The 51,930-nt window shown below is 39.4% G+C and overlaps 2 protein-coding genes and 1 pseudogene across 2 annotated transcripts; all 3 read left to right on the forward strand.

The window, feature by feature from the left end:
• Positions 1 to 3,511: 3,511 nt before the first annotated feature.
• On the forward strand, positions 3,512 to 14,133 carry LOC113156564 (myosin heavy chain, fast skeletal muscle-like). The gene is made up of 39 exons (XM_026351789.1): positions 3,512 to 3,715; positions 3,846 to 3,989; positions 4,085 to 4,241; positions 4,374 to 4,401; positions 4,484 to 4,598; positions 4,694 to 4,786; positions 4,871 to 4,934; positions 5,528 to 5,626; positions 5,713 to 5,816; positions 5,894 to 6,032; positions 6,137 to 6,255; positions 6,364 to 6,513; positions 6,596 to 6,766; positions 6,856 to 7,162; positions 7,314 to 7,390; positions 7,473 to 7,560; positions 7,643 to 7,760; positions 7,888 to 8,011; positions 8,106 to 8,242; positions 8,380 to 8,635; positions 8,900 to 9,142; positions 9,236 to 9,412; positions 9,537 to 9,682; positions 9,785 to 9,875; positions 9,971 to 10,360; positions 10,507 to 10,633; positions 10,711 to 10,829; positions 10,916 to 11,112; positions 11,224 to 11,407; positions 11,480 to 11,645; positions 11,748 to 11,872; positions 12,182 to 12,490; positions 12,568 to 12,771; positions 12,860 to 12,985; positions 13,076 to 13,246; positions 13,374 to 13,478; positions 13,574 to 13,669; positions 13,791 to 13,922; positions 14,116 to 14,133. Exons 1-39 carry the CDS (start codon positions 3,512 to 3,514, stop codon positions 14,131 to 14,133), a joined length of 5,820 nt encoding a protein of 1,939 aa, XP_026207574.1.
• Positions 14,134 to 23,519: 9,386 nt separating this feature from the next.
• On the forward strand, positions 23,520 to 34,490 carry LOC113157438 (myosin heavy chain, fast skeletal muscle). Its single transcript, XM_026352913.1, has 39 exons — positions 23,520 to 23,723; positions 23,911 to 24,054; positions 24,150 to 24,306; positions 24,439 to 24,466; positions 24,548 to 24,662; positions 24,752 to 24,844; positions 24,931 to 24,994; positions 25,571 to 25,669; positions 25,752 to 25,855; positions 25,951 to 26,089; positions 26,195 to 26,313; positions 26,412 to 26,561; positions 26,644 to 26,814; positions 26,903 to 27,209; positions 27,374 to 27,450; positions 27,533 to 27,620; positions 27,718 to 27,835; positions 27,964 to 28,087; positions 28,182 to 28,318; positions 28,452 to 28,707; positions 29,086 to 29,328; positions 29,449 to 29,625; positions 29,712 to 29,857; positions 29,951 to 30,041; positions 30,136 to 30,525; positions 30,652 to 30,778; positions 30,884 to 31,002; positions 31,295 to 31,491; positions 31,605 to 31,788; positions 31,882 to 32,047; positions 32,217 to 32,341; positions 32,471 to 32,779; positions 32,857 to 33,060; positions 33,148 to 33,273; positions 33,378 to 33,548; positions 33,703 to 33,807; positions 33,895 to 33,990; positions 34,072 to 34,203; positions 34,473 to 34,490. The coding sequence occupies exons 1-39, from the start codon at positions 23,520 to 23,522 to the stop codon at positions 34,488 to 34,490; spliced, it is 5,820 nt and encodes a 1,939-aa protein (XP_026208698.1).
• A 4,419-nt stretch (positions 34,491 to 38,909) lies between these two features.
• On the forward strand, positions 38,910 to 49,252 carry LOC113156588 (annotated as a pseudogene).
• The last annotated feature ends 2,678 nt before the right edge of the window (positions 49,253 to 51,930 follow it).

Below are 51,930 nucleotides of genomic sequence, written 5' to 3' on the forward strand. Positions count from 1 at the left end.
AGTCACCGAGGTAGTCAGTAAGCTCCTCGGTGGCAAGGCACCAGGGGTGGATGAAATTCGCCCCGAGTACCTTAAGTCTCTGGATGTTGTAGGGCTGTCTTGGTTGACACGCCTTTGCAGCATCGCGTGGAGATCGGGGACAGTACCTCTGGACTGGCAGACCGGGGTGGTGGTTCCTCTTTTTAAAAAGGGGGACCGGAGGGTGTGTTCCAACTATAGGGGGATCACACTCCTCAGCCTCCCTGGGAAAGTCTATTCCAGAGTGCTGGAGAGGAGAGTTAGGCCGCTAGTCGAACCTCGGATCCAGGAGGAACAATGCGGTTTTCGTCCTGGCCGTGGAACACTGGACCAGCTCCATACTCTTGCTAGGGTGCTCGAGGGTTCATGGGAGTTCGCCCATCCAGTCTACATGTGTTTTGTAGACTTGGAGAAGGCGTTTGACCGTGTCCCTCGTGGCATCCTGTGGGGGGTACTCCGGGAATACGGGATTCGGGACCCTTTGTTAAGGGCCATTCGGTCCTTGTATGACCGGAGTAGGAGCTTGGTTCGCATTGCCGGTAGTAAGTCAGACTTGTTCCCGGTGCATGTTGGACTCCGACAGGGCTGCCCTTTGTCACCGATCCTGTTCATTACTTTTATGGACAGGATTTCTAGGCGCAGCCAGGGGTCGGAGGGAATCCGGTTTGGGAATCACAGGATTTCATCTCTGCTTTTTGCAGATGATGTTGTCCTGTTGGCTTCATCAGACCGGGACCTCCAGCAGGCACTGGGGCGGTTTGCAGCCGAGTGTGAAGGGGCTGGGATGAGAATCAGCACCTCCAAGTCCGAGGCCATGGTTCTCAACCGGAAAAAGGTGGCTTGCACCCTCCAGGTTGGGGGGGAGATCCTCCCTCAAGTGGAGGAGTTTAAGTATCTTGGGGTCTTGTTCATGAGTGAGGGAAATAGGGAGCGTGAGATTGACAGACGGATTGGTGCATCGGCAGCAGTAATGCGGTCGGTGTACCGGTCCGTCGTGGTGAAAAAGGAGCTGAGCCGAAAGGCAAAGCTCTCGATTTACCGGTCAGTCTACGTCCCTACCCTCACCTATGGTCATGAGCTTTGGGTCATGACCGAAAGGACAAGGTCGCGGATACAAGCGGCCGAAATGAGTTTCCTCCGCAGAGTGGCTGGGCGCACCCTTAGAGATAGGGTGAGGAGCTCAGTCACCCGGGAGGAGCTCGGAGTAGAGCCACTGCTCCTCTGCATCGAGAGGGGCCAGTTGAGGTGGCTTGGGCATCTGTTTCGGATGCCCCCGGGACGCCTCGTAGGGGAGGTTTTTCGGTCCTGTCCCACCGGGAGGAGGCCCCGGGGAAGACCCAGGACACGTTGGAGGGACTATGTCTCTCGGCTGGCCTGGGAACGCCTCGGTGTCCCCCCGGAAGAGCTGGAGGAGGTGTCTAGGGAGAGGGAAGTCTGGGCATCTCTGCTTAAGCTGCTCCCCCCGCGACCCGGCCCCGGATAAGCGGAAGAAAATGGATGGATGGATGGATGGATGTTCACAGATCTGTAAATGTCAATGTGCTACTCCATAAGTAGGGCAAAAAACCTTTCTCTGTGCTTCTAGGAACTTTAGTATCTTTATTAAAGAGGCTTTAACTGCACCAACACTTGATGTTTCAAATCTGAAGCAATAAATTAGGCATTAGGCTGTATTAAGATATTCTACTATAATAAGATAGCTATAAACAGGAAGTGCAAGTCAGTCATTTTCCTTCCTTGGCAGTGGCTCCATCTCAATGGTCTGTGCCAGGTCAGCACTTTTCTGGCAACTCTATCTGACCCTGGGGCAAGTACAATGAATGCCCAGAAAACATTATACATAATAAATCCTTGGCAATGAATTTACCTACATAGAAATACATCTGCTTTACATTCTTAAATGCATTTGAGAAATAAATATATTAATTAAGAACATTAATCTATTTGAACTTGATATGATGTTAACAACATATCTAAATGTATCCATGTGTTTAAATGCCAAATAAGAATCAGTCCCCTCTCCTTTAGATGGATTTATTTTTGGCCATAGTAATACCTTGTGATCTGTTGGAAAGATGGCAAATAATAAGCCATGTCCATGCAAAACATGGAAATGAAAAGTGATCCTGGAGGCTATCCCACACTTTCCTTTTATAAAATAATTTCTCAGCCAAAAAGTCAGTATGAAACTGTTCTACTCTAAAACTAAACCATTTTCTTTCCTCATAGAAAAATATTAATGGTATTTGTGAGGAACATAATTCTGGTGTTAAATTATCTGAGTTGGCAGTCCTTCTAAAACCTGTTTCCAAAAGATATATAACACCAACAGTGTTAATGGAAAGACCACCAGCCAGAATTTTATTGGCAATATGTTCCATTTGTATGTCTTCTCCAAATTTAAAACTCATTACTGGCTGCAATAGACACAGTAGACACAGATGTCTACTATAAACTATGTGAACTTAAAATTAGTTCACTGTCTTATTGGTTCAAGTAATCCACAAACGATGCAGTGCACTTGTGCAATTTATCATTGGGTATTCAGTGGACATTATTGGTGTTCTCAGTATTTATCATCATCTCAGCACAATCAAATTCCAAATTATGTCAAGCTCAAAATATTGCCTTTAGTTACGGACAGTGGTTTTTCAATTAGGTGTAAAATTATCTAAATGTGAAGATTAGTTAGAGGCATTTATGTTGTGTCACAATACAAGAAATTGAGTTACACATAAACAGTGTCTATATAAATTATAAATATTGACACTGTGCTTTCAACAGTGTAATTTCCTTCACATCATGAGAATCCCCAATTAAACAAAGTATCTCAAATATTCCCAAATTTTTGCATACTACTATCTGTTAGTTATAATAAATAATGCAAATGTCATGTAAATCTAATGATGAGAACAAAACGATTTCTGCATTATTATTAAATATATGTAAAATGTTAATTACATATGTAGAAAAGGAAACCGGCTTATTAATTTATACACACTAAGCATATCACTATCAAGCCCCAAGGTGTCAAGCATTCGTGACCAAATTCAGAAGTGCACTTATGCTGAGGAGGCAGGGTTGTTGTATATAAAAACAGCAGCTCTGGATATCTGCTCTTAACTGACGGGCATCTAAGGCAGGTGAGTGTAGTCTGCTAGTCTTATAGCAGGTCTCTATTACATTTTTATACTGTATCACATACTAAATTAAATACATTTATATACATATTTCAAGGTTTTATTTTTTAATGACAATACTTAACTCCTATTTTATGTGACTTTGTACATTAAATTTATTTTTGTAAAGTATATTAGGCTACCTATATTTTTGTTTTATAGGACCTTGACATACACAGGATAAAAAGGAATTTCAGTTTGCATCGGCTAAGGTAAATTATTTCTTGAAAAAAAAAATAGTGGAAACAAGTGTTGGTTCTGTAAAAAGCAAATTTATGTTTGAAATTTTATACTTTAGGTATTAAAGTGCCACCATGAGTACCGATGCGGAGATGGAGCAGTATGGCCCTGCGGCCATTTACCTCCGAAAATCGGAGAAGGAGAGAATTGAGGCCCAGACTGCTCCATTTGATGCCAAAACAGCCTTCTTTGTGGTTGATGCTGATGAGATGTATGTCAAGGGCAAGCTTGTCAAAAAGGAGGGTGGCAAAGCCACAGTTGAGACAGATGGGGGAAAGGTGAGTGAACAATTAAACAATTTCAAAAATTATATAAAGAATTTTTCACGTCCATTCTTTGATTCACAGACCGTGTACATTTTGCATACATTATATCACTAATGTGAAACAATCATTATTTTCTATTTAGACTGTCACTGTAAAAGAGGATGACATCCATCCCAGGAACCCTCCAAAATTCGATAAGATGGAGGACATGGCCATGATGACCCACCTCAATGAGCCATCTGTGCTGTATAACCTCAAAGAGCGTTATGCATCATGGATGATCTACGTAAGTCTAAGTTTTTTAAATTGCATATGTGTTTGAAATATAAACATGTTCTGTAATGCAAGTATTAAAAGAGTGTTTATTATCTACTAAAACAGACCTACTCAGGATTGTTCTGCGTTGTCGTGAACCCCTACAAGTGGCTTCCTGTGTATGACGCAACATGTGTAGCAGCATACAGAGGCAAGAAGAGGATTGAGGCTCCACCCCACATTTTCTCCATCTCTGACAATGCCTATCAGTTCATGCACACTGGTAAGAATAAAGTTTCTATCAATGTTTGTGATTTTTTTTGTTTGTTTGTTTTTACAAACATAAAGTGGAAGATAACACATTAAGCTTAATTTTTTTGCTGCATAGTGATGTGAGTGTTTATTTGTATTTCAGATCGTGAAAACCAGTCTGTCCTTATTACGTGAGTATTGCACAAATTATCATGCTGAATAAACTTCATAATGAAGAAACTATATCTTCAAAATGTGTCTCTTACACCCCAGTGGAGAATCTGGTGCAGGAAAGACTGTCAACACCAAGCGTGTCATCCAGTACTTTGCAACAATTGCAGCTCTTGGTGGTAGTAAGAAGGCTGAGCCAACACCTGGCAAGATGCAGGTAAAACTGATCTTATAATACAGCTTTTAATAATATAACCTGATAAAAAAATGTTTTAGATGTTAAATTTGTGTAACCACATTATTCTCTTTCAGGGCTCCCTTGAGGACCAAATTGTTGCAGCCAACCCTCTGCTGGAGGCCTATGGTAATGCCAAAACTGTGAGGAATGACAACTCCTCTCGTTTTGTAAGTGATATTAGCAATGAAAGAATTATATTTTGTCTAATTGCCCTCAAAATTTGAGTTGCTAATTAAACTTTGATTGTCTAGGGTAAATTCATCAGAATCCACTTCGGCTCTACTGGCAAGCTGGCTTCAGCTGATATTGAAACATGTAAGTTCACATGAAAAATGTTGCAAACTGAAACGTTTGAGTTGTATTTTAGATTAAAGAGAATGTTTAAATGTAATGCAATTTACATTCCTGAAAGAATAACCTTTAGTTTATTAATTTAGAAATGGCTGTGTTTAGATATTAGGATGGGCATCATACAGCAAATAAATAAGGTCTTATATGTTTGCATTTACATTCCAAAGAAACGGAAGCTTAGTTTTGTGTTAAGGAAAACTAATTCATACATTATAATAGAGTTTGTGCATGGGTACACTGTTTAATATAAATGAGCAGGCTGCTAGCAACAATAATGAAATCAAGCAATAATGCAAAATAATTAGGGTGATTATTATTAAATGTAGTCACAGAGTTCACATGAATGCTTGTGTGAAGGACTGTACTGATACAAATAGATTGGGAATGAAGTCATGCTTCTCATCAAGTTGGAAGTAAGAGAATAACAATGCAACTGCAAAAATGATCTGTAGTACTTGAATGTACATATTATGTATGCTTTTATGTATTGTGTTTTAATGCCATAATTTTACATTCTTCATTATTTTAATATTGCTGACTGTATTTTTTATTCATAGATCTGCTGGAGAAGTCTCGTGTCACTTTCCAGTTGTCTGCTGAGAGGAGCTACCATATCTTTTATCAGCTGATGACTGGCCATAAGCCTGAGCTTCTGGGTATGATGTTAAATAAACTGAAAAAAAAATTGCAAGAAAAAATGATGTCAAAAAACATCTCATATGTTTTATTTTTACTTTTTCAGAGGGTCTTCTGATCACCACCAACCCCTATGACTATCCAATGATCAGTCAGGGTGAAATCACTGTCAAAAGCATCAATGACGTGGAGGAGTTTATTGCAACAGATGTAAGACAACAATTCAGTTATATAGCTAGTATACTGACTAAAATGCTTTAAATACAAACAGCTTTCTTTCATTGCAGACTGCTATTGACATTTTGGGCTTCACTGCTGAGGAGAAATTGGGCATCTACAAGCTGACTGGTGCTGTGATGCATCATGGCAACATGAAATTCAAGCAGAAACAGCGTGAGGAGCAGGCTGAACCTGATGGAACTGAGGGTAAACATTAAAATAAACTACTCTCATCATGTCAATCTATTGTGGAAAATACTAAACACGTTACTGTGTACAATACTTAGAAGCCCATTGCTTTTTTCCATCAGTGGCTGACAAAATTGCCTACCTGTTGGGTCTGAACTCAGCTGATATGCTGAAAGCTCTGTGCTACCCAAGGGTCAAAGTCGGAAATGAGATGGTGACCAAAGGTCAAACTGTGCCACAGGTGAAAATATGAAAATGTTGTGTTTAAAAATGAAAAATATTTGGATTTTGAGATCATATTACTGATATGATGATGTTCACATTCCAATGCTTAATTTCTTATTACTAGGTCAACAATTCTGTCATGGCTCTGTGCAAGTCCATCTATGAGAAAATGTTCTTGTGGATGGTCGTCCGTATCAATGAGATGCTGGACACCAAACAGCCAAGACAGTTCTTCATCGGAGTGTTGGATATCGCTGGATTTGAGATCTTCGATGTGAGTAGTTAATACAATTTTGAGAAGTGTTAAAAGTCATCACTGTGTTGACATGATAATTAATACCTTTCCACAACTACAGTTCAACAGTTTGGAGCAACTCTGCATCAACTTCACCAATGAGAAACTGCAACAGTTTTTCAACCACCACATGTTTGTACTGGAGCAAGAGGAGTACAAGAAAGAAGGTATTGAATGGGAGTTCATTGACTTCGGTATGGACTTGGCTGCCTGCATTGAGCTTATTGAGAAGGTAAGTAGCCACTCTGTAAGACTCTTAAAGTAATTTGTGTTAAATTAGTAGCTTCTGCTGGTTAATGTTTAACATGTTTAACCTCTTAGCCAATGGGCATCTTCTCCATCCTTGAAGAGGAGTGCATGTTCCCCAAGGCCTCTGACACAACTTTCAAGAACAAGCTGCATGACCAGCATCTTGGCAAGACCAAGGCTTTTGAAAAGCCCAAGCCTGGAAAGGGCAAGGCTGAGGCTCACTTCTCCCTGGTCCACTATGCTGGTACAGTAGACTACAACATTTCTGGCTGGCTGGACAAGAACAAGGACCCACTGAATGACTCAGTTGTGCAGCTCTACCAGAAATCTGGAAACAAACTGTTGGCCTTCCTGTATGCAGCACATGCTGGAGCTGATGGTAAGAAGCTATGCATCCAACTGGCAATCTCCTCACTGCTAAAAACACGCAGTTTTCATGTGGATAGAAAAATGAGCAGGAAAAGAAAAAAAACAATGATTCAGTGGTACTGTGGAATTTTCATATTTATTCATTTTTCTTAAAAAAACAGAGGCTGCTGGTGGTGGTGGTAAGAAGGGTGGCAAAAAGAAGGGTGGCTCCTTCCAGACCGTCTCTGCTCTTTTCAGAGTATGTACTGTTTCAATAAAGGAAGTTTTAAAAACTACATATTAAAAAACATTAAACAACTTTTTATATTGATGATCCACAGGAGAACTTGGCCAAGCTGATGACCAACTTGAGGAGCACTCATCCTCACTTTGTCCGCTGCCTGATTCCAAATGAAACAAAGACACCTGGTAAAGGCCACTATACTGCACATGGAACAGCCACATACTGTAGAATAAACTAAACTATATTGTATAAATTTGCTATTCTCAGGTCTTATGGAGAACTTCCTGGTTATCCACCAGCTCAGATGTAATGGTGTACTGGAAGGCATTAGAATTTGCAGAAAAGGATTCCCCAGCAGAATCCTCTATGGTGACTTTAAGCAGAGGTAATTACAGTTTTGATTATGACAAAGTAATAGTGTAGTGTGTATGATGGTAAACGCCAGGAAACGTTACAAGGTAGATATAGAGCAGATAAGGTAAATATTTAAACAAACTAACTTGTCCTTACAGATACAAAGTATTGAATGCCAGTGTCATCCCTGAGGGACAGTTCATTGACAACAAGAAAGCTTCAGAGAAGCTTCTGGGCTCTATTGATGTGGACCACACTCAGTACAAGTTTGGACACACTAAGGTGAATTCAGACATTTTCAATACAATTTGCTCTGTGCATATGTTCTGTTGTATCCAGTGGTGTTTTAAACAACATCCCTTACTTATCAACATAGGTGTTCTTTAAAGCTGGTCTGCTGGGTACCCTGGAGGAGATGAGAGATGAGAAACTGGCTTCACTGGTGACTATGACTCAGGCTCTCTGCAGAGGATACGTCATGAGGAAGGAGTTTGTTAAGATGATGGAGAGGAGGTAAACTTATCATTAAGTATAAATAATTGCATTTCCATTTGAATAATGTACCTTATTTTTATATGGCTATTCTCCTTAGATCTACAAAACTCCCTTCACTAAAGTGACATCACTTTCTTTTTTTTTTCTTTTTCCAGAGAATCTATCTTTTCCATTCAGTACAACATCCGCTCTTTCATGAATGTGAAGAACTGGCCCTGGTTGAAACTGTACTTCAAGATCAAGCCTCTTCTGAAGAGTGCTGAGACTGAGAAGGAGCTGCAACAGATGAAAGATAACTATGACAAGATGCAGTCAGACCTGGCTACTGCCCTGGCCAAGAAGAAGGAACTGGAGGAGAAAATGGTTTCATTGCTGCAGGAAAAGAATGACCTGCAACTGCAAGTGGCTGCTGTGAGTTAATTGAAAAATACACATACATTCCTTGGAACTGTATTAATTTCACTGAGGTAAAATGCAGTGTATATTATGTATATGATATTATGTACATCCTTTACAAAAAAGAAAAAGACTATATAATAATATAAATTTCTGATTATATGTGCCATATTAAAGCTACAGAATAACTACAGGTGTATTTTGAAATATTAATGTATGTTAAAAGCACTATTGAAATATATTGAGTTGTACTGATGATATCTTCAAAATATACTATAGGAAGTTGAGAACCTCTCTGATGCTGAGGAAAGGTGTGAAGGACTCATTAAGAGCAAGATCCAGCTCGAGGCCAAACTCAAAGAGACAAGTGAGAGACTGGAGGATGAAGAGGAAATCAATGCTGAGCTCACTGCCAAGAAGAGGAAGCTGGAGGATGAATGCTCTGAGCTGAAGAAGGACATTGATGACTTGGAGCTCACCCTGGCTAAAGTGGAAAAGGAGAAACATGCCACAGAAAACAAGGTTCTAATTAAAATACAGCAATAATAAATTATAAAATGTTTCAAATGTTTTACAGCTGTTAATATATTATAAAAATTTCAATCCAATTTTAAGGTGAAAAACCTGACAGAGGAGATGGCATCTCAAGATGAGTCAATTGCCAAGCTAACTAAGGAGAAGAAAGCTCTCCAAGAGAGCCACCAACAAACGCTTGATGATCTCCAGGCAGAGGAAGACAAAGTCAACACTCTGAGCAAGGCCAAGACAAAGCTTGAACAGCAAGTGGACGATGTAAGTATACAGTTGCACTGATTCTGTGCTGTTGCTCTATAATTACATAAACGATTCTTGGTATAGATGCTTTATCATTAAAATGCTTTAAATATACTATTATTAAACATACGTTGTTTTAAAGCTTGAAGGTTCACTGGAGCAAGAGAAGAAGCTCCGCATGGACCTTGAGAGAGCCAAGAGGAAGCTTGAAGGAGATCTGAAACTTGCCCAGGAATCCATAATGGATTTGGAGAATGACAAGCAGCAGTCTGATGAGAAAATCAAAAAGTAGGTTCATGTTTGAGGTCATTAATCCTCTTTTCTCACATACTACACTCCTACAACAGTACAAATTATATTACTAAATGTTTTCTTGGTCTCCTCCTTAAGGAAAGACTTTGAGACAAGCCAGCTCCTCAGCAAGATTGAGGATGAACAGTCTCTTGGTGCTCAGCTTCAGAAGAAGATTAAGGAACTCCAGGTAACATTATTTATTCATTGCGTGGATATCAGAAGTAATTATTAAGAGACAACAAGTTTAACAAGTGCTCTTAATCCTACATTTATCAAATCAAGGCCCGTATTGAGGAGCTGGAAGAGGAGATTGAGGCTGAGAGGGCTGCTCGGGCTAAGGTTGAGAAGCAGAGGGCTGACCTCTCCAGGGAGCTTGAGGAGATCAGTGAGAGGCTTGAGGAAGCTGGCGGAGCAACAGCCGCTCAGATTGAGATGAACAAGAAGCGTGAGGCTGAATTCCAGAAGCTGCGTCGTGACCTTGAAGAGTCCACCCTGCAGCATGAAGCTACAGCAGCAGCTCTGCGCAAGAAGCAGGCTGACAGTGTTGCAGAACTGGGAGAGCAGATCGACAACCTCCAGCGTGTCAAGCAGAAGCTGGAGAAGGAGAAGAGCGAGTACAAGATGGAAATTGATGATCTCAGCAGCAACATGGAGGCTGTAGCTAAAGCAAAGGTGAGTGGTTGAGAGTTTGTCTGTAAGTAAAGGTTTTACCACTTTATTCTTAAAATCAGGCATAAACTTTTAAACTTTATCTTTATATTGGTTTCACAGCTGGGAGTTGCTAATGTTTTTCAAACTAAACTTGTTTAATTTTAAAGGGCAATTTGGAGAAAATGTGCAGAACTGTTGAAGACCAGTTTAGTGAGCTCAAAGCCAAAAACGATGAGAATGTGCGTCAGCTGAATGACATTAATGCACATAAAGCAAGACTGCAGACAGAGAATGGTGAGTTACCTGTAATGAAACCAGTGTTTGGCTGGAGCCCTCACATTCACATACTGATTAACACATTGTCCTTCAAGGTGAATTTGCTCGCCAGCTTGAAGAGAAAGAAGCTCTTGTTTCTCAGCTGACCAGAGGCAAACAGGCTTTCACTCAGCAGATTGAAGAGCTCAAGAGACACATTGAGGAGGAAGTGAAGGTATTACAACAACAAAGACACCAAGGAACATTTATTGCTGGTTACTGGTTGTTTTTAGATATGTAGCTATTGTCTCCTTTCAAAAGGCCAAGAATGCCCTGGCACATGCAGTCCAGTCAGCCCGCCATGACTGTGATCTGCTCAGAGAGCAGTATGAGGAAGAGCAGGAGGCCAAAGCTGAGCTGCAGCGAGGAATGTCTAAGGCCAACAGTGAAGTGGCTCAGTGGAGAACCAAATATGAGACTGATGCTATCCAGCGTACTGAGGAGCTGGAGGAGTCTAAGTAAACTGATCATTTCTACTTCTTCATACATCATATTTGCATATCCTATCATATATCATATTTGCTATGATTTTGTCTAACTAAACACAATCAAATTCTCCTTCACTACAGGAAAAAGCTTGCCCAGCGTCTACAGGAGGCTGAGGAATCCATTGAGGCTGTGAACTCCAAGTGTGCATCTTTGGAGAAGACCAAGCAGAGGCTGCAGGGTGAGGTGGAGGACCTCATGATTGATGTGGAAAGAGCTAATGCTCTGGCTGCTAATCTTGACAAGAAGCAGAGGAACTTTGATAAGGTACATAATTGTTACAAAGAATACAAGACATAATGCTTCTACATTACTACCTAAAACTACCTATTATTCTAGGTCCTGGCTGAGTGGAAGCAGAAGTATGAGGAGAGCCAGGCAGAGCTGGAAGGAGCCCAGAAGGAGGCTCGCTCTCTCAGCACTGAACTGTTCAAGATGAAGAACTCCTATGAGGAGACTCTGGATCACCTGGAGACCATGAAGAGAGAGAACAAGAACCTGCAGCGTATGTTAACCTTTATACTTATTGTAAGAGGAAAAAGTAATGATTATGTTCTAACTCCTAAATGTGTAATTGGCTTTGGTTTTGTATTGTTATTTCCTGCAGAGGAGATCTCAGACCTGACTGAACAAATTGGTGAGACTGGAAAGAGTATCCACGAACTGGAGAAAGCAAAGAAAACAGTGGAGACAGAAAAGTCTGAAATTCAGTCAGCACTGGAGGAAGCAGAGGTACAACATCAAAATTTAGCTGGGAGTCAAAAACCATCCAGTAGTCACTCTAGAGTTGGACTAAACTGAACTTGAATTATACTACTAATTAAAGGTATTCTGTATTGCCATTTTGATACAATGGAAAGAAAATTTAAATCTAAATTTAAATTAAAGTGTAATTAAATTAAATGTAATCAGCTAGAAGTAATTTTTTTAGCTGTTTTTTAGCATCGGTCACCTCATTTTCAACCAGTTAATTAAATAAGAAATTTTTCGACAAGCTTAGTATTTAGTAATTACTGATATTATTGTTGAAATTACTCCAAGGGCACACTGGAACATGAGGAGGCCAAGATTCTTCGTGTCCAGCTTGAGCTCAACCAGGTCAAAGGTGAGGTTGACAGAAAGCTGGCAGAGAAAGATGAGGAGATGGAGCAGATCAAGAGGAACAGCCAGAGAGTGATTGACTCCATGCAGACAACTCTTGATGCTGAGGTCAGGAGCAGGAACGACGCCCTGAGAGTCAAGAAGAAGATGGAGGGTGACCTGAATGAGATGGAGATTCAGCTGAGCCATGCCAACAGGCAGGCTGCTGAGGCCCAGAAACAACTGAGGAATGTCCAGGGACAGCTCAAGGTGGGTTTTGTGTGAATGTTAGATAAAATACATTGACGAGTAAAGAAGGTTTTCTCATTTTTCCTCTTCATTGTCAGGATGCCCAATTGCACCTTGATGATGCTGTCAGAGGACAGGAAGACATGAAGGAGCAGGTTGCCATGGTGGAGCGCAGAAATGGACTGATGCTGGCTGAGATTGAGGAGCTGAGAGTTGCTTTGGAGCAGACAGAGAGAGGACGCAAAGTGGCTGAGCAAGAGTTGGTTGATGCTAGTGAGCGTGTTGCATTGCTTCACTCTCAGGTGTGTTTTCAATAATGGACCAGAAACTGGTATTTTTGGAAATCCATTACAAATATTATATAAAAGATGACTTCTCTTAAACATCCAGAACACCAGTCTACTGAACACCAAGAAGAAGCTGGAGGCTGACCTTGTGCAGGTCCAGGGTGAGGTGGATGATGCTGTTCAGGAAGCCAGAAATGCTGAAGACAAAGCTAAAAAGGCTATCACTGATGTGAGTTAACTTAATGTGGTCCCGTTGAATATGTTTAATAAATAAAGCTTGTTTTTTGTTGAATAAAGTAGATACCATTTACTTTTTCAGGCTGCTATGATGGCAGAGGAGCTGAAGAAGGAGCAGGACACCAGTGCTCACCTGGAGAGAATGAAGAAGAACCTAGAAGTCACAGTCAAGGACCTGCAGCACCGTCTGGATGAGGCTGAGAACCTCGCCATGAAGGGTGGAAAGAAGCAGCTCCAGAAACTGGAGTCCAGGGTATGCATTATAATTATACATGAAGCATACATAAATGGTTGTTTTGGAATGTAAATCAAATGTTCAATGTTTTGAATATATGCAAAGTTGCTGTCTAACAAAACTATGTTGAATGATCAAATCACAGGTCCGTGAGCTGGAAACTGAAGTTGAGGCTGAGCAGAGACGTGGAGCTGATGCTGTGAAAGGAGTCCGCAAATATGAGAGGAGAGTGAAGGAGCTGACATACCAGGTCATTTATTTAACATATTTAAGAAAATAGTTTGAGTTCTTCATTTCTTTCTTCTGTTTCCGTATTTCATCTGTAACAATGCTCTATTCTTAAAGACTGAGGAGGACAAGAAGAATGTGATCAGACTCCAGGATCTGGTAGATAAGCTGCAGCTCAAAGTCAAGGGTTACAAGAGACAAGCTGAGGAGGCTGTGAGTCAAATGTTTTGTGACATAATATTTGAATATCTAGCACTATTAATAATGTTGAGAAAGAAACCACAGTCATATGAGAGAATATTTAAAAATATGACAAACTCTAAACCATTTACAGGAGGAGCAGGCCAACACCCACCTGTCCAGACTGAGAAAAGCCCAGCATGAGCTGGAGGAATCTCAAGAGCGTGCTGACATCGCTGAGTCCCAGGTCAATAAGCTGAGAGCCAAGAGCCGCGATGTTGGAAAGGTAATTGATTTGCTTATAATGGAAACGTACTATGTTTAAAATGTCTGTTTAACTTCACTGGTATAAACAATATAAAAACTTATGTGGTAAGAGTAAATGGCACATATAGGATGAACTCAACCATATAATACATATTATACAAATGGTTTAAATGTTCGAACATATGCTGATTTTTTTTCTTGCTTTTTTCTAGTCCGAAAGTGCTGAATAAGAGACAACAACCTCTTGGAACACTTCACAGCATTCATAAAATATGAACTAGCTGTTGACTTGTCTTCTTCCAATGTATTAATGCAATAAACTGTTTCCTGTATAATTTGGTCTCTATTTTATCTCTTTAAAAGACATCAGTATTCAGCACATTCAGTTATGTGAAGCTGCATAAAATAAAATTAGTTAATATTTTAATAAATAATAATAGTTCATTCTCAGATTAGAGAGCAGAAGAGTTAATTGTGATATAAATAGATTTATTTAAAATATAAATAGATTTATTTATGTCATTTGAATAAAAATTAAATAATTTTTTTAATGAAATTAAGTTAGTGGAGTCAGGGTGGTACAGCATATAGGAGTTCACAAAACATTAAGTTTTGGAAAGATGTGCCATAAGATTTCATAAAGTCATAATATTTCACTTACAAATGATTAAAAGTTTCTAAAAATCGGAATTTTTAGTGTTATACTCTAATATTCTTTGTGAAAATACAGATTCCTCAAAGCAGTTTTGCATTCCACAGCTTATATTGTGCAGTCTATAGTGGATTTATGGACATCTCAGAAACAATATATATATGCAATAGATTTACATTTACATTTAGTCATTTAGCAGACACTTTTATCCAAAGCGACTTACAAGTGAGACAAGATATATTTTTAAAACTATTTTCTTAATGTAAGTTGAGCATGACATACTACATCCCCTTTAACCCAAGCACTTACACATTTATCCACAAACTATATACCGAATACTCAAGACTCAAGATTATTAGTGGAAACAACTGGAAACACCAGAGAACACACAACCAAAGTGTCACTGCTTTCATTGCACAAAAGGTCAAACACTTACTGTAAGAACAAAACATTCTACATTCACTGGCTAAACACGTCATAGTGTCTGCCATGAAGGAAAGCATGCCTTGTAGCTGTGGTTAAAACAGAAGTCACTCATTAATGATGAAACCAGCCAACTACGCAGGCATATGTACCACCTTATATGTACTCTAGAAGTCTGTTTATACTTACTGACACTTGAGGCCAGAGATGAAGATGCCTTTCTATTTCTGATCATGCTGTACAGCCCCTAACTGAAAATGTGAGCAGTCATCAAATAAATTACATGAGCCTGTTATAAAATCTGATATCTCCCTCACAGCTCTTCTCGTGCCATATTTCTTAATATAGAAATATGTTAAGAGATATAGAGGCTGAAGTGTATTTTTATTTATGGAAAATTGTTATATCTTAATAGATTCTTCTTCTTAATTCAATTAAGATCAGTGATTGAAATAATGAAAATAGTTAACCGAAGATCATATGTTGGAGATTTGTTCATCGCACTCTAAGTTGTACCTTGTAATAAATTTTTACTACACATCAGATTCACATCCACAATTATAACATATATTATGCAATGTTACAGTGTTACACCAAATAATGTTTACATCATGTGTTTTCACTTCTGTGCTAATATATATATATATATATATATATATATATATATATATATATATATATATATATATATATATATATATATTGTATAGTATATAATGTATAGTACATTGCAATAAAGTAGTCTATTGCAAATAAACAATCAGTTTATTTAATATGCAATTGTTTACAATGCTACAGTTTTTTATCTTTTAAGTCTGTGTAATTAATAAAATTTTTATAAACGTTTTAATAGTGTCAAATTTTCATAATTCCACACCTTCAAAGTGATCCACCCTGCAATAATATCATTAACTGCCTATCATTAACTAACTAAGTCATGACTTGTTTACCCATTTGCTTTGTGTGGTAAGAGTTGGTAAGTGGTGTTTCATGTAGAGGTTATCGTATCTTTGTCACATCTTCACTGTGTTTGCTATCTTTATCTCTGGGAGCAGCATAATTGCAGTGGCCTGGTGGTTTAATTTTCGTTAGAGAAAAATGGGTTTGCATAACTTGACATTATGTTGAGAGGGAAAAGGAAGAGGAGAAAATGTTTGTAAATTAGTCTTTTGTGTATGTAAAAGTTGCTATATATTTTTAATTTTGTGCACTATATTTTCAAGGTACTGTGGCGGCCTAATAGCGCAGCAAGTGGCACAGTAAATGACATGATCATACATATAACAGCAGTCAGTTTTGTTTTGTTTTGTGAGGACTTTTGTTTCGGCTTTTCCCATTAGGGGTCGCCACAGCGAATCATCCTTTTCCACCTCACTCTATCATGAACATCTTCTACCCTAACACTAGCCAACCTCATGTCCTCTGTTAAGACATCCATATATCTCCTCTTTGGTCGTCCTCTTGTCCTCCTGCCTGGCAGCTCCATCTCCAACATCCTTGTACCAATATACTCACTATCCCTCCTCTGAACATGTCCGAACCATCTCAGTCTGGCCTCTCTGACTTTGTCGCTAACACAGGCAACGTGAGCCGTCCCTCTGATGTACTCGTTCCTTATTCTGTCTAACCTGGTCACTCCTAAGGAGAACCTCAACATCTTCATCTCTGCTACCTCCATCTCAGCCTCTTGTCTCTGTCTCACTGCTACCGTCTCTAACCCATAGAGCAGAGCTGGTCTCACCACTGTCTTGTACACCTTTCCTTTGAGTCTTGCTGATACTCTTTTGTCACACAACACTCCTGATGCTTTCCTCCACCCGCTCCAACCTGCCTGCACTCGCCTCTTCACCTCTTTTCCACACTCCCCATCACACTGAACTGTTGAACCCAAGTACTTAAACTCCTGCACCTTCTTCACCTCAGCCCCCTGTAACCTAACGCTTCTACCTGGATCCCTCTCGTTCAGACACATGTATTCTGTCTTACTACGACTGACCTTCATGCCTCTTCTTTCCAGAGCAAACCTCCACCTCTCTAGCTGTTCCTCTACCTGCTCTCTACTCTCACTGCAAATCACAATGTCATCGGCAAACATCATTGTCCAGGGAGATTCCTGTCTGACCTCATCTGTCAGCCTGTCCATCAACATAGCAAACAAGAAGGGACTCAAAGCTGATCCTTGGTGTAGTCCCACCTCCACCTTGAACTCCTCTGTCTGACCTACAGCACATCTCACCACCGTCATACTTCTCTCATACATGTCCTGAACTACTCTGACGTACTTCTCTGCCACTCCCGACGACCTCATACAGTACCACAGCTCCTCCCTCGGCACCCTGTCATACACCTTCTCTAAATCTACAAAGACACAATGCAGCTCCTTCTGACCATCTCTGTACTTTTCCATCAACATTCTCAAAGCAAAAATGGCATCAGTGGTGCTCTTACGGGGCATGAAACCATACTGCTGCTCACAAATCTCCACCTTCTTCCTAAGCCTGGCTTCCACTACTCTTTCCCACAGCTTCATTGTGTGGCTCATCAACTTTATTCCTCTGTAGTTGCTGCAGTTCTGCGTGTCACCCTTGTTCTTAAAGATCGGAACTAGAACACTTCTCCTCCATTCCTCAGGCATCTTCTCACTCTCTAGAATCCTATTGAACAAACTGGTTAGAAACTCCACTGCTGTCTCTCCTAAGCACTTCCACACCTCCACAGGTACGTCATCAGGACCAACAGCCTTTCCACTCTTCATCCTTTTCAGAGCCTTCCTAACCTCATCCTTTCCAATCTCTGCTATTTCTTGCTCCACAACATCCACATCTTCCTCCCTTCTTTCCCTGTCATTTTCCCCGTTCATCAGCTCCTCAAAATATTCCTTCCATCTTTTCTGCACACTCTCCTGGGTTGTTAGCACCTTTCCATCTCTGTCCTTAATCACCCTTACCTATTGCACATCCTTCCCATCTCTATCTCTCTGTCTGGCTAGCCTGTACAAGTCCTTCTCTCCTTCCTTTGTGTCTAACCTGTCATACAGCTCATTGTAAGCTTTCTGTTTGGCCTTTGCCACCTCCCTCTTCACTCTACGCTGCGCTTCCTTGTACTGCTGTCTACTTTCCTCAGTCCTTTCTACATCCCACTTCCTTCTAGCCAACCTCTTCCTCTGGATGTATTCCTGTACTTCCTCATTCCACCACCAAGTGTCTTTACCTTCTTTCCTCTTTCCAGATGACACACCTAGCACCTTCCTCCCTGTTTCCCTGATAACTTTTGTTGTAGTTTCCCAGTCATCTGGAAGCTCATCCTGACCACCCAGAACCTGTCTCAACTTCTGCCTGAATTCCTCACAAGTTTCTTCATTCTTTAGCTTCGACCACTTGGTCTTCTTCTCTGTCTTCCCTCTCTTCTTCTTCCTGACCTCCAGAGTCATCTTACACACCACCATGCGGTGCTGTCTGGCTAAACTCTCTACCACCTACCACCACTTTGCAGTCACTAACCTCTCTCAAATGACCTCGTCTACATAGGATGCGTACTCCTACCTCCACTTCTGTATGTCACTCTATGTTCCTCTCGCTTCTGGAAGTAGGTGTTGACTACAGCCATTTCCATCCTCTTAGCAAAGTCCACCACCATCTGTCCTTCCAGATTCCTTTCCTTTACACCAAACCTGCCCATCACCTCCTCATCACCTCTGTTGCCCTCACCAACGTGCCCATTAAAGTCTGCTCCAACAACAACTCTCTCTCCTCTGGGGATACTCTCTATGACCTCATCAAACTCACTCCAGAATCTCTCCTTCTCTTCTAACTCACAGCCAACCTGTGGCGCATACCCACTGACTACATTCATCATCACCCCATCAATTTCTTGCTTTAGGCTCATCACCCTGTCTGAGACTCTTTTCACCTCTAGAACATTGTTCACAAACTCCGCCTTCAGGATCACTCCTACCCCGTTTCTCTTCCTATCCACACCATGGTAGAACAGTTTGTATCCTCCTCCAATGCTACGTGCCTTGCTGCCCTTGTCTCCTGCACACACAGAACATCTACCTTCCTTCTCTCCATCATGTCTGCCAGCTCTCTGCCTTTCCCTGTCATCGTGCCAACGTTAAGAGTCCCTATTCTCAAACCTATGCTCCTGCCTTTTCCCTTCTCTCTCTGACCACGAACCCTTCTGCCTCCCCTCTTTCTTCGACCAACAGTAGTCAAATTTCCACCGGCACCATCAATAAAATATCTCTAATGTGTAATTTTTAAAAAATGCAACTCTGGATGGGAATAAGTGTTGTGACATTGCAAAAGCTTATTGAAACAATGCCCAACGAATGCATGCCGTAATCAAAACTAAAGGTGGTCCAACTACATTTTAGAGTGTGTGACTTTTTTCGGATGGCCAGTGTATATTTACTACTCTAAATAACAAAATGACCACTGTGTGTGGTATATGTGATTAAAGACACATGACAAGTTGAACTACTGACTTATCAGAAACAATACTACGGCTTGTATAGCATCTTAAAAAAATTGGAAGTTCAGCCACGGCAACTGGACTTCCTGCATGATAAAGCATAATAAATTAAAGACAGGTTAAGTCTAAGACAGACATACAGACAGGCTTATACATAGTCTGTTATTTTTGATCAAAATCAGGCCTAATCTTTTCATAACCTCTCCTTACGTTGTTTCACCTAATGAGCCTATTCAGGCCAGGTGTGAAGTGAAACCAACTATTCTCAGACCTCAGACTTGGATGACTAGTGAAATATTTTGACCTAGCAAGAAGGGAGTCAAGTTGCCATGAGTCAACTTCCAGATAACTTCATCTGGATGACTGAAAATCTTCGCCGACATCCCTAAAAAAGTTTCAACTGGTTTATAATTTGCCAACAAAAACACTGCAAGTAAGTAGTGAGAATGTTTACATACAATGTAGGTGCCATCGTTGCTTGGCACTGTTTAATGTTGCGTTTAGCTTGCTTTTGTTCACTCGTGTACGTGCAGGAGCTTTGAGCCCGGTTTTGGGGGTTTTAATATGTGAGGTCAGGACCACTGGTGTGTAGTCATTACAGACTCTGGGACGTGGCATCTTATTCACGGGAGCTAGGCTTGACTTTTTTCACCTAGGAGGAACTCTCTCCAGATGCAGGCTTAGGTTGAAGATGTGTTGTCCACATTGTTGGGAAGAACAAGATTTCAGCACCCTTGGGCTGATTCTATCTGGCTCTGAAGCCTTTGTGGGGTGAATCCTGTTCAGCTCTCTCCTCACCTCATTTGCTAAGATGGACATCATAGGGATGGTAGCTGAGTTGTGTGGGGGAGGTACCGAGGAGGGAGTTCTTAGCTTGGAATCTATCAAAAAAATAATACATTTGTTGGCCCAGTTCACATTGCCCTCAGTAACCTGGCTGCTGGACTTGTAGTCAGTGATGGGCCTCATGCCCCTCCAAACCTCCCTGGTGTTATTATGCTGAAGCCTTTGTTCAAGTTTCCTCCTGTAAGCCTCCTTCCCCAGACAGCAGTCTGACCCTCTTCACTGCCTCCTTGTAAGCTGACCTGAATGCCTTTTCTTCTCATTCAGGAGGTTGTATTGGAGCTGTAGCCATCTTTAACATTAGCATTTTTGGATTTCCGACTCTGTTGCTATTCTCTGATTGTGCGCTTTGAAATTGACCTTGTTTTTTACTAGTTTGTTGGATATTATTTACATCACCTTGTTCTGAATCTTATTTAGTCTCCATTGTCTGCAGTATACTCACCTTTCCAAATTTTTCCTGCTCTCCAGTCACTAAACCTGCACCTAAAATGCCTCACTCTATTTCACAGCATCTTCCGCTTAACCACATCATCTCCCTGCCCTGCTCTTTACACTTACCTGACGCCGCCTTCTTCCCATCATCACCTTGGAAGCCCAGGACTACATTAGCCAGTTCCCCTTGCTCATTCCCTGTCATTCTTTTCCTGTTTCCTACCCGGCTCAGAACCAACCCCCACAGTACGTTACTCATTCTCTGGTTTGCATTTTGCAAATACTGTCTATTCTAGACCCTAAACCTGTCTGACCAGACCCATCTCGCCATACCTGTCCACAAATCTTCCTCACCACCCTTGAACTTCTTAAAATAAAACTTCGCTTTCAGCCTGGTTAAAGTCAAAAGCCCTTATAATTCCACCTTTAACCTGTAAGCAGCTATAAACATTTCTGATGTGCCCAGACAGCACGTCTTGCAAACAAGTTGTGAAAGACCATAAACAAACCCCTAGACTCACATGTCTGTTAACTTGAGGGAAGTCTACAAGTAACAACAAGCGATAACAAATTGCAAATTGACATCAGGCAATATTTGCCTGATGTCACAAGATTTTTTAAAGAAAATTGTGAACTAGATTAAACTATGTGTCAGCAACTGACATAGATGACAGACTAGGGTAAAAAGCAAATTATAAAATCTTGGTAAGTCCATCTTCACAGACCTGTAAATGTCAGTGTGCTAGAGCAAGAGATTCATCTGTGCTTCCAGAGCTAGGCATACAATACAGGTGCTTTATTATCTTTATTGAAGAATCTGTAACTACATCAACACTTGATGCTTCAAATTTGAAGCACTAAAGCACTGGAGTGCATTAAGCTATCCTACTATAACAACACAGCTATAAACAAGTAGATCAAGTCAGTCACTTTCCTCTATTGGATGTGTCTCTATCCTAATGGTGTGTGCCAGCTTTGCACTTTTCTGGCAACTCTATCTGACTCTGGGGCCAGTACAATGAATGCTCAGAATATATAATACACAATAAATCCTTGGCAATGGTTTTACCATTTATCCTTCTTTTCCTCCTTCTTTTGTATGTTCTTGAAATACATTTAAAGAATTAATTTATTCATTCAGAACATTAATCTCTTTGAACTTAATATGATGTTAACAACATATCTAAATGTATCCTATAAATATATCCTTCTCTGTATGCCAAATAAGAATTACTGCCCCCTCCCTTAGCTAAATTTATTTTTGGCTTTAGTAATACCTTGCAATCTGCTAGTAAGATGGCAAATAATAAGCTATGTCCATACAAAACTTAAAAATGAAAGTTGATCCTGGAGATGATCCCACACTTTCTTTTCATGAAATCATTTGTCAGCTAATCAGTCAGTATCAAACTGTTCTTATCTAAAGTAGGCCAAAAGCCTAATAACAAAACATTAATGGTATTTGTGAGGAACATATTTCGGGTGTTAAATTATCTGAGTTGGCAGTCCTTTTAAAACCTGTTCCCAGAAGATATATAACACCACCAGTGTTAATGGAAAGAACACCAGCCAGAATTTTATTGCAGATATCTGAGATTTGTATGTCATGTAACTATACACCAGTGGCATTTCAATGCTTCTCCAAATTTAAAACTCATTACTGGCTGCAATATAAAATCAGAAGGACAGAGGTGTCTACTATAAACTATGGTTACATTAAATAATGTGACTGTCTAGATTTATTAATATAAATAATCCACAAACGATGCAATGCACTTGTGCAATTTAATACTGGGTATTCCATAGACATTACTGGTGTTCTCACTATTTGTCATCATCTCAGCACAATCAAGTTCCAAATTATGTCAAGCTCAAAATATTGCCATTAGTTACAGAGCCTTTTTAATTAGTTGTAAATGATCTAAATGTGAAGACTGCATTAGAGATATTTATGTTGAAAAGGAAATAAAAATGAAAATTTGAGTTTCACATAAACAAGGTGTATATCAATAAATTTCAATCCTTAAAGTACAGACAATGTACTTTCAATAATGTCATTTGGTACACATGATGAGAATACTAAATTTAACCCAGTATTACCCAAAATACCCAAAATTCCAAAATATTTAGATACTACTATCTCTCAGTTAGATGAAATAACATAAATAAATGGCTAGTAGATCAGAATTAATGATAAGAATTAAAAATATTTGTGTATTATTTATTCAGATTTGGCAAATGTTATATAGATAAATATATGTAAAAAAGGAAACATGCTTATTAATGTATACACACTAAGCATATCACTATCAAGCCCCAAGGTGTCAAGCATTCCTGACCAAATTCAGAAGTGCACTTACGCTGAGGAGGCAGGGTTGTTGTATATAAAAACAGCAGCTCTGGATATCTGGTCCAACTGACGGGCATCTAAGGCAGGTGAGTGCAGTCTGCTATTCCTATAGCATGTATTTACATTATTATGCTGTATCACTGTTAATGAATTACATTTAAATACATATGTCAGTGTTTAATTTTTTATTATATTGCCTAATTCATATGTTATGACTTTGTATGTTAAATTTATTCTTGTAAAGTATATTAGGCTACCTATATTTTTTCTTTTATAGGACCTTGACATACACAGGATAAAGAGGAATTTCAGTTTGCATCGGCTAAGGTAAATTCTTTATTGTAAAAAAAAAAAAATAGTGGAAACAAGTGTTGGTTCTGTAAAAAGCATTTGATTTATGTTTGAATCTCTATACTTTAGGTTTTTATTAAGGTGCCACCATGAGCACTGATGCGGAGATGGAGCAGTATGGCCCTGCGGCCATTTACCTCCGAAAACCAGAGAAGGAGAGAATTGAGGCCCAGACTGCTCCATTTGATGCCAAAACCGCCTACTTTGTGGTTGATGCTGATGAGATGTATGTCAAGGGCAAGCTTGTCAAAAAAGAGGGTGGCAAAGCCACAGTTGAGACAGATGGGGGAAAGGTAGGTGAACAATTATACAATAAGAAAAATATTAAAACATGTTCATGTCTGTTGTTCTATTCACAGACCGTAACTGTAAAAGTTGATGTCATGTAAGATCATATGAAATATGACTAATGTGAAACAAAAAATTCTTAACTCTGAGTTGCACCTAAAGTCTGAAATATAACTTTATTTTTCTATTTAGACTGTCACTGTAAAAGAGGATGACATCCATCCCAGGAACCCTCCAAAATTCGATAAGATGGAGGACATGGCCATGATGACCCACCTCAATGAGCCATCTGTGCTGTATAACCTCAAAGAGCGTTATGCATCATGGATGATCTACGTAAGTCTAAGTTTTTTAAATTGCATATGTGTTTGAAATATAAACATGTTCTGTAATACAAGTATTAAAAGAGTGTTTATTATCTACTAAAACAGACCTACTCAGGATTGTTCTGCGTTGTCGTGAACCCCTACAAGTGGCTTCCTGTGTATGACGCAACATGTGTAGCAGCATACAGAGGCAAGAAGAGGATTGAGGCTCCACCCCACATTTTCTCCATCTCTGACAATGCCTATCAGTTCATGCTCACTGGTAAGAATAAAGTTTCTATGAATGTTTGTGTTTTTTTTTTTGTTTTTTTTTTTACAAACATAAAGTGGAAGATAACACATTAAGCTTAATTTTTTTGCTGCATAGTGATGTGAGTGTTTATTTGTATTTCAGATCGTGAGAACCAGTCTGTCCTTATTACGTGAGTATTGCACAAATTGTCATGCTGAATAAACTTCATAATGAAGAAACTGTACTTCAAAATGTGTCTCTTATACCCCAGTGGAGAATCTGGTGCAGGAAAGACTGTCAACACCAAGCGTGTCATCCAGTACTTTGCAACAATTGCAGCTCTTGGTGGTAGTAAGAAGGCTGAGTCAGCACCTGGCAAGATGCAGGTAAAACTGATTATTTACAATATAACTGCCTGTTACAAAAAAAAATGTTTTAGATGTTGAATGTATCTAACTTCATTATACTATTTCAGGGCTCCCTTGAGGACCAAATTGTTGCAGCCAACCCTCTGCTGGAGGCCTATGGTAATGCCAAAACTGTGAGGAATGACAACTCCTCTCGTTTTGTAAGTGATATTAGCATAGAAACATTATGATACTTTGTCTAATTGCCCTCAAAATTTGAGTTGCTAATAAAACTATGATTGTCTAGGGTAAATTCATCAGAATCCACTTTGGCTCTTCCGGCAAGCTGGCTTCAGCTGATATTGAAACATGTAAGTTTTTTATTATTCACAATGTTGATAGTATCAGCAAAAACAAAATTAAAGTTGATAATTCAATCCCCAATTCCTACATGTGGTAGTAAAAACATGTTGCAAAATGCATTTTAGATAAAAGAGAATGATTGCAATTTACATTCCTGAAAGAACAACATTTAGTTTAATAATTCAAAAATGGCTGTGTTTGGATATTAGGATGGGCATCATACAGCAGGTCTAATATATTTGCATTTAGAAACATAGACAAGGCAGCTTAGTGCTGTTTTAAGAAAAACTAATTCCTACATTATAATGGAGTTGTGCATGGGTATACAGTGCAATATATAATATATATGAGCAGGCTGCTAGCAATGACAAAATAAATACCTACAGATCTGACAGTAGCATTAATGAAAAAGATATATATAGATTGGCAATTAAGTCATGCTTCAAGTTGGAGGTAAGAGAAAAACAAGGCAACTGCAAAAATGATCTGTAGTGCTTGAATGTATATATTATGTATGTGTTTTAATGCTATAATTGTACATTCTTCATTATTTTAATATCGCTGACTGTATTTTTTATTCATAGATCTGCTGGAGAAGTCTCGTGTCACCTTCCAGTTGTCTGCTGAGAGGAGCTACCATATCTTTTATCAGCTGATGACTGGTCATAAGCCTGAGCTTCTGGGTATGATGTTAAATAAAATGAAAATTAATTTTGCGACAAACACTGATGTCCAATCTCATATGTTTCATTTTTGGTTTTCTAGAGGCTCTTCTGATCACCACCAACCCCTATGACTATCCAATGATCAGTCAGGGTGAAATCACTGTCAAAAGCATCAATGATGTGGAGGAGTTTATTGCAACAGATGTAAGGTCCCTTTTCACGAATATCTGGATTTTTAAACTTGAAAAGAAACAGGAACGTTCAAAATATAAGTGAATTTCCTTTTCCATGTAATGTAGACCGCTATTGACATCTTGGGCTTCAGTGGTGAAGAGAAGATAAACATCTACAAGCTGACTGGTGCTGTGATGCATCATGGCAACATGAAATTCAAGCAGAAGCAGCGTGAGGAGCAGGCTGAACCTGACGGAACTGAGGGTAAATATTAAAATAAACCACTCTCATCATGTCAATCTATTGTGGAAAATACTAAACACGTTACTGTGTACAATACTTAGAATTCCATTGTTTTCTTTCCATCAGTGGCTGACAAAATTGCCTACTTGTTGGGTCTGAACTCAGCTGATATGCTGAAAGCTCTGTGCTACCCAAGGGTCAAAGTCGGAAATGAGATGGTGACCAAAGGTCAAACTGTGCCACAGGTGAAAATATGAAAATGTTATGTTTAAAAGTGAAAAAAATGGATTTGGAGATTGCATCACTCTGAGAAATGCCCATACATCCTAATCCCTATTTCTAGGTCAACAATGCTGTCATGGCTCTGTGCAAGTCCATCTATGAGAAAATGTTCTTGTGGATGGTCATCCGTATCAATGAGATGCTGGACACCAAACAGCCAAGACAGTTCTTCATTGGAGTGTTGGATATCGCTGGATTTGAGATCTTCGATGTGAGTAGTTAATACAATTTTGAGAAGTGTTAAAAGTCATCACTGTGTTGACATGATAATTAACACCTTTCCATAACTACAGTTTAACAGTTTGGAGCAACTCTGCATCAACTTCACCAATGAGAAACTGCAACAGTTTTTCAACCACCACATGTTTGTACTGGAGCAAGAGGAGTACAAGAAAGAAGGCATTGACTGGGAGTTCATTGACTTTGGTATGGACTTGGCTGCCTGCATTGAGCTTATTGAGAAGGTAAGAAGCTACTCTGTAAGACTCTTACGTAATTTGTGTTAAATTAGTAGCTTCTGCTGGTTAATGTTTGACATGTTTAACCTCTCAGCCAATGGGCATCTTCTCCATCCTTGAAGAGGAGTGCATGTTCCCCAAGGCCTCTGACACAACTTTCAAAAACAAGCTGCATGACCAGCATCTTGGCAAGACCAAGGCTTTTGAAAAGCCCAAGCCTGGAAAGGGCAAGGCTGAGGCTCACTTCTCCCTGGTCCACTATGCTGGTACAGTAGACTACAACATTTCTGGCTGGCTGGACAAGAACAAGGACCCACTGAACGACTCAGTTGTGCAGCTCTACCAGAAATCTGCAAACAAACTGTTGGCCTTCCTGTATGCATCCCATGCATCTGCTGATGGTAAGAAGATGATTATTGACTATATCAAGCAAACTGCTCACTCATGTTAATTGGTTTAAACATGCAGTGTTCATGAGAACAGAAACATGAGCAGGAAAAGAAAAAACAATGATTCAGTGGTACTGTGGAATTTTCGTATCTATTTATTTTTCTTAAAAAAACAGAGGGTGCTGGTGGTGGTGGTAAGAAGGGTGGCAAAAAGAAGGGTGGCTCCTTCCAGACCGTCTCTGCTCTTTTCAGAGTATGTACTGTTTCAATAAAGGAAGTTTTAAAAACTACATATTAAAAAACATTAAACAACTTTTTATATTGATGATCCACAGGAGAACTTGGCCAAGCTGATGACCAACTTGAGGAGCACTCATCCTCACTTTGTCCGTTGCCTGATTCCCAATGAAACAAAGACACCTGGTAACTGCACATGCACAACTGCCACTATACTGCACACAGAAAAGCCACATACTGTAGAATAAGTGTGAACTATATTGTATAAATTTGCTATTCTCAGGTCTTATGGAGAACTTCCTGGTTATCCACCAGCTGAGATGTAATGGTGTACTGGAAGGCATTAGAATTTGCAGAAAGGGATTCCCCAGCAGAATCCTCTATGGTGACTTTAAGCAGAGGTAATTACAGTTTTGATTATGACAAAGCAATAGTGTAGTGTGTAATGATGATAAACACCAGGAAACATTACAAGGTAGATATATAGCAGATAAGGTAAATGTTTAAACAAACTAACTTGTCCTTACAGATACAAAGTATTGAATGCCAGTGTCATCCCTGAGGGACAGTTCATTGACAACAAGAAAGCTTCAGAGAAGCTTCTGGGCTCCATTGATGTGGACCACACTCAGTACAAGTTTGGACACACTAAGGTGAATTCAGACATTTTCAATACAATTTGCTCTGTGCATATGTTCTGTTGTATCCAGTGGTGTTCTAAACAACGTCCTTTACTTATCAACATAGGTGTTCTTTAAAGCTGGTCTGCTGGGTACCCTGGAGGAGATGAGAGATGAGAAACTGGCTGCCCTGGTGAGCATGACTCAGGCTCTCTGCAGAGGATACGTCATGAGGAAAGAGTTTGTTAAGATGATGGAGAGGAGGTAAACTTATCATTAAGTATAGAAAATTGCATTTCCATTTGAATAATGTACCTGATTTTTTATGGCTATTCTCCTTAGTTCTACAAAACTCCCTTCACTAAAGTGACATCACTTTTCTTTTTTCTTTTTCCAGAGAATCTATCTTTTCCATTCAGTACAACATCCGCTCTTTCATGAATGTGAAAAACTGGCCTTGGTTGAAACTGTACTTCAAGATCAAGCCTCTTCTGAAGAGTGCTGAGACTGAGAAGGAGCTGCAACAGATGAAAGAGAACTATGACAAGATGCAGTCAGACCTGGCTACTGCCCTGGCCAAGAAGAAGGAACTGGAGGAGAAAATGGTTTCATTGCTGCAGGAAAAGAATGACCTGCAACTGCAAGTGGCTGCTGTGAGTAGAATGAAAAATACACATACAGACATGGGATTGTTGGGTTTTCTGTATGATTCTTAATACAATTATACTTTGTCAGGTCTTCAATCTCACACTGTAAAGTGCCTTAAGATGAATTCTATTGTGATTTGGCGCTGTAAAAATACAATTTATTAAATTGAAGAGAATTAAATATCTCCCCTACACATTCAGTGTATATCTTGCATATACAAAAAGGGTAGATATTCTTTCTGTCTTCTGATTATATGTGTAGCAAAGCTACAATAAAACTAAATAAAATATGGAAGTTAACATTAAACATTCAAAATTATTTCTAGGGAATTTTCTAAGGAAAATTATTAAATGATCATAATATCTGTTCAAAATGCACTATAGGAAGTTGAGAACCTCTCTGATGCTGAGGAAAGGTGTGAAGGACTCATTAAGAGCAAGATCCAGCTCGAGGCCAAACTCAAAGAGACAAGTGAGAGACTGGAGGATGAAGAGGAAATCAATGCTGAGCTCACTGCCAAGAAGAGGAAGCTGGAGGATGAATGCTCTGAGCTGAAGAAGGACATTGATGACTTGGAGCTCACCCTGGCTAAAGTGGAAAAGGAGAAACATGCCACAGAAAACAAGGTTCAATACATTTTGGCTGTTTATTTTCTAAATATTGAGATGCATAATCTAATACTTTATCATGTGCTTTAAATTTACTAAACACTTAGGGAAAATGTTTTACTTTCATCCAATTTTAAGGTGAAAAACCTGACAGAGGAGATGGCATCTCAAGATGAGTCAATTGCCAAGCTAACTAAGGAGAAGAAAGCTCTCCAAGAGGCCCATCAGCAAACACTGGATGACCTTCAGGCAGAGGAAGACAAAGTCAACACTCTGACCAAGGCCAAGACAAAGCTTGAACAGCAAGTGGACGATGTAAGTAAAAACTTTGGGTCTTATGTGTGACTTTCATCTGAGTGAACAAAATATATAATGTACAATTTAACTTTTTAATTCAAAAGCTTGAAGGTTCACTGGAGCAAGAGAAGAAGCTCCGCATGGACCTTGAGAGAGCCAAGAGGAAGCTTGAAGGAGATCTGAAACTTGCCCAGGAATCCATAATGGATCTGGAGAATGACAAGCAGCAGTCTGACGAGAAAATCAAGAAGTGAGTTCACCTGTGAGGTCATTAATCATCTACATGTACACCTACAAAAGTAGAAACTATGTTACTGAATGTTTTCTTTGTCTCCTCCTCAAGGAAAGACTTTGAGATAAGCCAGCTCCTCAGCAAGATTGAGGATGAACAGTCTCTTGGTGCTCAGCTTCAGAAGAAGATTAAGGAACTCCAGGTAACATTACTTTACTTTAATATTACAGCAGGTCAATCAAAATAACATAGTTAAGTTAATTAAGCATGCTTAATCCTACTACTGTGGAATCAAGGCCCGTATTGAGGAGCTGGAAGAGGAGATTGAGGCTGAGAGGGCTGCTCGGGCTAAGGTTGAGAAGCAGAGGGCTGACCTCTCCAGGGAGCTTGAGGAGATCAGTGAGAGGCTTGAGGAAGCTGGTGGAGCAACAGCCGCTCAGATTGAGATGAACAAGAAGCGTGAGGCTGAATTCCAGAAGCTGCGTCGTGACCTTGAAGAATCAACCCTGCAGCATGAAGCTACGGCAGCAGCTCTGCGCAAGAAGCAGGCTGACAGTGTTGCAGAACTGGGAGAGCAGATCGACAACCTCCAGCGTGTCAAGCAGAAGCTGGAGAAGGAGAAGAGCGAGTACAAGATGGAAATTGATGACCTCAGCAGCAACATGGAGGCTGTTGCTAAAGCGAAGGTGAGTGGTTGAGAGTTTGTCTATAATTAACCTTATTGAAGAAGAGTTGTACATTTATTCTATCTACTGAAAAGCATTTCTTGTATTTGCTTACGTTTTTCACACAAACATCATTTCATTTTAAAGGGCAATTTGGAGAAAATGTGCAGAACTCTTGAAGACCAGTTGAGTGAGCTCAAAGCCAAAAACGATGAGAATGTGCGTCAGCTGAATGACATTAATGCTCAGAAAGCAAGACTGCAGACGGAGAATGGTGAGTTACCTGTAATGAAACCAGTGTTTAGGTAGATTTTTCACTTTCAAATACTGATTATATATTACTTATTATAGAATACTGATTAACACATTGTCCTTCAAGGTGAATTTGCTCGCCAAACGGAGGAGAAGGAAGCTCTTGTTTCCCAGCTGACCAGAGGCAAACAGGCTTACACTCAGCAGATTGAAGAGCTCAAGAGACACATTGAGGAAGAAGTGAAGGTGGGAAATGTTCAAATTTAACCTGATGGAAAATATTCATCAATGAATTGTGAGCTGACATAAAAAGTGAAAAGTTCATCTGAGAAAATGTAATCCTTCAGAAATATGCATGAGATCTGGTTTAGTACAGTCATGCATACTGTTATTTCAGAGCTAGAGGAGCAATTACATCTTAATGCAAAAGGGAATAAATAATCAAACGAAGTCAATTAAACATTGCACCCTTTCACTGAATTTGGCTATAATTAATCTCAATGAAAATGTCTTCTGAAATAAATTGTGTGGTCAACAGGCCAAGAATGCCCTGGCCCACGCTGTCCAGTCAGCCCGCCATGACTGTGATCTGCTCAGAGAGCAGTTTGAGGAAGAGCAGGAGGCCAAAGCTGAGCTGCAGCGAGGAATGTCTAAGGCCAACAGTGAAGTGGCTCAGTGGAGAACCAAATATGAGACTGATGCTATCCAGCGCACTGAGGAGCTAGAGGAGTCTAAGTAAATTGATCATTTCTACTTTTTCATACATCATAATTACACATATCCTATCACATATCATATTTGCTATGATTTTGTCTAACTAAACACAAGCAAATTCTCCTTCACTACAGGAAAAAGCTTGCTCAGCGTCTACAGGAGGCTGAGGAATCCATTGAGGCTGTGAACTCCAAGTGTGCCTCTTTGGAGAAGACCAAGCAGAGGCTGCAGGGTGAGGTGGAGGACCTCATGATTGATGTGGAAAGAGCTAATGCTCTGGCTGCTAATCTTGACAAGAAGCAGAGGAACTTTGATAAGGTAAATTGTTTAACTGGATCAGGAGTAACAGATTTATCAGAAGAAACTAATTTATATTTGTAACCATCAATTAATTAATCTATACAAATCTAGGTTCTTGCAGAATGGAAACAAAAGTATGAGGAGAGCCAGGCAGAGCTGGAAGGAGCCCAGAAGGAGGCTCGCTCTCTCAGCACTGAACTGTTCAAGATGAAGAACTCTTATGAGGAGACTCTGGATCACCTGGAGACCATGAAGAGAGAGAACAAGAACCTGCAGCGTATGTCAATATTCCTTGTGACTATTATAGCAATTTTTTACCTCTAGTGGTGTAATATATAAGCTTTTGTTGTACCAAAACACTGATAAATATGACTTGCTAGATTTATTGCATAATGAATTCATGTGCTCTAAATGACTCAGTGTATTTGGCCTTTGTTGCTCTGTAGAGGAGATCTCAGACCTGACTGAACAAATTGGTGAGACTGGAAAGAGTATCCATGAACTGGAGAAAGCAAAGAAAACAGTGGAGACGGAGAAGTCTGAAATTCAGTCAGCACTGGAGGAAGCAGAGGTAATCATGTCCTATTATTTTTCTCACTACATGAGAAAATTGTTTTGATTTGTGTTAAATTAAATTAATTAAGTCACTGAGTAATAATTCACTAATTCTTGGTGATATAATTGTTGAAATTACTCCAAGGGTACACTGGAACATGAGGAGGCCAAGATTCTCCGCGTCCAGCTTGAGCTCAACCAGGTCAAAGGTGAGGTTGACAGAAAGCTGGCAGAGAAAGATGAGGAGATGGAGCAGATCAAGAGGAACAGCCAGAGAGTGATTGACTCCATGCAGAGCACTCTTGATGCTGAGGTCAGGAGCAGGAACGATGCCCTGAGAGTCAAAAAGAAGATGGAGGGTGACCTGAACGAGATGGAGATTCAGCTGAGCCATGCCAACAGGCAGGCTGCTGAGGCCCAGAAACAACTGAGGAATGTCCAGGGACAGCTCAAGGTGGGTTTTGAGTGAATGTTAGATAAAATACATTGACGAGTAAAGAAGGTTTTCTCATTTTTCCTCTTCATTGTCAGGATGCCCAACTGCACCTTGATGAGGCTGTCAGAGGACAGGAAGACATGAAGGAGCAGGTTGCCATGGTGGAGCGCAGAAATGGACTGATGGTGGCTGAGATTGAGGAGCTGAGAGTTGCTTTGGAGCAGACAGAGAGAGGACGCAAAGTGGCTGAGCAGGAGTTGGTTGATGCTAGTGAGCGTGTTGGCCTGCTTCACTCTCAGGTGTGTTTTCAATAATCAACCAGAAACTGTATTTTTGAAAATCCATTACAAATATTATATAAAAGATGACTTTTCTTAAACATCTAGAACACCAGTCTACTGAACACCAAGAAGAAGCTGGAGGCTGACCTTGTGCAGGTCCAGGGTGAGGTGGACGATGCTGTTCAGGAAGCCAGAAATGCTGAGGACAAAGCTAAAAAGGCCATTACTGATGTGAGTTAACTTAATGTGGTTCTGTTGAATGCCTTTTAAATTTATTTTAAAGTTGTTGTTTTGTTTTTTTTTTAGAATAAACTAGACACAATTTATCATTTCAGGCTGCCATGATGGCAGAGGAGCTGAAGAAGGAGCAGGACACCAGTGCTCATCTGGAGAGAATGAAGAAGAACCTAGAAGTTACAGTCAAGGACCTGCAGCACCGTCTGGATGAGGCTGAGAACCTCGCCATGAAGGGTGGAAAGAAGCAGCTCCAGAAACTGGAGTCCAGGGTATGTATTATATTAATATACAACATACAGTATACACAGTGGTAAGTAAAGTTAAGTTAGGAATGTAAATCAAACTTTCAGTGGGTACAATAAAGGCAACTTTATCTCCTGCTTCACCATATTAATGTTATTTTCCAAAATCACCATATCACAGGTCCGTGAGCTGGAAGCTGAAGTTGAGGCTGAGCAGAGACGTGGAGCTGATGCTGTGAAAGGAGTCCGCAAATATGAGAGGAGAGTGAAGGAGCTGACATACCAGGTAAACTTGATATCCACTACACAGCTAACATAATAAGTCGTAATAAGATTCTGGACACTCATGATTGACAATTCATCATTTCTGCAGACTGAGGAGGACAAGAAGAATGTGATCAGACTTCAGGATCTGGTTGACAAACTGCAGCTCAAAGTCAAGGCTTACAAGAGACAAGCTGAGGAGGCTGTAAGTCAACTACAATAATAGGAGAGTTTGAGGTGTTGAGGCAACAACTGCCCTTACTAACCAAGTCCAAACCATTTACAGGAGGAGCAGGCCAACACTCACCTGTCCAGGCTCAGGAAGGTTCAGCATGAGCTGGAGGAAGCTCAGGAGCGTGCTGACATCTCTGAGTCCCAGGTCAACAAGCTGAGAGCCAAGAGCCGTGATGCTGGAAAGGTAATTAATAACATTTATAAAAAATGACTTTGTGGCTAATATCACAGAAAAATGTTAACAAGCATTTTATTTGGGATCACAAGCATTTAGTTTTAATGTATAGTGCGGGCAATTTCACCTATGGTAGATCCAGCAAGGCATGTAGAACCAAGCATATACACCTAACTGTAGGATGTCATTAAACACACTTAAAGGTCAAGAAGAAATGTTCAATAATACAATTTTAAATCTTTAAATAAGTAAATTGTACTTGTCTCTTATTTTTACAGGGTGAGTCTGCTGAATGAGAGACCACATCCAAGTGAAGCGGTTCAACAAAGTTCATAAAATATGAACGAACTGTTGAATACTTGTAACTGTAACATTTCAATAAACATTTTGCGTATTACTCAATAACATTTACTCTGTGTGGTTTTTCCAAATTTGTATCACCTGAAGCTCAATGAAGTTGTAGAGCAGGTAAAACTATTACATTAGCATACACATTACATAAGCTAACATTACTATTTAAAGTGTTACTGTGTTTGGTAATACTCTAAATAACAAATATATAGATTTGCTTACCCTTTATAATTTTATGAGCTTTCACTTAAACCCTTTCCTCATCAGACAGGTAAACGAATAAAGTCTAGTCTAAATGGTTAACACACCACTGAAGAGAATGCAAAGCTAAAACCACTGACAAGCCTGAGATTATGTTTGGACTTAACAGTGAGTCAGTGACACTTGTAACATTGAGATATTCACTGTTATGGAATGACAATTGGCTTTTATATAAGCTCTGAACCATTGTAGGAATTCAAACTGTGCTGCAGCTTCAGAGGGATGACATTCAGAATAAATTAATAGCAATCCTAATAGCTCTCTAAATTTATGAGTAGGCCCCCCTGGCTGCCAACAGAGCCCATTCATAAACACAGTGCTGGCTGCCTGGCTCATCTGAAATGAAACCAGGCTGAAATAAAGCCAACAAGCACCAACCAAAGAGTTGCGATGTGATTTGAAAATTGCCACTGTTAATGTTGGCAACATCATGAAATAAAATATGAACCGCCTGATGAGATGTGTATAATTTAACGTTTTCCTTTTTTTTTCTTTTATGTTTCAAATCCCAGCATCAAGGCAGATCTGGAATAACTTCAACACCAGGTTTAGTGTCGTAGAACCACATGCCAGGGGGTGTATAATGTTCGACGATTGTTTTCCTATTTCCTATCTATTTAGCAGAGTTAGGGTGTTCTCTATTATAAACGCCCCCAATTTGAAGGGCATGGATCAAACTGTGTGGTAGCCGGCACACAAAGGCTATATGATGTTACACACAGGAAGGATGAATTAATAGCAGTCAAAGGTGCTCATTCCTTTGATGCACAAGTGTTGTTGGATCGTACAGCAGATGCTATTTATACAAACAACACATATTAAATGGTTTTCCATTTGTGTGCCAGGATATTTTTAGCAGTTGACTTGGGCCTTGTTGTGCTCATAGACAACTGCAGGGGAGTGGCCACCAAGACACTTAGAGACAATTACCTTTGTTTAGAATGACAAATATATATATTATATATAATGACAATGAAAAGTACAGTGACACGAAAAAAGTAACAGCACTGTTTGCAATTTCCTGCCACTGGATCTGGACAGCACGTCATTGTAAAATGTGAAAGTTCCCAAGTTTCATTTACTATTCAATTACTTATTGAAACACTTTTAATGTTGAATAACGTCGTCATTACTTATTACCCCATCAGTGGTGTGTTTAATAAAGACAATAAAGATCATGAATGTGTTTGATTACCTTGTTTGATTCAGAAAACGGGAAACAGTGCCATTTCTCCTTCTTTCCTCGTCAGTGGCAGACTCAATCTACAGTATTCACTTTCAACGCTTCTGCCTTCACTTCTTTAATAAATGACTGATTGACTTGGCATGCTATAATGATACGGTTAAACTCTAGAGCAAATAACTGCAGTTTAATATGGTCTCATGTCTCTCTCATTACCATTATTAATGTAAAGCAGTTTTGATTTGACTTGTTATGTGTTCACAAATTACTATATTTCAATTAAACTGTCCGGTTTTTTAGGTTCTTAATTAGATAACTCCTGAAGTCTTGACTTTACCCACTGCAGATCATCCACTTCCTTTCTATGACATTTATTTTTTGTAAAAACAAACAACAAGGAAAACTAAATTTAACAAAGATAAATAGATAGAAGTCCACCGCCTTTGGTTTTCTCAATGTTACTACCCTGTCACGGAAGACTCTCCCACTCTTTTAAACCTTACCAGGCTCCTCCCTGCCAGACACGTTTGGCATGTTTTATTAGGGATTAGCACAAAGTATCTTCAGACTCAAGGACATACAAAGGAGAAAGTCAGTCAAGGTTAGTCCCCACTTGTGCTCATCTTCACCCTCTAAAAAAGTCTTAGTCTTTTCAATTGCATTAAAACAGGTTTAAAATGTTTGTAATTATCTTTACTGCAAATGTTTACTCATAGATTTGCATGAAACCTGCAAGGCAAACACATTACCTGCAAGTAAACAGCAGGTGAAAAAAGTGAAGCTTATTATAAAACTGTAGCAAAATGCAAGATACTAGCAAGTCAGTTTTTCTGTAGCACTGGTGGAAATTAGACTGTTTAACTTAAACTATTCTGCAAAGTGAATTATATTCTGTGAGAGGCACACAGATATCATTATCAATTCCCATTGTCCCTCTTACAAGTTGACTAAAAAAACACCTAAAGACCTTTGAACTTACTTGAGGAGTAGGTTGGACACATGCTATTCAGGTTGGTTTAAAAAATGACGACCTTTGGCCCTACTTGAATAGCATGTGGCAACATATGTTTGCACAATAGCCCACCTAACTTTTGAGGTTACACGAGTAACATACCTCAAGGTCACCTTCTTTGTAAAAGAAAGAAGGTTAGATAAATATAAAAGGAAATGGACAACTTCACAATATAGATTTTAAAATACACCTGAGAGAAAAAGTAAAATGTTTTCTGAATTTAAATTACAATAAAAATGTATTGTACCCGAACCCTGTAGATGCTTTTCATTCATGGTTCTATTACGGTTCTGGCATCTCTAACATCTTGTTTATTTGCACAGGACTTATTTTGGATCTTATCCTAGCCTTGATGGCAACTGTTCATCTACTCCATTCCAAGGCGATATGTAATCCCTCCTCAGCTTTTATGGAATGGTGCTCAGCCTCAACTTTATTTCAGACACTTGAGATGTGTGGCTGTCCTGCAACACTATACCAGTGACATTTACATGCTTCTCCAAAACGGCAGCCTGCGTCTGCCATGGCATACATCAGTAAGAGTATTATAAATAAGACAGACGATTAAGGAAATAACATTGTATTATTGAAACAAGCAGATGACAGATTAATGAAAGTAAGACTACTTGTGCTCAAGACTTCCCCATCAAATCTCTTGATGAGTGACACTCAGTGACATAGACATTACAAGTCAATTGTTATAATCTGCCTATCAATTTATTATCTGTACCATTTATGCTGTCAAGGGTCGCAGTAGAACTGGAGCAAGTCTTAAGAAACTAAAATATTTTTATTGCTGTTGTCCTGAATGGAATGGTACTGACCCCATTTTATGGAATATTTGACCCTGTTTTACCTAACATATGTTACATTTGTGAATGTCCTGTAATTGTACACCAGTGACATTTAGTTGCTTCTCCAAAACTCTGTTATAACTCTATTCTATATTCAATTCTATTATTATTGTCGTTGATGTTAACTAATATTTATATATGATTTTGAACCAAATGTATAAATATTTGAAATAATGTATCATAGTTTTAAAACCAGTAACTAATCTAATATATTCTATAGGAGCTCAAATTTAACAACACTCACTACATCAATCATGGTCTTTTATAAATTAATGCATGAACTTAATTGTATTGGATGATACTGTACTAGAATCCTTGCACATTATTTATTCTAATCTCATCTAATAATATATATTAATTATTACATTTAACATCATACTGTTTACATTAATAATTGTATTAACTGTTCTTTTTAACCATTCAGTTTAAACAAATGGAAAAAATAGCAACTGTTACAAATGTGCTTACAAAGCAATATAATCGCTGTAAATGTCAATGTCACAGGATTAGCGGCAACATGACAAGAATACATGACCAAACAGAGAGAGGCCCACCTACTGAGGAGACAGTCATGCCTCTATAAAAGAAGCAGCTTGGACTGTGTTGACAACTGGTAGGCCTCCAACTCAGGTAAGTACATCAACTTCATGTCTTTTTTTCTTTTTTTTATTACTAATTTATCATTGATTACACAAATGATTATGTGCATCATTTATTTACACAAAATTCCTTTTTCTTACATTTGTGTTCTACAGGTCAATGAATACACAAATGCAAATCAGCAGTTTAAAAAATCTGAGTAGATATTTTGAGATCAATGTAAATCTACTGGTTAATTTATTCAAGCTTGTAAATTTATCAACAGGATCAAAAGAACAGACCTGATTGTATTTCATCTTTTGTTGGGACCAAAGGAGGTAAATAATCTTCACAGTGCTTTATAAGACTACAAAACACACCTCTTCTGAAAAGTCCCCTAACAGCATGTTAACATTTATTAAAACAGAGGTGTGTGTGTGACATTTCCTTATTTCCAGTCAATTAAGGTGCCACCATGAGCACAGACGCGGAGATGGAGCAGTATGGCCCTGCGGCCATTTACCTCCGAAAGCCTGAGAAGGAGAGAATTGAGGCTCAGAACACTCCGTTTGATGCCAAAACAGCCTACTTTGTGACTGATCCTGATGACATGTATGTCAAGGGCAAACTCATCAAAAGAGAGGGTGGCAAAGCCACAGTTGAGACACTCACAGGAAAGGTAGGTGTAAAATCAAACTCTACAAATAACCCTAACAAGGACAGAGAAATGGAAAAAGACAAACGTGACAGTTCTCCAAAGCATGATGTAATATTTTAGTATATATTTAATTGCAATGTTTAATTTATTGTTTGTTTCTTTTCAGACTACCACTGTAAAAGAGGATGATATCCATCCTATGAACCCTCCTAAGTTCGATAAAATTGAGGACATGGCCATGATGACCCACCTCAACGAGCCTGCTGTGTTGTATAACCTCAAAGAGCGTTTTGCATCATGGATGATCTATGTAAGCTTAAATTCTATATTGTGGTGAGGTTGTATTTCTGAAAGCTGTGCATCAGCTATGAAGTTGTTTCTCTCTTTCATACAACAGACCTACTCTGGCCTGTTCTGCGTCGTCGTGAACCCATACAAGTGGCTTCCTGTGTACGATGCTCAGGTTGTTGGGGCGTACAGAGGCAAGAAGAGGATTGAGGCTCCACCCCACATTTTCTCAATCTCTGATAATGCCTATCAGTTCATGCTCACTGGTAAGATTAACAATAACAGAGAATTGACATATTATTTATATACATATTAACATAGAGTTCAAAGTGGATGAGACAACACACAATCTCCATGATAGAGTTAACCTAAGTGTTTGTGTTTGTATTTCAGATCGTGAGAACCAGTCTGTCCTTATCACGTGAGTATAACACTATTCGTCAAGACAACTTTTAGAAACTTCATGAGTATAAATCTCAGTGAGTAAAGTTTATGCTTTAATTCTCCAGTGGAGAATCCGGTGCAGGAAAGACTGTCAACACCAAACGTGTCATCCAGTACTTTGCAACAATTGCAGTAGCTGGTGCTAAGAAATCAGATGGTGGTCCTGGCAAAATGCAGGTAAAATTATTTGTCTGCTAAAAAGCTTATCTCTTGTTGTATTATTTTGTATAACCTCATAATTACTGTATGTAGGGTTCGCTGGAAGATCAAATCATAGCAGCCAACCCTCTGCTGGAAGCCTATGGCAATGCCAAGACTGTGAGGAATGACAACTCCTCGCGTTTTGTAAGTATTAATTATATTTCTCTTCAGGTAACTTTCTTACTTTCTTATTTTGTTAGCGAGTCAAACTAAAATGTTTTCTGCTAAATTCTCAGGGTAAGTTTATTCGAATCCACTTCGGTTCTAGTGGCAAGTTGGCCTCCGCTGATATTGAAACATGTAAGTTCCATTTTTTTTATCCTTTTGCAGTACTCTCATTAGTTGTGCAGTGTCTTGCATTGGTTGTGTAATAAAACCATTACATCTAACTAACTACTCACAGATCTGCTGGAGAAGTCTCGTGTCACCTTCCAGTTGTCTGCTGAGAGGAGCTACCATATCTTCTATCAGCTGATGACTGGCCATAAGCCTGAGCTTCTAGGTACGTCACAACATGACAAGAACATATGACAAATAAATAAACAAATAAATAAGAGTCCCAACTTATGCATTTCGTTTCCTCCAGAGGCTCTTCTGATCACCACCAACCCCTATGACTACCCAATGATCAGTCAGGGTGAAATCACTGTCAAAAGCATCAATGACATAGAGGAGTTTATTGCAACAGATGTAGGTTAATAGTTATTTTCTAGAATAACACAAAGATAAATGTCAGAGTAACTGATTGTCTAAAAGCATTTGCTGTGCATGAATTGCAGACAGCCATTGACATCTTGGGCTTCAGCGCTGATGAGAAGGTTGCCATCTACAAGCTGACTGGTGCTGTGATTCATCATGGCAACATGAAATTCAAGCAGAAGCAGCGTGAGGAGCAGGCTGAGCCTGATGGAACTGAGGGTAACTGTACTATTTTGTGATGAGGTGGTAATTGAACTGTCAACAGATATTCTACATTAGAACTGTTTTCAGTGGTGACTTTAAAAATATAAAGTTTAGATTCTTGCTTAATCTTTTGCATAAATGGAAACCTTTGTGCTACATTCTTTCTTTCAATCAGAGGCTGATAAAATTGCCTACCTCATGGGCCTGAACTCAGCTGATATGCTGAAAGCTCTGTGCTACCCAAGAGTCAAAGTCGGAAATGAGTTTGTGACCAAAGGTCAAACTGTTCCACAGGTAAAATGTTTTGGGAAACCTAAAATGTTTCAAAATATGCAATTTTCATAAAAAATGTAAAAAACGTATACAGTCTTTTACTCCATTTTCTAGGTCAACAATTCTGTCATGGCTCTGTGCAAGTCTGTCTATGAGAAAATGTTCTTGTGGATGGTCGTCCGTATCAATGAGATGCTGGACACCAAACAGCCAAGACAGTTCTTCATCGGAGTGTTGGATATCGCTGGATTTGAGATCTTCGATGTGAGTAGTTAATACAATTTTGAGAGTGTTAAAAGTCATCACTGTGTTGACATGATAATTAACACCTTTCCATAACTACAGTTTAACAGTTTGGAGCAACTCTGCATCAACTTCACCAATGAGAAACTGCAACAGTTTTTCAACCACCACATGTTTGTACTGGAGCAAGAGGAGTACAAGAAAGAAGGTATTGACTGGGAGTTCATTGACTTCGGTATGGACTTGGCTGCCTGCATTGAGCTTATTGAGAAGGTAAGAAGCTACTCTGTAAGACTCTTACGTAATTTGTGTTAAATTAGTAGCTTCTGCTGGTTAATGTTTAACATGTTTAACCTCTCAGCCAATGGGCATCTTCTCCATCCTTGAAGAGGAGTGCATGTTCCCCAAAGCTACAGATGTATCTTTCAAGAACAAGCTGCATGACCAGCATCTTGGCAAGACCAAGGCTTTTGAAAAGCCCAAGCCTGGAAAGGGCAAGGCTGAGGCTCACTTCTCCCTGGTCCATTATGCTGGTACAGTAGACTACAACATCACTGGCTGGCTGGACAAGAACAAGGACCCACTGAATGACTCAGTTGTTCAGCTCTACCAGAAGTCTTCAAACAAGCTGCTTTCTCTTCTGTATGCAACTCATGCTTCAGCTGATGGTAAGAAGCCGACGAGTCAAACTGACAATCGGCACATTCATGTTAATCAGTTAAATACGTGGTTTTCATGTGCACACAAACAGGAGCAGGAAAAAAATGTTGTTATTTATTTATTTGTCTTGAAAAAAACAGAGGGTGCTGGTGGTGGTGGTAAGAAGGGTGGCAAAAAGAAGGGTGGCTCCTTCCAGACTGTCTCTGCTCTTTTCAGAGTATGTACTGTTTCAATACGGGATCCTTTAAAAAATTACATCTTAAAAAAATATTGACTAACTTTTTTGCATTGATGATCCACAGGAGAACTTGGGCAAGCTGATGACCAACTTGAGGAGCACTCATCCTCACTTTGTGCGCTGTCTGATTCCCAATGAAACAAAGACCCCAGGTTTAATTTTTATATTTTTTTGTTTAATCTTTGCTCTTTTAAAAGTAGTTATTGTAAATTAATCTGCTTATTAAACATGCTTATTTGTGCAATGTTCAGGTCTTATGGAAAACCATTTAGTCATCCACCAGCTGAGATGTAACGGTGTGCTGGAAGGCATCAGAATCTGCAGAAAGGGATTCCCCAGCAGAATCCTCTATGGTGACTTTAAGCAGAGGTGAATTTTCCAGTTAAAGCTCATTAAATTAATTTCAGATCAGTTTGATTTTATGATTTAAAAAATACAAGACAAATGTCAAATATAATTATGAGAATGTTTTTTTCTTGTAGATACAAAGTATTAAATGCCAGTGTCATCCCTGAGGGACAGTTCATTGACAACAAGAAAGCTTCAGAGAAGCTTTTGGGCTCCATTGATGTGGACCACACTCAGTATAAGTTTGGACACACTAAGGTGAATTTGGACAGACAATATTATCTGAGTTATTGTTGTACTGTTCTGTGTACTGATTGCTGTTTTTTCACATAACAACATAGGTGTTCTTCAAAGCTGGTCTGCTGGGTACTCTGGAGGAGATGAGAGATGAGAAACTGGCTGCCCTGGTAACCATGACTCAGGCTCTCTGCAGAGGATACCTCATGAGGAAGGAGTTTGTTAAGATGATGGAGAGAAGGTAAAATTTAAATCCAGTATATTAAATTGCCCTAAATATTGCAATGTATTGCAAAACACAACAATATATTAATGTTAATTTTGCAGAGATGCAATCTACACCATCCAGTACAACATTCGTTCATTCATGAATGTGAAGAACTGGCCATGGATGCATCTCTACTTCAAGATTAAGCCTCTTCTGAAGAGTGCTGAGACTGAGAAGGAGCTGCAACAGATGAAAGAGAACTATGAGAAGATGCAGTCAGACCTGGCTACTGCCCTGGCCAAGAAAAAGGAGCTGGAGGAGAAAATGGTTTCATTGCTGCAGGAAAAGAATGACCTGCAACTGCAAGTGGCTGCTGTGAGTAAGATTCAGAAACAAGAATTTTTTTTGTAAATGTTCTTTTTACTGATCTTTTTGTTAGGCGTTTTTGAGAGGCTGAATCTAAATGGTAATTTAATGTTTTACTTGCCTTACCAAGAATGTAGGCGTTACATAAAACAATGCATAGAGTAGAAGTTTTAAATGGTGTTTCAATCAAAATCATACCATGTATTTATGTGCTCAAACTATAGGAAGGTGAGAACCTCTCTGATGCTGAGGAAAGGTGTGAAGGACTCATTAAGAGCAAGATCCAGCTCGAGGCCAAACTCAAAGAGACAAGTGAGAGACTGGAGGATGAAGAGGAAATCAATGCTGAGCTCACTGCCAAGAAGAGGAAGCTGGAGGATGAATGCTCTGAGCTGAAGAAGGACATTGATGACTTGGAGCTCACCCTGGCTAAAGTGGAAAAGGAGAAACATGCCACAGAAAACAAGGTTCAATACATTTTGGCTGTTTATTTTCTAAATATTGAGATGCATAATCTAATACTTTATCATGTGCTTTAAATTTACTAAACACTTAGGGAAAATGTTTTACTTTCATCCAATTTTAAGGTGAAAAACCTGACAGAGGAGATGGCATCTCAAGATGAGTCAATTGCCAAGCTAACTAAGGAGAAGAAAGCTCTCCAAGAGGCCCATCAGCAAACACTGGATGACCTTCAGGCAGAGGAAGACAAAGTCAACACTCTGACCAAGGCCAAGACAAAGCTTGAACAGCAAGTGGACGATGTAAGTAAAAACTTTGGGTCTTATGTGTGACTTTCATCTGAGTGAACAAAATATATAATGTACAATTTAACTTTTTAATTCAAAAGCTTGAAGGTTCACTGGAGCAAGAGAAGAAGCTCCGCATGGACCTTGAGAGAGCCAAGAGGAAGCTTGAAGGAGATCTGAAACTTGCCCAGGAATCCATAATGGATCTGGAGAATGACAAGCAGCAGTCTGACGAGAAAATCAAGAAGTGAGTTCACCTGTGAGGTCATTAATCATCTACATGTACACCTACAAAAGTAGAAACTATGTTACTGAATGTTTTCTTTGTCTCCTCCTCAAGGAAAGACTTTGAGATAAGCCAGCTCCTCAGCAAGATTGAGGATGAACAGTCTCTTGGTGCTCAGCTTCAGAAGAAGATTAAGGAACTCCAGGTAACATTACTTTACTTTAATATTACAGCAGGTCAATCAAAATAACATAGTTAAGTTAATTAAGCATGCTTAATCCTACTACTGTGGAATCAAGGCCCGTATTGAGGAGCTGGAAGAGGAGATTGAGGCTGAGAGGGCTGCTCGGGCTAAGGTAGAGAAGCAGAGGGCTGACCTCTCCAGGGAGCTTGAGGAGATCAGTGAGAGGCTTGAGGAAGCTGGTGGAGCAACAGCCGCTCAGATTGAGATGAACAAGAAGCGTGAGGCTGAATTCCAGAAGCTGCGTCGTGACCTTGAAGAGTCCACCCTGCAGCATGAAGCTACAGCAGCAGCTCTGCGCAAGAAGCAGGCTGACAGTGTTGCAGAACTGGGAGAGCAGATCGACAACCTCCAGCGTGTCAAGCAGAAGCTGGAGAAGGAGAAGAGCGAGTACAAGATGGAAATTGATGACCTCAGCAGCAACATGGAGGCTGTAGCTAAAGCAAAAGTATGCACTGAAAACACACATACAAATAATGAGATTGTGAATGTAAATATTTAATCTCCATGTTCACTGTACTACGCTAATGTCATTTAAATGTTTTTTACATTTAATTACAGGGCAATCTGGAAAAACTGTGCCGAACTCTTGAAGACCAGTTAAGTGAAATCAAATCCAAAAATGATGAGAACGTTCGGCAGCTCAATGACTTGAGTGCACAGAGGGCAAGACTACAGACAGAAAATGGTTTGTACCCAAAGATGAAGATGTTTAAGACTGTATTAATTAGTGCCTCTTTGAAGTTCGGATAAATTATTCCAGTTGTTCTCAAATAATGATTGGGTTCTGATTTGTACAGGTGTGGCCTAATAACCAAATAATCCAATAATTAATGTTGAGATGATTTAGATAACTTTGGTATTAAAGTGATAATATTACATTATTATGTTTTGTTACTTGTTGTTTTGTATTGTAACATTCTGTTTAAAGAAAAAAATACAATTTCACATGTATCTTTTATCTCACTTATGTGTAGAAAGCAATTTCAGCTATATTAAATCTGTAAAAGAAGCCAGCCAATCTTCTATCTATCTCGTTATTTAGGTGAGTTTGCTCGTCAGATTGAGGAGAAAGAAGCTCTTATTTCTCAGCTGACCAGAGGCAAACAGGCTTACACTCAGCAGATTGAAGAGCTCAAGAGACACATTGAGGAGGAAGTGAAGGTACATGATTTTTTTATGTGTATTGTGTCAAAACCTTAATGCAAGATGGATCTATACACTGTGAACAAACAAATATGATCAAACACTCATAACAAAAATTAAGGAAACCCAGTCAGTGAATTAAATGAACCAAATGAAATAACTTTTCCATAAACACCATTGGGTTTGTTGTTGTATACTGTATGTGCCACAGTATGTTAGTTGAATAAATTATAACTTTCATTCCTCTGATGATGATTCCAAAGGCCAAGAATGCCCTGGCCCACGCTGTCCAGTCAGCCCGCCATGACTGTGATCTGCTCAGAGAGCAGTTTGAGGAAGAGCAGGAGGCCAAAGCTGAACTGCAACGAGCAATGTCCAAGGCCAACAGCGAAGTGGCTCAGTGGAGAACCAAATATGAGACTGATGCTATCCAGCGTACTGAGGAGCTGGAGGAGTCTAAGTAAACTGATCATTTCTACTTTTTCATACATCATAATTACACATATCCTATCACATATCATATTTGCTATGATTTTGTCTAACTAAACATAAGCAAATTCTCCTTCACTACAGGAAAAAGCTTGCCCAGCGTCTACAGGAGGCTGAGGAATCCATTGAGGCTGTGAACTCCAAGTGTGCCTCTTTGGAGAAGACCAAGCAGAGGCTGCAGGGTGAGGTGGAGGACCTCATGATTGATGTGGAAAGAGCTAATGCTCTGGCTGCTAATCTTGACAAGAAGCAGAGGAACTTTGATAAGGTAAATTGTTGAACTGAATCAGGAGTAACAGATTTATCAGAAGAAACTAATTTATATTTGTAACCATCAATTAATTAATCTATACAAATCTAGGTTCTTGCAGAATGGAAACAAAAGTATGAGGAGAGCCAGGCAGAGCTGGAAGGAGCCCAGAAGGAGGCTCGCTCTCTCAGCACTGAACTGTTCAAGATGAAGAACTCCTATGAGGAGACTCTGGATCACCTGGAGACCATGAAGAGAGAGAACAAGAACCTGCAGCGTATGTTAACCTTTATACTTATTGTAAGAGGAAAAAGTAATGATTATGTTCTAACTCCTAAATGTGTAATTGGCTTTGGTTTTGTATTGTTATTTCCTGCAGAGGAGATCTCAGACCTGACTGAGCAGCTTGGTGAGACTGGAAAGAGTATCCACGAACTGGAGAAAGCAAAGAAAACAGTGGAGACGGAGAAGTCTGAAATTCAGTCAGCACTGGAGGAAGCAGAGGTAATCATGTCCTATTATTTTTCTCACTACATGAGAAAATTGTTTTGATTTGTGTTAAATTAAATTAATTAAGTCACTGAGTAATAATTCACTAATTCTTGGTGATATAATTGTTGAAATTACTCCAAGGGCACACTGGAACATGAGGAGGCCAAGATTCTCCGCGTCCAGCTTGAGCTCAACCAGGTCAAAGGTGAGGTTGACAGAAAGCTGGCAGAGAAAGATGAGGAGATGGAGCAGATCAAGAGGAACAGCCAGAGAGTGATTGACTCCATGCAGAGCACTCTTGATGCTGAGGTCAGGAGCAGGAACGATGCCCTGAGAGTCAAGAAGAAGATGGAGGGTGACCTGAATGAGATGGAGATTCAGCTGAGCCATGCCAACAGGCAGGCTGCTGAGGCCCAGAAACAACTGAGGAATGTCCAGGGACAGCTCAAGGTGGGTTTGAGTGAATGTTAGATAAAATACATTGACGAGTAAAGAAGGTTTTCTCATTTTTCCTCTTCATTGTCAGGATGCCCAACTGCACCTTGATGAGGCTGTCAGAGGACAGGAAGACATGAAGGAGCAGGTTGCCATGGTGGAGCGCAGAAATGGACTGATGGTGGCTGAGATTGAGGAGCTGAGAGTTGCTTTGGAGCAGACAGAGAGAGGACGCAAAGTGGCTGAGCAGGAGTTGGTTGATGCTAGTGAGCGTGTTGGCCTGCTTCACTCTCAGGTGTGTTTTCAATAATCAACCAGAAACTGTATTTTTGAAAATCCATTACAAATATTATATAAAAGATGACTTTTCTTAAACATCTAGAACACCAGTCTACTGAACACCAAGAAGAAGCTGGAGGCTGACCTTGTGCAGGTCCAGGGTGAGGTGGACGATGCTGTTCAGGAAGCCAGAAATGCTGAGGACAAAGCTAAAAGGCTATCACTGATGTGAGTTAACTTAATGTGGTTCTGTTGAATGCCTTTTAAATTTATTTTAAAGTTGTTGTTTTGTTTTTTTTTAGAATAAACTAGACACAATTTATCATTTCAGGCTGCCATGATGGCAGAGGAGCTGAAGAAGGAGCAGGACACCAGTGCTCATCTGGAGAGAATGAAGAAGAACCTAGAAGTTACAGTCAAGGACCTGCAGCACCGTCTGGATGAGGCTGAGAACCTCGCCATGAAGGGTGGAAAGAAGCAGCTCCAGAAACTGGAGTCCAGGGTATGTATTATATTAATATACAACATACAGTATACACAGTGGTAAGTAAAGTTAAGTTAGGAATGTAAATCAAACTTTCAGTGGGTACAATAAAGGCAACTTTATCTCCTGCTTCACCATATTAATGTTATTTTCCAAAATCACCATATCACAGGTCCGTGAGCTGGAAGCTGAAGTTGAGGCTGAGCAGAGACGTGGAGCTGATGCTGTGAAAGGAGTCCGCAAATATGAGAGGAGAGTGAAGGAGCTGACATACCAGGTAAACTTGATATCCACTACACAGATAACATAATAAGTCGTAATAAGATTTTGGACACTCATTATTGACAATTCATCATTTCTGCAGACTGAGGAGGACAAGAAGAATGTGATCAGACTCCAGGATCTGGTAGATAAGCTGCAGCTCAAAGTCAAGGCTTACAAGAGACAAGCTGAGGAGGCTGTGAGTCAACTACAATAATAGGAGAGTTTGAGGTGTTGAGGCAACAACTGCCCTTACTAACCAAGTCCAAACCATTTACAGGAGGAGCAGGCCAACACTCACCTGTCCAGGCTCAGGAAGGTTCAGCATGAGCTGGAGGAAGCTCAGGAGCGTGCTGACATCTCTGAGTCCCAGGTCAACAAGCTGAGAGCCAAGAGCCGTGATGCTGGAAAGGTAATTAATAACATTTATAAAAAATGACTTTGTGGCTAATATCACAGAAAAATGTTAACAAGCATTTTATTTGGGATCACAAGCATTTAGTTTTAATGTATAGTGCGGGCAATTTCACCTATGGTAGATCCAGCAAGGCATGTAGAACCAAGCATATACACCTAACTGTAGGATGTCATTAAACACACTTAAAGGTCAAGAAGAAATGTTCAATAATACAATTTTAAATCTTTAAATAAGTAAATTGTACTTGTCTCTTATTTTTACAGGGTGAGTCTGCTGAATGAGAGACCACATCCAAGTGAAGCGGTTCAACAAAGTTCATAAAATATGAACGAACTGTTGAATACTTGTAACTGTAACATTTCAATAAACATTTTGCGTATTACTCAATAACATTTACTCTGTGTGGTTTTTCCAAATTTGTATCACCTGAAGGTCAATGAAGATGTAGAGCAGGTAAAACTATTACATTAGCATACATATTACATAAGCTAACATTACTATTTAAAGTGTTACTGTGTTTGGTAATACTCTAAATAAGAAATATATAGATTAGCTTACCCTTTATAATTTTATGAGCTTTCACTTAAACCCTTTCCTCATCAGACAGGTAAACGAATAAAGTCTAGTCTAAATGGTTAACACACCACTGAAGAGAATGCAAAGCTAAAACCACTGACAAGCCTGAGATTATGTTTGGACTTAACAGTGAGTCAGTGACACTTGTAACATTGAGATATTCACTGTTATGGAATGACAATTGGCTTTTATATAAGCTCAGAACCATTGTAGGAATTCAAACTGTGCTGCAGCTTCAGAGGGATGACATTCAGAATAAATTAATAGCAATCCTAATAGCTCTCTAAATTTATGAGTAGGCCCATTGGCTGCCAACAGAGCCCATTCATAAACACAGTGCTGGCTCATCTGAAATGAAACCAGGCTGAAATAAAGCCAACAAGCACCAACCAAAGAGTTGCGATGTGATTTGAAAATTGCCACTGTTAATGTTGGCAACATCATGAAATAAAATATGAACCGCCTGATGAGATGTGTATAATTTAACGTTTTCCTTTTTTTTTCTTTTGTGTTTCAAATCCCAGCATCAAGGCAGATCTGGAATAACTTCAAGACCAGGTTTAGTGTCGTAGAACCATATGCCAGGGGGTGTATAATGTATGAAGATTGTTTTCCTATTTCCTATCTATTTAGCAGAGTTAGGGTGTTCTCTATTATAAACGCCCCCAATTTGAAGGGCATGGATCAAACTGTGTGGTAGCCGGCACACTAAGGCTATATGATGTTACACACAGGAGGGATTAATTAATAGCAGTCAAAGGTGCTCATTCCTTTGATGCACAAGTGTTGTTGGATCGTACAGCAGATGCTATTTATACAAACAACACATATTAAATGGTTTTCCATTTGTGTGCCAGGATATTTTTAGCAGTTGACTTGGGCCTTGTTGTGCTCATAGACAACTGCAGGGGAGTGGCCACCAAGACACTTAGAGACAATTACCTTTGTTTAGAATGACAAATATATACATTATATATAATGACAATGAAAAGTACAGTGACACGAAAAAAGTAACAGCACTGTTTGCAATTTCCTGCCACTGTATCTGGACGGCACGTCATTGTAAAAGGTGAAAATTAGTTCCCAAGTTTCATTCACTATTCAATTACTTATTGAAACACTTTGAATGTTGAATAACGTCGCCATTACTTATTACACCATCAGTGGTGTGTTTAATAAAGACAATAAAGATCATGAATGTGTTTGATTACCTTGTTTGATTCAGAAAACGGGAAACAGTGCCATTTCTCCTTCTTTCCACCGTCAGTGGCAGACTCAATCTACAGTTTTCACTTTCAACGCTTCTGCCTTCACTTCTTTAATAAATGACTGATTGACTTGGCATGCTATAATGATACGCTTAAACTCTAGAGCAAATAACTGCAGTTTAATATGGTCTCATGTCTCTCTCATTACCATTATTAATGTAAAGCAGTTTTGATTTGACTTGTTATGTGTTCACAAATTACTATATTTCAATTAAACTGTCCGGTTTTTTCGGTTCTTAATTAGATAACTCCTGAAGTCTTGACTTTACCCACTGCAGATCATCCACTTCCTTTCTATGACATTTATTTTTTGTAAAAACAAACAACAAGGAAAACTAAATTTAACAAAGATAAATAGATAGAAGTCCACCGCCTTTGGTTTTCTCAATGTTACTACCCTGTCACGGAAGACTCTCCCACTCTTTTAAACCTTACCAGGCTCCTCCCTGCCAGACACGTTTGGCATGTTTTATTAGGGATTAGCACAAAGTATCTTCAGACTCAAGGACATACAAAGGAGAAAGTCAGTCAAGGTTAGTCCCCACTTGTGCTCATCTTCACCCTCTAAAAAAGTCTTAGTCTTTTCAATTGCATTAAAACAGGTTTAAAATGTTTGTAATTATCTTTACTGCAAATGTTTACTCATAGATTTGCATGAAACCTGCAAGGCAAACACATTACCTGCAAGTAAACAGCAGGTGAAAAAAGTGAAGCTTATTATAAAACTGTAGCAAAATGCAAGATACTAGCAAGTCAGTTTTTCTGTAGCACTGGTGGAAATTAGACTGTTTAACTTAAACTATTCTGCAAAGTGAATTATATTCTGTGAGAGGCACACAGATATCATTATCAATTCCCATTGTCCCTCTTACAAGTTGACTAAAAAAACACCTAAAGACCTTTGAACTTACTTGAGGAGTAGGTTGGACACATGCTATTCAGGTTGGTTTAAAAAATGACGACCTTTGGCCCTACTTGAATAGCATGTGGCAACATATGTTTGCACAATAGCCCACCTAACTTTTGAGGTTACACGAGTAACATACCTCAAGGTCACCTTCTTTGTAAAAGAAAGAAGGTTAGATAAATATAAAAGGAAATGGACAACTTCACAA

Source organism: Anabas testudineus, chromosome 8 (assembly GCF_900324465.2).
Source record: "Anabas testudineus chromosome 8, fAnaTes1.2, whole genome shotgun sequence".
Taxonomy (NCBI): domain Eukaryota; kingdom Metazoa; phylum Chordata; class Actinopteri; order Anabantiformes; family Anabantidae; genus Anabas; species Anabas testudineus.

Coding starts and splice junctions, on each gene's coding strand:
- LOC113156564 (XM_026351789.1), top strand. CDS start 3,512: ATGAGTACCGATGCGGAGATGGAGCAGTATGGCCCTGCGGCCATTTAC. Junction 9,876..9,970: donor AGAAGATTAAGGAACTCCAG/GTAACATTATTT, acceptor TATCAAATCAAG/GCCCGTATTGAGGAGCTGGA. Junction 10,830..10,915: donor ACATTGAGGAGGAAGTGAAG/GTATTACAACAA, acceptor TCCTTTCAAAAG/GCCAAGAATGCCCTGGCACA.
- LOC113157438 (XM_026352913.1), top strand. CDS start 23,520: ATGAGCACTGATGCGGAGATGGAGCAGTATGGCCCTGCGGCCATTTAC. Junction 23,724..23,910: donor TTGAGACAGATGGGGGAAAG/GTAGGTGAACAA, acceptor TTTTCTATTTAG/ACTGTCACTGTAAAAGAGGA. Junction 25,670..25,751: donor TCATAAGCCTGAGCTTCTGG/GTATGATGTTAA, acceptor TTGGTTTTCTAG/AGGCTCTTCTGATCACCACC.